Here is a 72,089-nt window from a genome sequence, read left to right as displayed (position 1 = left end):
TTGAATCTACTTGCACAGGTTTTAACTTCTCTGTTTACAAGGAGGAAGAACACAGAGGCTTATTCTGAAGTCAATCATTTCAAAATGCAGTCAATAAAACCAGTGTAAAAGAGCAGCTGGTAAGTACAACCATGTGTCAAATGAACCATTGTATGTTCTAGGAAAGAGGATGTAAGAAAGTCTGGTTATGGGACCACTCTTTTTCCTGGAATACTATACGTCTAAAATAGCAGCTTAACAGAACGCCGCTAAGATCAAGAGACGTTTGCTGTTAAAGCCTAAAGGCATCGCAGGCTTCCTTAACTGAGGGACTCCTAAGGCTTGAAGGAGCACTGAAAATGGTATTTCAGCTTCTCTTTGTCTCCTTTCTCATCTATTTTTTTATTTGCAGTTATTGGCAGAACTAAATCCTTCTTTCTACTAATTCTGAATTCATGCTTTCATATGGAATAGGCTTAACAGTTGCTCAAGACCCATGACAAACTGGCATTCAGAAGTCTGGAAATAGACATCTATATTTTTGTGCACATGGAAGTACAAAGAGTACATTCAGTCTTAATATTCAAATGAGTCCTTCAGGTGTTCAAATTTTGTGGCAGGGCTTACTATTTCCAGTGACTTTTGAGAAATCCTACCATGCTTGCTCCTGGTCCTTCTTTCTATGAAGTCCTCAGAGATGGCAAGTCAGCTCTCCAAAACTTCCATAGATTTTGCAGCCAAAAAGTAAGGAAATAATATATGTCATCTATGATCTCTTATAACCACTCAGATTGTTTTGTGGCTTTTATCCAGTGCATAAACTTCAAGAAAACTCAAAGAAGAGATGAGCAGATCATCTCCACCCTGCAGCCTGTCACCTTCTCATTGCAAGACCAATCCTGGGACTCAAGGCCAGGGCTTCACACAGCCCCTGCCATGCCAGTTAGCTAAAGTCACATCACTCAGAGCTGCACTGCTGCTGGAGGCAGGCTTTTGGCTTTTGAGGAACAAAACCAAATCTTCCACCTCCTTGAAACCTGGAAGCAGCTGATTGCACCTACACCGGAGTTCACTGAACCATCTGAATCTAGCTGAGTTCCTCCTTTTCCTCCTCAGAGAGAAAACACATAAATTCCTCATGTGAAGGAAAGGGGAAGCCACCGTGGCCGCTCATGAAAATCAGCCATGGAAAAAGAGCTGGGAATTCATGAGTAGTGAGAGGGGTTATACACTGTCCCATTAAAATGTTTTCCTCTCTTGGGAGAAACACCCTGCATGGCACTGCTTTGTGCAGCTCACATCCAGTAAGCCAGTTAAATTTCTTTGAGGGAGTTTAAGGAAGTAATATCCCTCCTGAGGGGAGTAGAAGTCTTTCCTGTAGACACCAGAGTTTTGTCTTAAACCGCATGTCCAAGTCAAATAATTTTTAACTTCTTTTCCAAAAGCAGGAAGGAGTCAGATGGAAGAATCACTCATTGCATGGAAATAACAAGATTTGCACAGCTTGGTTGAGTTCCTTCCTCCATCCCCTTCTTCCAGAGCCTCCTGAAAAGAGCTAAAATAATAATCTCTTGAGAGGATCTGTTACTGACAGTTCATTACACTACTTTGAATGGGATTCTTGCTTTCACCTTAAAACTGGAGACGGTTTTGCCACTCATGAAGGATTTTGTATTTGTTATAAAAACACAGTGTGGTGGCAATGTGACATTTCAGTAGCAAACTACCTTTCACCAGCACTACTGCTCCCTTTCATGTTATAGTTAGAATCTGTCTGTGATTTTAAAAGATAGGAAAGTTTCACAGAGTGCTTAGAAGCTCCCTCATGCTGAGCTGCTCTTGACTTCTGGCTTAGAAGATAGGTCAAAGAGCATAATGGTACAGAATTATATCTCACAGACTGATTTTCATGCCTCCAGCACTTGAGCAAATAAATCAGTGGAAAAGATTCTCATTAGATGTTTAGTTAATTTCTACTTTTATTACTGGGACAATATTTTTCTGTTAATTTGCAGATCTTCAAAATGTTCAAAACTCTTCTTTCAGAGATTTGCCAAAGTAATAAGTTACAAGTAGTTTCTAATTTGTAATTGTAAAACAGTCCCCTTTTTTCTGCTGGAGATACCAGTATTTCGTAGCAGAATTTTACATGTCTGTGTAAGATCTCATACTAGTATGGAAAGAAGAAAATACTGGTGCACTATTTGCCTTTGAATAGAAGTTTCCCATGAATATAAATTAAACTATTCCACACAAGTGAATACAGTACAAACACAATTATGCCACTGTGTTTCTTACATATTTTGGCAAATTAGTAGGATCTGGTTATCAAATTTATGATGTTCTGCTCCCATAATAAATAATATGTGAACCCATTAAAATTGTGTTTCTCACATATCATTAACTACAATAGACCAGCACGTGTGCAAACATAATCTCATTCCTAAAGCCAGATACCCTATATCAAACTTCAGGGTTTTCCATGTGGCCTGTTTGTAATATTCTTGCAACCCGAGGAGTGAAAATGATTGCTCTATATTTGAGACCTATAAAATATTTGGTTAATTTTTCCAAATGTCAAGTATGTTTTCCACTCATCAGATTCATTTGAATTTTCACTTAGTAGTTTCCACCATTAGCTCCAAGTCTTAACTTAAAGCAATCCCTTTAATTTTTAACTTGTCTGGAGAAAAGGCAGTTCAGGGAAGACCTTATGGTCTACAGGAGATTGTGTCCAGGTGGAGATCATTCTCTTCCCCTGGGTAACAAGTGACAGAAAAAAAAGGAAATGGCCTCAAGTTGCAGCAGGTGAGGTTTACCTTGGATATTAGGAAAGAAATATTTAATGGAAAGGGTTGTCAAGCATTGGAAGAGGCTCCTCAGGGAAGTGGTGGGGACACCATCCCTGGAAGTGTAAAAAAGATGTGGGTATGGCTTTTGAGTACATGTCTTAATGGTGAACCTGTGCTGGTACTAGGCTGACAATAGGACTTGATGATTTTATAGATCTTTTCCAACTTAAACAACTCTATTGTTCTATGAAAACTACAGGTAGACAAAATATTTTCTGCTAATATAATATCTTCCAGCTCTGGCCTCAACTCAGAAATGTCAGACCAATTCTACTCTCCTCTTCCCTTACATCTATCCCTTTGACAGACACTAGCAGGTAGGTTTCTTAGCATTCTTCAGCATTTAATCTTCACACAATTTTATATCCTTTGCCTTCCCCATAAAAACATAGAAGCCCACCTTGGCAGTGAAAAAGACAGGGGATAGAAAGGTTAAATGGTTTGCACTGGAGCTCTGTGGATAAGGCATTTCTCTTGTAGCACCAGAGCAGTACTGAAAACCTCCTTCCCCTTGGGCAATAGATACCAAAGCTTTTGCAAAAATCCATGAATCCACCCCAAGAGCGGTGTTGCTGTTCCTGCCAGCAGCACCACATCCCACTGCAAAAGAAGCAAATTGCAGTTTGAGTAAGAGCTGGTATTCATCATCCTCTGCCTTTGCTGTGCAGTGGAGAATGTGGCACCTGAGCTTCCAAACTCTCCCCTCTCCCTGTCACCCACAATCATTTGAGAATTATCATTTGTGTAAAAATTTTCACCCTGTTCCCTTTCTGACACAGCTCAGAGAAGAAGTATCAGTGCTACTGCAGCCATCCAGCAACTGTTTACTAAATAATCCTTCACTGCATCCCACTGACTGTTTTCTTTGAGGGAAACAAACATTCTTACAAATACAGCAGATGACATATGAAATTATAAAAGAGCCTATTGGGTAAATTAAAGATCTCCTTTATTCACAAAAACATCCAGCTTTACAAGTCTAATGTGGAGTGCTGTACTACGCCAGATACATTTGGAAACCATCCCAGCTATCACTTTGAAACTCTGCCTATTTAAAATTTTTGGCAACTTTAATCACAGCCACAAAAGCTTCAGCAAAATTGATGTTTTAATGAGGCCAGTTCTGCCAGGAAGAAACAAAGCAACCGATGCCATCTGCTTGCATCTACCCACATTTAATCTATTAATGTGAGCCAAACTTACAGTCATCAGTATTGTTTTACTGGGATCATTATCTGGCCTAAAAATAAGCTGTGGGTCTTATTCACTGCTGAAGTAACTGAAATCAGCATTCTTGCACCAGATATAAGTTTGATCCAAAGTTTTTTTGGCCAGAAGAGAAACCAGGAATGGTTCAGCTCCACATGCCATGAATGCAAGTGAACCTTGGCTAAGCAGACAAATGCTTTCTTCACATATGCATTACAAGCTGAGAACTAACTACACTTGTGGGTCACAGTGTCTGTTTTCTGAGTCTCTGTGAAGTTAAAATAGGTGGAATAAAAACAAGTTAAAAGATGTTCGTATGTTCCTGAGCTGCTATCAGGTTTCTATTCAACAATCCAACATGAAGTAGCTAAATAAATCCAACTGGCTTCTTTTCTATGCATACCCTAGGTCCCTCAGGATCATTTTTTTCCACTATTTTATTCAGTTATAAAAACTTTGGACAATTGTAATGATAAAACATGGATATGGGCATTAGCGTCTTTTACTTCAGGGCAAAACTTAAAATCATTAATTGATTTGACACTCCAGAGAAAGCCACTGCAGAGAAACGTCAGCTTGCATTTTGTGATGTCTCTGTCTACACAGTTAACAACTGGAGTAACCAGGGCTGAGAGTCAACTGCAGGAACCTGGAACAATTCTTGAGCTCTGATTCTGAGGCTGAGCTCTGGTTACATCTCAGCTCCCATAGAAGAAATTCTGCTGATATAAATTCCCACTCCCCACCTCCTTATCCCACCTCTCTCAGTTGGCCCTCGTTTTCTGACCTCTGGGATGCTCTCACATGGATTGAAAGGAAATCAGAGCAAGACCCACCAAGATCCCTGCCCTGGCCAGAGCCAGGATTCTGGAAGTGTGTTGCAGTACAGTTGACCTGCAGTCTAAAGTAAATCTAAAATCATAGAATCAATTGTTTAGGTTGGAAAAGACCCTTTAGATCACCGAGTCCAACTCTTAATCAAAGACAGCTCTTCACATCTTATGCTTCAAAACCTCTTGAAGATCATGCAAGGCAAAGGTGGAGGTTTTCACACAGGGATGATGTGAGCTTGTGAGGAACAACTATCTTCCATGGTTGGCAACAAAAATTGTTCCTCTTGGGTTATTTAAACCTAAGAAGAGGAATAATTTATCTCATTTTTGATGATATGAGATCATCTTCACAGAAAAGGAGATGGACAGATAATGTTTACCTGTTGCTTAACAAATGTTAACAAAAAATGGAGATAAGCAAAGAAAAAGAAGAAAAGCTGTAGGCTGTTTGATACCTGTAAGATCTGGAATAAGACATTTCTAGTGGATGGAGAAATTAATTTTCCTGGTTTCCTGCTTGTTTCCCACACATAAGAAAAAATGTGTGTGGAATCACTATTCTCCAATACTTTAAAACATAATTTACTATAAGCAAGATGTTAGTTTCCTTGGCTGAATACAGACATCCTGAAATAGGGATAATTCTTTTTAGTTCTTTGGGCCTCTCATGAATTTATTTCTTACTTGTTCAAAAAACCACTTATGATCACCTACATCCTCTGAGTTAATGGTACAATTTTTTCTTGTTGTTTTCAGCTTATGCTATGATCTCTGAGACTATACTGGATTTAGGGGTTTCAATTTGGTCTTTAGTGGCTCATATATATCACAAATCTAATACATATCACTGGGCAAAGACTAAAAAAAAAGTAAAAAAGAAAAAAGTGCAGCTGAAGCTGGCATTTCAGTAAAAGCCCAGAGTGCTGTAGTACATTGGCAGGATAATCTGTCATGGCTAAGAATTATTATATTCATAAGTCTATACCACACAAACTGAATCCTCTGATCTAAATTAAATTACTCTGGTTTCATGGCAGTGCTACTTATATTGCATTACAGTCCATCATCCATGGCCTTGTTCTGGCCATAAGTGATGACAGATTCTAGTGCCTTATATAGTTATACTGGCCATTTATTTTCAGTGCTTGAACAATAGGCACAAAGTCTCTTTTGTAAAGGTTTGGTACAGCTTGAGCCACATATTCTGCTTTTCAATCAAAATTTTTTAAGTTGTCAATCTTCTTTGTTTCATCATTAGTCCTTCTATCTTGCACATCTGATTCTTAATCATTAAGATTTCACTAAGCTGTGACATGAGCAAACTTTTCCATCATCTTCTGCCTCCTTAATGCTAACGTTCACAGAACTTCAATTATTTTAAATCATCAAGTGTATTTCAAATTTTACTTAAGATATTAGCATGTCATGTTCTGACACTGCAGAATGTTAAAGGTTTAGTGTTGCTTTCTCTTAAACATAATAAACTTCAGTTCTTCAGCCCAGATCACCAAAAGCATGGCTGGGATGGATGATCCCAAGGGCATAAGCACTACAGCACTGTGAGAGAAGCACTCCTGGCTCTTACACCAACTGCTGGGAAAAAATGGTGCAAATGAGCAGATTTAGGGTAAACTCCAGAGAAAATGTATTCCTAACTCCCCAGGCCTAGGCATTCAGTTAAGCTCTGGAAAAGAAATATAGCAAACAATTATGGAGAATGAGAAATGTAATTTAATTTTTTTTTATTCATATTATTTCCTTAGTGCAAGAAGAGGTTTGTGATGACTTGGGCAGTGTGGTAGTGGGGTGCCAGTAACAGGGGCAAGGGAACATCATGCAGAAGTTGCATTTAGGAAGGAAATTACTGATTTCTAGGAACAGCACATTCCCCTGCTTCGGATTCTATGCTGCTGTACGGGAATACCCAAATAATTCCCCTGAATACATTGACAAAACCTCTGCTGTCTAGCATCCATAAGCACAGACTTATCCTCCAAATACAAAAAGAGAGATAAACCACAATCTGCTTGATTTTAAAATAGCAATTTGAAAACTGATGTAATAGCCGGAATCCACAGTTTTTTCTTTTTGGTAGTTAAATCCAGACCAGCAGTTAAATCCAGGAAGCTCTGGGGCATGAACTGCCTCTCCAGAGCTGGTTCCTTGTGAGCTGGAACAGCCAGGCTCAGCTGCCTTACAAGAAACACAGCAGCTCCAGAAGTTCACAGTAGCCACACTAATTTTAACCAGCTGAGGACTTGAGCCTTTATCTCTTGTTTAGACTTCAGAGCAGACCTCAGCTTTCAGCAGAGTGAGTCTGCTCTAAACAGAGGGCTGATCTTTGGGTTCAGGGTTTGCTCATCCTGGGGAGCCTGATCTCCCTTGTGCTGCAATAGTGGGGAGCTCTGGTGACAAAATGACATCCAATACCTGGAAAAGCACTGCCGTGGATGTGGGAAATGGAGCAGCTCCCACATGGGTGCTACTGAAATGAAACTGGCCCCATGTGCCAGCTTTGCAAAAAAGAACACTTTGTTCCTGCCTGGCCTTGGCAAGCTTTTAACCTTGGATAATTTAACATTAAAGCTACACTAGCTGTCTCAGATCCATATTGTTAAAGCCAGTTGGATATGCCAAAAACTACAAAGGGGAGCAAGCTTTTTGCCTACACAAATAATACTGACTGTCACTTTGTATCAGGACTTAATCCCGTTAATGAGCTGCAGGCGGGGCAATTTCCCTGATTGAATGTGTTTTTCAGAGCCTATTTCCACTCACTGTATTGCTTGCTGATAGCCATAAGGTATGGACTGCAATCCGGACTCCACTCTCATTCAGCAGTTCATTACTCAGAGTGCCTTTTGCTTCCACATCCACTCAATCCTGTTATCTCTCCCACTGCCACAAGGAAATGCTGCTCCCATTCATTGCAGGCTTTCCAAGCTGTATTCAGATTTGCACCAGGCTGCACATTCATCTTTTGTGCTGTGTAAAGGATTTTGGGGAGGTTTCACCTGGTTTCACACTAGTTCTGTTGTGCTGTACTGGATATTGGGAATTTCACAAGATTTCTTTCATTCATTCATTCATTCATTCATTCATTCATTCATTCATTCACAATGAAATTGAAATAAATTCCTTGGTTTTTCCACTTCAGACCCTAAGAACTCATATTGTGCTGCACAGAAACAGACCCATGGATTGGGTAAGTTTAACACCTGATTATATATGAAAAAATAGTCCAGAAAACAGATTTATGCTAATAAAAACCCTATTTTTATTTTTCATTTTTGTTGGTTTTAATTTGATCCTACCATGGCTCCATGGATGTAGAAGCAACAAATATTTCTTTGCCTCTGAAAACAAATGGTTGGATCCGTTTCCCTATTTGCATTATCTGAACATCCTCGGAAGGAAAAGAGAACCCTACCAGATGAAAAGATGCCACCTCAGCTCCCTGGAAACTGGGAGAGTAGGTGTGCCTGTACTGATCCTGCTCAAAACCCTGCAGCAGGCTGAATGGTTCTCTGCCCAAATCTTGCTATGTGACATCCTGGCTCTTTTAGCTCCACTTGCTCTCCCATAAAGAAAGGGTTAGGAGAGGAGGCAACCAGGGTACTTATTTACCTGTCCTCTGAGTAAGAATGTACTATTTCAGGTAAAACATTTTAGGTTTATGACAGGGTTGTTTGGTTTTTTTTGGTTGACAAAGGAAATATATGAAGAACACATATATATTTTTCAATGGATATGAATGTTAAGAAAATCACCAATCTTAGAAAACTCACTTATTTTCACTGAAAACAGTTCCCCTGCTGAGAACCCTCTGAGGACCAGTGTTGGTTCTAGGCATAGGACCAGCACACACCTAGTGCCCCAGACCACTACCACAAATCATCTGCTGCTTGTTTTTAAACCAAATACTAGAGAAAAAGGGCTATTTTGGGTTAAAGGGACAAGCACCACTTTGAGCACTGGAACTAATAAAAGGCTGGCCTCCAGAAGGTGACCATCTCACACTTTGTTTGTTTTTACCTGAATTAGATTAGTGCTGCAGTGTGATTTCACCCCTATTAGACACTAGGAAGGCTTCACAATGTAGCACTAAGCTCAAGGAGAAGTTCAGAGAGAGTTCACAGCTAATTAGAGATCTCAGGCTGCTCAAAGCAAAGCAACCTTGATGGTGAAGTGGATTCTTGCATGTCTGATATGACAGAGCTGCACTGGTGTGGATTTTTACATGCCTGAATGCTATTGCATTCAGCTGGTGAACAAATAAGTGCTGTTCCTCCCCTCACAGTTTGCACATAATGTTGATGGAAAGTCATAGAGAACTCTGTTAAAAATATCAGAATTACATGTCACATAAATATTTATGTCAGAACAGCATAACAAGACATAACTGGGACCCTAAGAAGGGATATATGTATCTAATGTGTATTCACATAATTTAGCAAATAGTACATATTTAGTATAGCTTTTTGTCTGACTTCTCTAATAAACTGTAAAGTTAAAGTGAGTTGTATTTTTTTGTTCTCTTAAAAATATATTTATTGCTAGGCTAAATAATCAAAAGTTAAATATACATTTGGTACTGCCAAATAAATAATATCAGGTTTACAGAAAATAATTCACACATAACCCCAACTAATTGTCGAGCAAATCTTTGTGTTTGTTGCCTTCCCAGTTATAATGATCTGATTGTGAGAAGTTTGGCTACTTGGGAAATGTGTTGCAAAACACATGTGTGTATCCCTTTTTTACATCACCAAAACCCTGGATGTGGGCAGGAGCTCTGAGTGTGGCTGGCAGTGTTTCACCCCTGCCTGACTTCCACAGAAATGTTTTCTCACCCTTCAGTAAAACAGACTTGTTTCTCCATTTTAAAAGTGACTGTTGGCAGCAGATAGTTGTATTCAAGGCTCCCCTGCCCAAAAGGCTTCCCAAAGAATAAAATTCCCATTTTCCCAGATGGTCAGGCTCACAAATCGCCTCTGCCCTGCTTGGCTGTGGTTTTGGGGTGTGAGTGGGAGACCAGTGGCTCACAAGCTGTTTGCTGACAGTCTCTGCTGGAGTGAATTCACTGCTGGATGCCAGGCTCTGTGATGGCAAAATCTGCCCTGTGCCCACTGACCTGGCTTTATCTGTGCTGTGTGTTGATGTATTCCTTCAGGATCTGCTTAGCACTGATTAAAAGAAAGTTGTAAGATATTTGTATTCTCTGGAGAGTCACAGTTTTCACTGTCTTGGGGTATAAAGAATGTGGATTAAACACTTCATAAAGTTGGGGAAAATATATAGCTGGTACAGCAATATCTCATGAAATGTGACTACGCAGTATGTGACATTACATATGGTGTATTCAAAAAGTTCAATACTGTTGAACGGCAATTAAATGTAAAATAAAACATATATTAGCATATCACAAGAAAGCTGTAAAGCACTCCACACAAATTTCAGTGCTTTTTTTTCTTACTCATAGCTAATTAATTTTTTGGAAACAGGCTGCATTTATGAATTTTGGAAACCAAGTGAAGCACAGCGGGGATTCCAGTTTACTGCCTAGCAAAAACTGTGACTTTTTTTAACAGTTCTGACAGGCACAGCTGAGTCTTACAAGGGCTATTCCCTTCTCTGCAATTCTTTTTTGTCCCTTTAAATATTCTGTTGCCATATTAACAATCCATGTTGAAAATTTGCACTTACCCCAACAACATATTTTCAGGAGCTACTTTCTGATTTATATATCCTTCTCAACTGATTGCAGGATTTAACCATTGCAAACAAAAGGAAGGCTTTCAATGTGTGTATGCTTTACACACAGTCTATGTCTATTTGTGACATTTATTTTACGGCTTCTCTCTTCAGTGGTAATATTTGCAGCCCCATCATTAACAACCGAGGTAAGAGTTTTAAGGGAATTGTCGTTTGAAACAAAGATTGCCTCCAAGAAAAATGGGCTTGAATGAGGCAATAAAATGTTTGCACACATGAAAAATACCTATGAAGTCACCTCTTGGTCTGAGCTACAGAGCCAGGATGCAGGGAACAGATTTCACTGCTGAAGTTTTACAATGATTAATCACAGCCCTTAGGAAAGCCATTCTGAGTGTTCTGCAAGGGGAACTGCAGGGCCACCACCACTCAAGGACTGCAAAGAGGCTTCCCTGTGCCAGCACAGGGGCGACTTTCCCATCCACACACTCCTACAAAGGCTGCCAGAAGCTGCCAATTTCAGCCCAGCAAAGACTCTGAACTCCTTTTTTCTGAACCCCAAGAGGCTGCTGTCTCATCCAGTGTGCAAAAAGGCTTCAGCAGACTGATGCCTTAGCACTAATTATTATTAGCTGTCTCTGATTTACAGTGTGAAGGGGAGGGACTGTGGTTTGCCAGTTTCCAGTTGCAGTTGAACTGGAAATCTACAGCAGCTTTCTTCTAAATCTACACCCATGGCATCGCTATTGACATGAGCATGTGAAGATACAGCTCCCTGTGCATCCATGGCACAGCAGCAGTCATCCAGCCTGTGCATACACACCCCCTCCTGCCTCATACACTCCTGCCAAATGTGCATGGATGGGCTTGAACAGAGAAATTACTTTGAGGGCTAATTTGTTCTTTTAGGAGGATGATGTTGTACTACCCCGCATATTGGGTATGGCATAGGCTGGGAGAGCACCAATTAGGTTAAAGGGAAAATCCATACTGTATGTAAAAGCTTCTTTATATTTCAGTTACACATTTTCCACAAGAACTATTGAAAACCCTGACAAAGTGATATATGAGCAAATAAAACTTGAGTTTACGACATACAGACTCACATTTTCTGATTTTTTTCCCCTCAAAACTCAGTGCCAACTGTTTTCTTTGCCATTTTTCTCCAAACCCACTGTGCCAACCAAATGTCATTGATATGTGACTTTCCACACAGATAGATAGTATTGCAATTTTTCAAAGTACTAGACTGAGGCTATTAAGCATATTGCTTTAAACTTCCACCAAAATCAGAGGATATGAAGGAAGCAGACAGTTGGCAGAACTAGCCTTTCTACCACATATGTCAGCAAGAACTATAGCTTGGGAAAATGATGATTTCTGGAATATACCACTAATGTATTTACCGTATGCTGTGCTAGAAGCTTTTTACATTCACACTAAGAATCTGCAAACTTGGTAATTTCATATAGGAGAACTAGAGCTCTATTTTTATTTTTTATGCAAAGATTTAGTGTATGGGACTGTAACATTGCTAGGCTGTGTTATTTTTACCCACACATTCCATAGACTCTACTGGCAAGCTGTGAAATGCTGTCAGAAGAAACAGTAACTGCACTACATTTGTGGAAAATGCAAGCCCTCTACATTATAATGGTTATTTGCCTTGTTTCTTATCTATTTATCTATTTATTTCTTAGCAAAAAAATCTGAATAATTTCTAAATGACCTGCCAGTACTAAGAACTGCAGAGATTCTAACAGAAAGATAAATAAATAAAATAAAAACCTGGAAATGCCCATTTCAGAGTTTACAATGAAAGAAATAAGTAAGGCAAATCAGGTCATCATACCTATTCCAAGAATGATACCAGAGCACAAAACAGTATAAATCTTGACTAGGGCCATTTACACAACTCTTATTTAGGTATTCCTGTCCCTCTTTGCTTTAAACACCTCCTACTGCCTAATTGTATGGGCAACAGCAAAAGGGAGAATATGCATGAACATCTGAATACACACAAGGAGCAAGACTAGAAGGATGTAGTTTACACTGAAAACATTCCTTGATACTCACGACTGCTTTTGCCCTTCTTTCCTTTATCCCATCCTCTATCTCCCAGCCAGGTTTTTCTTCCTCTCCCCTGCACCATCCTGATTTATAACATTCCCATGTTACAGATGACTGGTAGCATAACAGGTGACCCCTGAGAGCTGACTCCTCCCAGGCTCGGTCCTGTGTGCAAACTTAGGTCAAAAACATAGTTAAAACTGGCCTGGGTAATCCCAAATGGCCCATCTGTTCCTCACTCCCATCACACCAAGCCTTGCCTGTCGTCACCCACAGTGACTCTTGGAGCTCCGTCCTGCCTGTTTCAAATTGGTTGAGCTCAGAGAAGCTGGAGATGGCTGAAATATTATTTTTTTTTACCGTATTCTGCACAGCCAAATACATAAAGACACAGATGTACTTCAAGCATCTCCAAAGTCAGCTTCTGTTTGGCTCAACCCTGACCTAGGCAAGGATGTGAAACATGGCTAAAATGTTTGCTCGGTTAAGGCAGGGGCCAGAAAAAGCTTCTAGGAATGTCTAGTGGGACTGATTTCCTCCTCTCTTTTGTGTTTTTTCTTCCACATGATGGGGATAGACAGCTCTTGATCTTTTTGTGGAGACTGCCTTGATAGGAAATGTGTTGTGTGACTTTACCTGGGAGGCCCTGGGTTGGTTAGGAAAATATATTGCTGGTGCAGGGTGATTCTCCAGAGTGCCAGGAGTAACCTGGATTCTCTCAGCGTTGCTCATTTTCTGCAGAGCTTTTTCTCTTGTGAGCCTTGGCAGCACCAGTGCCTGGTTTCAGAGTTTTGCAAGGTGGACCATGATGTGGAACAGTCAGTCTTTTCTAGATTTGGTGACTTCTGAATAGTCCCAGGGCAGCAAGGTCAGGGGGCTGCTGCTTGCTGGGGGCAGGGCTGTGAGGGATGTTGCCCATGTCCCGTGTGTCCAAAAGGAAACCAACTCTCTCCACTTGCAGAACAGAAAGGTTTTCTTCTTTTGCGGGTGGCAAACTTGCTAACAGAGCTTGTTCACTGACTCCTAACTTCACACTCAATCATGTTCTTCCCCACATTGTCAACACACAAATAGACTGTTTTGTTCCAAGAAAGTTCTTTCCTTACCCCTCCAGAGACCAGCCTCCCAGATGGCACCCTGGTCCCTGGTATTACTTTAATATTAGAGTTCAGGACAAATATTTAATACCATTTCAAGGGACAAATTATCAGGGCTTTAGACATAATCAAGGCAAGAGTTGTCCAAAGCTCATGTGACACACAAGACAAAGGATCCTCAGGGCAGATCACTAACCTTCTCCACGGAGACACTCAGAAAGTCAACCCTTCTGTTATGAAAGGCAGGTTTCCTTGCAAAGTATTGCAGTGGTCAGGGGTTCCCATGATGCAGATAATTTAGTGACTGCAGAGTCCTAAATCTTTCTGGAGCTGGTGGGATACCCAGAAATCCTAAAGGCACGGTGTGGAAGAACCCCAAACACTACAGCATGGACATGAGCAGTGTCCCCCTACTTGCACCACAGTTTTTATCTGCACAGAAGAGATTTGCAGGAAGTCTGGCACAATGGCACACACTGGACCATCAGAAACAGCACGAGCTCCAAAGGCACACAAAGCTGATCTACAGACTGAAGTATGTTGGCATTTTTGACACAGAGACCACAGGAGAGAATTATCAAATTGCATTTCCTCAGGTCAGGAGCAGGTTAAATTCTAGAGGGAAAATAGGACTATCATAGATAAACCAACAGTGCTGCATCTTGATGAGTTATGGCATTCTTTCCTGACTGCCAGAACAAGAGAGTTCAAAAATAAGTGGTAGCAATTTCACATTTTAATTGGCACAATTGTAGAAAATGCTCCTTGGCAAGTATCAGGTATTATGTCCAACAGACCAAGCATTTGTCTACAACAGACTTCCTTTGTGTCACACGGGAATAAATAGACATGATTCTGCCTTATATGGCATAAGCATCACCTTGTGAGGGAGAAGTGATGACTGTGAAATGAAACTGAAGTTGGCAACGGTAATGCAAACAAGAGGATACCTTCAGCATTAGTGTTGACCCCATTGCATAAATAGCACGATTCTGACTCGTAATAAAATCCTCTGCTATTGTTTGTGTGTGCATAAAACACCCTTGTAGTGAAATACATACTCATGTTCTCTCCTAAAAAACTGAAAAAGATAAATTAGTGCCCTCTTACGCCTTAAGGCCAGAAAACTGCAGACAGGAACTGAAAAGAACTGCAGGTCAGCTCAGTCTCTGTTTCTCAAAGTTACACAGCACAGCTTCAGCCACTGCTTCTAAGCACTGAAGTCTTGAATACCCACTGTGCATTGCCAAGTCCTCTGCTCAGAAATTTTCAAAATTAATACATAATTTATTCCTTTAATCTATTACTGCTTAACCTCTCAGCATGACTGACCCCTGCTTCCATTTTTACCCTTCACATCCCAGAGGACTCCTGTATCTTTTACCTTCCAGTGACCTGATGTAGTCCCTCACATTTGCTGTTCACCTTCGGGTGCTTTTCTGATGTTTCACATTCAGACTCTACATCACATCCTTGCTCTTCCTCACAGTCTGTAGCTTTCCCATGTAAGTTCCAGACGGAAAAGGCCACGGGCCCGATTTCAGTCTCCTTAGCCAAAGAGCAGCGAGGAGTGAATTTGTTTAGAGGTAGCTCAGCACCCTCTGCTGTATCCTCAGCGAACTGCAAATCTCCTTGCACATGAAGGACCAGCTCCTCACAAAAGCAAGAATAATTCTGTGAAAACAGATGCCTAAGGGAGTAATACAGGAACTTCCGTGCCTATTGGAAGCTAGGAAGAAACCTTACTTTTTTTCCCCTTCTCCTCTTCCTAAAAATGAAAAATGAAAATTTATTTCATTAAAGAATGAAATACCAAATATAGTATTTTCGACTTTATTGAACAAATGATAGAAGCATTGAACTTGGCAAATTACATTCCTCAAACTGTTTTTACCTTTTTAATTATTTTTTTCTTACCTATTACACTTTAATTTATAAAAGAGCCACTTAGATGTAAGTTTTAGAAAAAAGAAATCACATCATATTCAACGAATTCTTCTTCAAGATTTTTCTGAACTGGGAAGCAAGAAGATGTCATTCAAGTGTTTCTCCTCAGCATGGATAGCTCCAGTGCCTTTGCTTTCTTTCTCAAATTACATTGTTTCTCTTCAAAGTGCATTTCAAAGCTGTAATATTTCTGAAGGTGAGGTTGCTGGATTTTTTTTTTTCTTCAGGATTAGACTGTGTGCTCAAATAGACTAAGTACCAGACACTACCAAGTAGTTCAAAACAGCAATAAAGTATTATACATATCCATTTCCATACTACATTTCTTTATTGATATGATATTCCAAGTTCTCATCCTACAGCTACAAAACACAGTCTGCCTGTGTCCAGCTTTCACCACAGAAAAGGTAAATGGATGATTACCTGAACATGAAGATTGTTAACTGAATTTGGGTGGAAACCACTGTGGTGAGCAGGAAACAGAAGCCATTCCATTCTCTGTGAATATTTATTCACATCTCTGAATGACACCGTGATTAACAGTATTGTTAATTCCCTGACAAGGAATGAACAGTATTGTGACTGTTATAGATCTTGCATGTATGACTCTTTCCTAAATGAATTCTTTCAGACAGGGCCCATTTATAGACACAAATTTTCACCTTCATGAAGCTCAATTCTGCAGTTGATGAGGGCTTGCAGAGTGGGATGAAAGAAAAACAAAACAAATAACACCAAAGTATGACACCTGGCTGCAGAATGCAACTTCCAGCAATTACAAAAGCTATAATATGACTTCACAGACTTGGATGACAACTGCAGTGTGATGAAAGAGATTAGAGAGAATCCCTTCTTGGGATCCAAACAAACAGAAAAACACTGGGGCACAAATAAAAATAAAAGCTGACAGTCATGTTTTAATAGCCTCACTTTTGAAGCTCATCTGGAACTAAAGGAGAGTTGGAATTTTTTAAATTACACTACACACCTTAATTTGAACATGTCTATGGCACTGCAAAATTAAATTTTTGACTGGAAGTTTGCTTGGAAGGAAGCTGACTTTGAGCTCCCAACTAAACTCTGAAGTATAAGAATACTGAAGAGGAGAAAATTCAACTTTCCCATGGTAAAAGAAAAGGCAGCTATACACTGAAATAAGGCAAATATGAAACTGAAAATTCCCATGCTGGAGCAGGGCAAGGATTCTTCTCCCTGAGCAGTGGAAGACACATGTGATGAACTGATTGTAACTTCCTTTCTCTGTCTCAAAGCACTTCTGGGAGAGGAGGTAGAGCTCTGAAGGAGTGAGGGTGGAGGGAAGGTTTTTTTAAGTTTTACTTCTTATTATCCTGCTGTGATTCTCTTAGAAAAAAATTCAATTAATATCCTCAAGCTGAGTCTAGTTTGCCCATGATGGTATTTTGTGAATGACCTCTTCCAGTTCTCAACTCCTGAATCTTTCATTAAGTTTTCTCTCTCCCATCCACTTGTGATGTGAAAAGTAAAACATTTCAACTCAAAAGAAATTTATCATATATTCAGGGAACTTTATTTCAAGAAAAATGCACCAGCTTTTAGTTTTATTATATTTAAAATAGTCTAGGTAAAGTTAGGGTCAAAACAAAACAAAGGCATTTGATAACTCAATCATACCAAAATTTTGCTACGTACACAGTGATGGTGGGAATATGAACTTCAGAGTTGTTCTCAGAAGGAAAAGGCTGCATTCTGGCACCTTCATTCAGAGTACAAAAGTGCTATTCCTGTGCAAAAGTAAAAGTAGTCTTCGCTGTGTTTTGTCTCTTCATTCCAGTTCCCCCACTTCATTCCATTTTGGGAAGAAATCTTTGCTACCTAAATCAAATGATGGACTTGCCAAGGGTGGAACAGATACTGTGTTCTGTGCTCGGAGAGCCTGCTAGAATGCAATATCCATCAAAACTTACCCCTTTTCAAGAGTGCAAAAAAAAGGAGATGCATTGAGTAAGAACCAAACTTTGGAATTCTGTAATCAAAAATCCATAAATAAATTTCTTTTTTTAGGACTGCAGTCTATCTATAATACTGTACAGGCACAATTATTTATCCTGTAGTTCAATGCACTCAGAGCAAAAAATGCTCATTCAACATATAATCATGTCTTGCCCTACCACTTAGGTAATAAAGTACTTTTATTTATGCAATATATTTGAAGCCAATATTTTGAAAAACAAGTAAATTTTGTAGTCCCACCTAAAACTTCAGTAGATGTTAATCAGAAAGATCAGTGATGTTTTAAATACAATATTCATGCTGAACAATTTTCTGGTTTATGCCAATTTGACATATTATGGAAGTTACAAATACTTTGATATCCAGAGACTATGCAGTGCTTTTCCACATGCTTCTTAACAAAAGCAATTCACAGATGTTTGCTCATCTCTCTGATGAATGTCCTCTTATATTAGTTGATCCTAGAATAAAAATACAGATACAAATGAAAAAAAAACAAACTGGGTAAAACTAAAGCTTTATTCATGTAAATTATTTGGGGAATTTATATAAGGAAAAACAAAACTATTAAAAACTAAAAATACAACTTATACAATTAATGAAAACTTTTATATTGACATTTTCCTGAATATAAATGTGTTCCTCTGTATTTCCATAAAAGTATTTTTGCCATATTCCAATTTTAGCTACACAAGTGAATCTCCAAAGCATTATTCTGTATATAAACTGAAATTCACTGCAATCATACAGCCAAATGATATATATTACTAAAGTTCAATATAGCTACTTTTTTTATAACATTAATTTCTCCTACATTATTAATAGATCATATCAGGCTCATGCATTATTTCACATACCGTATCACTGTCCAGAAATTTCACAATTAAAACAATTGTGATGTTAGCTTTTACAAGCTGTAAGCCTTCATTTCTTAAAAGATTTTTATTTTGGTTTCATGAACTTGAAACTACTTGGGATGTGCAGGAAGGTCACATTTATTAGTATGGGCAAAAAGTGCTTCAGAGATAAATTATCTTTTTAATATAAGTTTAAAAAAGTATTTCACTTGTGATGCAAACTCGGCAATAAGGAGAATTAGGTTTGCAAGATGTGATTGGTCAGGGTGCTACATTATGTCATCAAGGTTCTCCTTCCCAAAAAGGGCTGGACCAGTCACAGTACCTTCTGACCAGGGCTGTTCTACAGTTCTGATTCTGTGATTTTATTAATTAATCTGCCCCAGTGCAACTCCTACCCACATCCACCCTCCTTGAGGCTGATGTTTATGCAGCTCCTTTCTGCTTTTGGTAGTTTTATGTTGCACTCAACAAATAACACCCTGGACTGGCTCCCTTTATACTGTGATCAGTGGACATTTACATGGATGTCTTGATAAAGAGATCTTTAAGAAATCTTCAGCTGAGACAGAAAATTTGGGCATTATGAGATTTAAATTTCTGTTAAAATCTAATTCTGAAGTGAAGCAAGAACACATTTTTACAGCAGATACCGTCCTGCACATAAGACAAGACATACAATCATAAACACCAACATCTTTCATATTTTGCTGAGAGCCTACTTCCAATTCTGAAATGTCATTTTTATTTTGGGTAATTTATTTAAGCTGCTATGCTGAAAACTTTTCAGGAAGTGGTAAAGGTTATTTTACAAGTATACTTGCCTTGTCTTTGCAGAAGTCCAGGGATGGTGATTGGCTGCCTTGACAGAGGCAGCTGTGGAGAAGGTGATGTAAATGGATGCAGCTGAGGGGTTCTGAAATCAAAATTAGCCCATGGTCCCCTTTGACTGCTCTGGGATCCAGATGATAATGGACATGCACTAAGTGGTAACCTCACAGGGGTGGATCTGGTAATGAAATTAATTTATGCATGTGATTTGAGGCTACTTCTAACAGTATAAAAGATTTCAAAATTACTTTAATTTGTTGTCTGATATTCTAAAGAAAAATATTATGAATTATATATTTTTACTTATTTAAGATTTTTACATCTTTCAAGAAGCAGACTGACAAAACAATTATGGAATCAGAGGTGGAAAAAAAGAAGTACTTTGTTACACATATTTTAAATTTCTGCTAGGAAGATACATTTGGCTTAATGATTATAAAGAGTTTAATTTTTATGGAATGCTTTAAAGTTATTTATTGATGTTAATAATTCTCACAGTTTAAGACATTTTCAATGTTTAAATGAAAACAACCAGAAACACCTGTTGAAGGCTGCATGAGAAGTTTGGGTTATTCAGAGAGCAGTCCTTGTGCAGATATTGTGCTTTCATCTCTGATATTTTTATAAGAATGATACAGCAGAGACATTATCAAATTTCCTAATTATAAAATTACTACCCCTTTATATAGGAGTACCATTACAATAGATGACAACAGCTACAGAAGCAGAGACTGTATCTGCTCATTTTTGAAAACGTGATTTCAAAACAAAATTTTCCCCGATAAACAAACATTCATGTAGATGATAGCCAAGCTGCACAGTAACACTTCTTCAGCTCTAGAACATGACCTTTGAACATAAAAATTAATGCAGGCAAGAGGGGAAATTTTAGTCTCTTACAGGAGATGGTAACCTCTTGAAAAAGTATTGAATTACCTTGTAGACCCTGCTCCAACATTCTGACTTGGCATTACTAGAGCTGTCTGAGAACGTCTGTAGGATACACTGCCTGTTGGAATCAGATTTTTGAGAACAGGACCAAGTGAATTTCCCATTTTACTTGAGATAACTTTGGAAACAGATATTAGTACTTTCATTGTGTGATTTGGGAAAAATTCATGATAGATTCATTCAACAACAAAACATGGTGCACAATTACAACAGTCAATGAGAGAGCTCAGCTGTCACAAAAACATCATATTGCACCATCCCTGCAAATCTTGTTCCAGTTAAACATGTGTTCGTTTCTTTCACCTTCTTTCATTTATTAGACTATTATTAGACTATCAAGACAGCTGTACTGAAGTGCTCCAGTTCTTCAGCTGATCTTTTTTTGCCCCATCCACCTCTGAGAAACTTTCCTTAGTGCACCATTAAATCATTATTTCCACTCACCCTTACTTTTGCACATAAACTTTGATTCCTTCAGCACTGTCCACTGCAAAACTTTATGTGAAGGTTCTGAAATGTGCTGAACACATAACTGTTCTACATAAAATTTTACTGTCTAATAAATATCTATTTATATTTAGACACAATAAAAAACCAGTTAACCTCAGCTCTCTTTATCTTGTTATGCTTAAATTTATAGGCAACCATGCATTTAGGAAGGATCTGAGCATATAAATCAAACATAACACATAAGCAATTTTTCCTCCTTCATTGAAATTGCATTGCAATTGCATTTATCTTTGTTTCAGGACACTTACACCATGTAAAAACACAAGAGTGCTAGAAGTTCTTTATGTGGCTACAGATGGATTCTATGAACTGCTGCAGCCAGGTGAAAGCCTGCCTGAGCATGGAGTGCTGCAGAAACATCTGAATGTAAAACTAAGAATGGGAGAGACACGTGAATAGCAGGCCTGCAAAGCATTAGGAATTCTGGGAAACTCCTCATAAATAAACAGCTCTCAAGAGACTGCACCAATTCCAGTAGGCTGTTACTCATGTCTTATTTACATCTGAGTGTTACCCAAGCTCAGGATATGAAGGAATGAAGAAAGTAGTGGCAGGAAAAATGTCTTATACCCTATAACAGTGATAAGGTGAAAAAAAAAAAAAAATAATCACCCTTATGAAGAAATTCTTGATCTCAACTACCTTACTTCTGTAAATAAATATTTTTTTTTCACTTCCCTTTAGTTTCCCCCCTTTTCTTCATGTGACATTAATATCACATTGTGGACAATGTTACCTTCTGTTAACCACAAACAGATAAAATAATGAAGCTTAACAGAGGTTCAACAATGTATATTACAAGTATTCCTGTTCTGTTCAATCAGACATATAATTACAGTATTTTCCTTGCAACTTTGATTTGGGGAAAAAAATCAGTTTGGCTACAAGTAATCATTTGCTGAACAGAAGAGCTAAGTATTAGGAAAACATTTCATATTTCATTTTAACCATTTTCCAGTTGCTGGACTGAAGTCCACATGGTAAATTCCTCACTGCTCAACACAATTCAAATTTTTTTAGTAAATTGCTAATATACAGATTTTAATTTATTTATCTTCCTGATGTAACAGAAATGTTATTCAGTTACAAAGTTTCCTTTTACTCACCCATATGTCCATTCTGTGGTGGAGTTATTAGTGATAATCTTGTGGGACCAGTTGGTGTCTCCAGCTAAATTAATGGCAAGTCATTAACCACAGTGTAATAAGCATATAAATTATTAAGACATTTTAAGCAATATTATATTGTTATATTTTTGAAATCTACAGAGCCTGAAGAGCTCTGAAACTCTCTGCTGTCAGTTTTGTTCATAGCACTAAAATGCAAAACCTAAGAATAAAGTTACTATTTTTAAAGATCTATGGGCAGGTGGGTAATACATGTATTTTAGCTTTATTATAACCTATCACATTCAGATAAGAAAGGTTATGAGACACTCTCACTGTTTTCTGTGCTGAGATTCCATTTGCAATTTGCAAGCTAGCAGCTGTTACTGGATGTTACCTCTCCTGACCAGGATACCAACACCATGAAAAGCTCCTGCCTTCATTCTCATGTTTGCAGTATCAATCAAAACCTCAACTCCCTACTCAGGTATCTGAGTCTAAATGATAGTGCTTTCAGATCACTGAAATTTTTGTAATACTGGGATTTTAAGATTTTGCCATTTACTTTGGCATCACAAGTTTAAAAGCCTGTATATGGCAGGTGAAGAATATAATCCCGGAAATTAATGCTGTGATTTATTTCCTTTTGGTTTCTTTTCGGGAGCATCTGACTTCCACCCCGCATCAAGTATATCTGAAATCATCATGCACATCAGAATGGTTTTGAATGGAATGGGGGGAGAATCCTATGTTTTGCATCATTAACAGAGTAGGAGAAATCAAAAGGATATATGTGTGTAACTATACATAAAATAATTAAAAAAAAACCCAACACTTACTCTCCTCATTGGTGAAGGTACAGGATCAATCTCCATTACCTCCATCCTTGCAAGAAAGGTCAAAGTATGACATTGTAATAAAAATCACATTTTCATTATAAAGACTAAAATTATGTTAGATTCTAATGTTAAATTTGACTAGTAATGGAAAAGTATAATACACAATGCATAAGTATTTAGGACTTATTCCAAAACTCACTAGCAATAAATCTATTCATTGATTGAGCTTTGGTTTAGACATTTGCAGAGAAAGTTATTTTATGATTAGGATTGTTATTCTTCTATTTGTCTGAATAAATATGCATACTTATGTATTTATCATTTGTATTCTCAACAAGGGCATTCTGAATCTGTATTTTTGTAGGGAAAAAAGTCACAATCAAACGTATAGAAATATTTAAGCTTGAGCAAGCTGTATATTCATTTTACTTAAAATTAAATGAGCCTTACTGGACTGGCTCATCTCATCTAAACTGAGACAACTAAAAAAAAAAATATACATACAAGTGTCTGTACAATAAATTTAGTTCTTCTCTATGATAAATGGAGAGCGTCTCACTATTCACCATTCACCTATCCATCTAAAAGTTCTTTGAAATAAGGTGCATCATGCCTTAGGTTTTTTCCCCATAACCATAATTATCCATACAACTGTAATATACACTTGGATAGATAAGCCTTTCCTCATTTGTTTCACATTTGAACAGTTTGCAAAAACAAAACACAAAATCAGGAAATATTTTATACTCACTAGAAAAAGGTTACTTTCTGTATAAAATATTAGGTAAGATTCTCATTGAAAATGAACAAATTTGTACCCACGTTTCAGAAGTGGAAGGATGACTCGAATGAAGAGAATTTGAAGAATAAACATTCTGTTTTCTTGGAGGAACTGAAGTCATTAAGAAATTTAATATTAGAACACAGTTATGTCCAGTGCCATGTATTCCATAATTAATATTTTAAACCAACATTTCTTACTGGAAAATGTATTTCTGCTCATACTGGAAAATGGAAGCGGTGTAGTTTTATCAGGAGGTTTCATACTAAAAGGGAAAGAAGAAATAACAGATATAAATTGAAAGCTGGTTTGATTAGTTCACGTGTCTAACTGGTCAATAAAGTATAAAATCAAAGCATTTTATCCATCAGTAGCAGGTTTTAACATAATACCATTTGCCATAAAGCAAAGTAAGAATTTATTTAGTAAGCTATGAACTTGCTTTTTATATCATAATATCTGAAGTGCTCATTGCATACCCAACAATATCAACTTAGCACAACGTTATAGCAAAGTACTTTAGGGAACAAAAGATGTTAAAATACAGCTCTTAACTATAGCTAAGCAGAAAATTCATTTCATTTCATGAAATTATACATTTACCAAACTTAAAGAAATCTAGTTGTCAAATGAAATGTTGGCATTTTCTTGCTATTCAATAATAACTTTGTAGAACTGGTACCTTTGACAAGAACCATAAATAGGAAGAATATTTCTACTAGGCAAGCAAGGGAAGCCCCTAGGACACTGCTCTCTTGGTAGAACTCAAAATAGAAAATCTAAAATTCAGTTAGAACTCTGTATTTGATATAACCAAGATGCAATTCATTTGAGATAAAGAAAAGAAAATGGAGGCAGTGAACAAAAACATATAAACTTCTGTAATCCACCACATAGAGTTTCTTTTATACTGGTTTTTCTTTCTGTTACATTATACCAAACAGTCTGAGAGAGTAAAATACATTATGTGCAGTTAAGAGTCATGGGAAATAGCCTGTACTAAAAAAACAAACAAACAAAAAAGCAAATGAAAAACCAAAATAAAACCAAACAAAAACCACAGGAAAGGAATGAAGATCAACAAATTTGTGTTGTTAAAATGCTGGTTCCATGAACTGGCTTATTAATGAGATTTGAAGAACAGTTTTGGCTTTATGTTAGAAATAAGATGAAAAGATGAAAGTGTATCAGTCATTGAGGGGAAAATGATGAGCAATCTCTTGGCTACCACTTTGAAACATTTGAGAAAAAAGACAAATTCAAGATGAGACAATAATTTAATTTCTACTAGAAATAGAAACAATGAGAACCATATTACAAAACTCTGGTAACTTTGTAAATGGGCTAAGATACCCACAAGGGCACCACATTACTTTCTAGGCTGATGCTCTAAAGTCCATTGCAAAATACACAAACATGCTTATGTAACTGCAAATAAAAATTTAAAACTGTGTATCTATGTGAAAGACTTTGTTAAAAGTTCACTTCTAGAGTTAACTACTGAGTTGTATTGTAAATAAAAGGATTTTTCCTAACAGGATTGATTATTGTGAAAAATTAATCTGATGTCAGAAATCACTATACATTTATTTCTGTAAAAACATGAGGAAGGCAAACAAATCATTAAATCTTCATTGTTTAATGAATTAAACTTACTGTTGTCTGATTACATTTACTTTTGCTGCATTAAACCTCTTACCGTTGCATCTGTTGCATTTGTTGTGTTACTTTCTTGAGAGACTCTTCCAGCTTCATTATCTGTGAGATAATCATAGATTTAAACAAAGTCTATGTGTGTGATATACAGCTTCATTTTCACCCAACAAGTATTCTAAAGTGTTGAAAAGCTGCTTTCTATTGGTTTTAATCTTAAGACATCATTACTATTCCAGATTTATTGGAGCTGTTATGGCTGTGTTATGGACCCATTAAACAGTCAGTCTGGAAGAGATATGCTTCTTTTTGGCAGTTAAAGACTTCGTTTGATTACCATTTCTTAAGTGTGCTGATAATATTGGATAAATGAATACTAGGAAGAGTGCTTAAAAACAGTTTTCTTTTCTTTTGCTTCCTATATTCCACATCTGATATAAAAGCTTTTTTTATGATTAATACGGAGTTATCTGAAAAAGCTACCAATAAATGTACAAAATACTATGTTCCCACCATATTTCTCATTTCAGATTCAAAATGTATTCAGTTCACTGCAGTATCTACTTGTAATAAGCTTAAATGAAAAGTATTTCCTACTAAATTAGAGACAACCAAAAATATCTCCATTAAAGAATGTTATGAGCTGGCAAAATTGAAGAATATTAAGGTCAAGAACACTAAGTCAGCTCGCTAGTATGTGAATTTTTTACAGTTTTTCATTATGTGAACATATATTATATTTTATGAAGGAAGTAAAAAATTACCCAATAGCCTCAATACTTTATCTATATTTTATCCTTAATTTCCACTTAATCTTTCACATTGTTCATATTTTGAAGGCAAATGAATTTGCTTGTTAACTTTTAATGCTTCTCGAACTATTATTTGAGTCCTTTAATAAAATTACCTGCTTTATAAAATCATACTGTTTGTGGGAGATACTATGTTCTTTTTGCAGAAGCAAAACTCTGCAAAACAGATTAAAGAAAAAATGTAATTTATGTAAGATCTGGTTTTTGGTATTTTGTTTTCTTCTTCCTAATGAGAGCTAGGTTTGATTAAGAAAGGGACCAGTCAGGAAGAATGTACTTTACCCTGTTGCTCTGTAGGACTGGGTAATTTTAAGACCAAAGTATCTTAAGGTGAGTAACTATTTGATTTTCAATATTTTGGGATCCTAGCACAACAGGGCTTCAAGACCTGCTGAGAATACGGACAGCAAGTGCCTACCATCATCTGCACCCCAATATCTGCACAACTCACAAAAACAGCAACAAAGCAGTTTAATGAAGACCATGAGATCTTGCTGGTTGACAGTGACAAGGATGATAAACTAGAAATAAGGAAGGGGACCTGAAACAAGACAGCCAAGCATGAGAAACCAGAATGGTGTTTAATACAACCAGCCTCTCCTGACCCTGATCCAATGCAAGCAGTTTTAACATACTAACACAAAGAATGGGCAACAAACCCACCCAAAACAGCGCATCACTGAAGCAGCAACCAGCTATATCTATCTACTTATCTAGATATTTATGCATATATTCAACTGTTTCAGTACTGTCACCTGAACACCTTCCTTAGGTCAAGCATCATCCCTGAATACTTTACAAACACTGCTGAGTGAATGTCTCAACAGTAAAAAACTTAAAAATACTGCCATTACAAAAGTATCAAAACTCTCCACAGAGAGATAACATCTGTATTTATGCTGAATTCTATTAAGACATTTGTTTTACTTTGTCTACAGGTTTCAGTTTTACAATCTGGAGCTGTTACAAAAGATTAGAAGGGGGATGAAATCAGGATTCCTTCCTGGCCTGGCTTTGAAAGCAGAAGGACAGGACCCTAAAATAACTACACACACCACAGTACACTATGAGTGATCCCAAAATGCATTCATGGAGAAGAGGGAAGAATGGGCCACAGAGAACCTAATTCTCCAAACTTCCTATCCATGACAATCATACCAGAAACTCCACACACACATGAAATGGCCAACTGGACAGCTACATGAGCTTTTCATTCTCATTTCATACGTGTGGTACCCACTCATGGGTCTAATCACCAATACTGCCAAGCAGCTTTAAGCAACATCCCGTGTCTTTAGAAATAAAAGAAACATCCAACTATTTAATAAAATATTTAGAAGTAGCTGAAAAATGAAAAAGAAATCTGCCTTCCAGCCTACAAAGGAAGAAGCACAGTGACAAATGCAGTACCTCTTCTCCATGGAATAATTAATTCTGTCCTTCACACAGAGCTATCCCAAATTCAGGGTATTAGCCCTTAGTCTTGTTTCCCACTGCTCAAGTTTCTCATTTATTTTGTCAGCCCTAAAGTCTTCTTTTCCTCTGGGCTTATCTCCTAGCACCCATTCCTCCTCACCTCTTCCTCCTTCCCCTCCATACAGTGAACTGGTTTCTTCCCTCCCTGTTCTTTGATTCTCCACTTAATCTTAACCATCTCACAACTAGAGTATTTTATTAAAAATAATCACCAGAATTAATAGAGTCCTCACAGACTTTAAACAATTAAAAACTAGTATTTATAATGACAGTAATGAGTCAATCCTGATAAATTATTCTAAGCATTCCAATAAAAGATGATTAGTTTCTAAAAATAAACCAAAGTAACAAGGCAAACATAAACAAAACCCTAGAAAAATCACAGTTAGAATTACCTTTTCCTTGTAGTGTGTTAATAAACGCTTACGATATTTTTCTTGAAATTCTGCAACCTAAAAATAAATAGTTATATCAAGCTTCACATAATTAAATTTATACACCTCAACAAAGAAGTGATGGAAAACACCTACTTCACAGTATGCAAAGTTTTCTGTATTTTAATAGGCAGTTAACATGTCTTCTTCAAATCCTCTTCAAAAAATACCCAAAGTATTCTAAGTTATTATCACCGATAGACAAAGTCTTATAAAGTTATTCTAATCCAATATGACCTACAGTAGAGCTGGTAGATTTATTTCATTCAAGTTGTATTTTAACACTATGTTCAATAAAAAGGTAAAGACATTAGAAAACCAGTCTTTAGCTGCAGTGTTTCTTATTCATCAGTGCTAAGCAAACACATAAAATTAATGGCAACATAAAAAGTAATCTGTCTTACTGGCAATTATAATATGCCTTGTAAAAATACCCTGTTAATTAAAAAATAATTGTTAGACACACTGTCTGGTGATGTGTAAGCACTTCTTGTGTCCAAATGAGGATCATAAACCATGACAAGTTAAAAGTAAAAATGACATGGTAGGCAAGACAAGAGCTTGAGAAACAAATTACCATAGGCAGTAACTTCTAATAAATCATTCTTCTCACATGTAAGAAAACTGCCAGAAAATGTGTAGGAATAGAGACAACCAAGAAGAAACACTCTGAGAATATTAAGCCATAGAGGAGTATCCAACTTAAATGGATATTTTATTCCCTGGAAGGTTCCCACTGAATACTCATGAAAGAATCAAGTGTGTCTTTTGAACAACTGATGGAAGAAATATCCACTTAGAAAGCGATGTCTCTGAGCTGCCTCCACTCACTCAGAAATGAGTTCTTGGGTCTAGGAGATCATCTTTTGATGCTGGGACAAATTCTGAGCATACCTCAATGCCTTCACTACACTTCAATATGTTTCCAATAGGTTCTCTCAGGCTACCTTAGCCTTGAGAGATTGAGCCCTCTTTTTTCCCTCCTTTGGTACAGTATGGAAGTTTGTATTCCCACGTGATTGGATGTGTGGTTCCCTGCATTGTTACAGTTTACAGAGTAAACTAAAAAAAGCCCTGCTGATCCTGATGTTAAAAAGTGGGTATGGAAGGACAGAGGAAGGGTTCACATTTACCTTGTGTCACTTCTGCATCTGAGGAGGAGCACTCCTCAAGAAAGTGGCTAAGCTCAGCTTTGGAAAAGTCTGTGAAGCCTGGGGTAGAGCAAATGTGAATCCATGACCATTGCTGGAGATGATTTTCCCTGGGTTATTGTTCTGCTGGATCAGGGAGCTCACCCAAAGATCAGCAATTCCCAGCCCAAGGAGATGAGAATAGACAGTGAAGGCTGCAGCTGAGCCCAGGGACAATGTACTACTGAGTGCCTGAAACTGCTGCTGAAATACACAGGAAGAAGGACAAGGACACAAAATCCCAAAGCCAAGCTGAAGAGATGCAGAAAATGAGGAGTAAATGGGAGTTTGTATGCACTCATTTAACCCACACAGCTACAGAAATTCTTTACTGGAAATGAAGCCTGAAGAAAGGAATCCTATCTGGAATTCACAGAAAGCAGGAGGAAAATGACCTTGGAATCATTTACTGCATCTATCTAGAAAAAAAAGAAGAGGTGTGTTTTGATTAAAGAAAGGAAAAAAAAAAAAAAGGGAAAGACAGCACAGTCAGCTCAGGTCTGTAGCCCAGCTCAGGTTTTTACAGTGTAACTTTTTATTGCTATAATTAAGGCACACTATCTGGGCACATTTAAGCTTCTGGCAAATCTAATTTTTGATTGCATGGCATTGGAAGTGATTTTACACCATTAAAATAACCAGACTAGTGGTCCTTAGAGAGAGTTTGAAAACATAAGCAGTGACCATAATGAATGATTTATGTCTCCTTTAGAACTTAGAAACTGTGGAATTAAGGAAGTAAATATAATAATGGGCATACATTACTTTCAAGAATTCACTCATATACTTTTCCCATTCACATAACAATCAGTAGGAGATGCTGACTTTTTATAGAGTTAAGAAGTTTTAAGGCAGATTCACCTGTGATAGTTCAGCTGAATATTTCTTGCATAATACATCTACTTGCATGAACAGTGATTGAATATCAGGACTTATCTATGAAGAAATGAAAATATACCAAGGTTAGCATTTTTATTAGCAAGTCAAATAAAGTCTTTTTAGAAGTGCTTCTTAAATTGACTGATGTATATAAATAGAAAAAAATTGATAGATCAGAGACGGATAATGCAGAAATTGAAAATAAACTGAGTTTTCTTTAACAGCCTTATATTACCCACATATATACTTATTGTGATTAAGATAGCACCAGTGTCCAGTGTCCATCCAAGGAGGATGCTGTGGCCCCTGGAAGAGGCATTGCATTCACACCAACAGCCAGGTTTCTGGAAGGCACTTTCCAGGCTTTTTGGTTCTCACCATTCCCAGCCACAGGGAATGTAGGGATGCATCCTACAATCAGTCTTGTTTCCAAGTCCTTTTTCAGAATAGTTCCAATACTGCCTGGGATCCCTTTGTCTCTTCCTGCCCACGGGGCAGCAGAATATTATCCCAGAATACCAAAAGAGCCCTAAAGTAATTGCTGAATTTTTAAGTATTTTATGACTTGTGTCTTTTAATCAGAGATCATGATGTGGCCTCACAAATGGCCACCTGTGCTTTTATAAAATGTTAAGTGCTCTATACTTAAGCCATGATTGTAATAAAAATATATTTGTTACTTATGGTGAGGAAAAAAATGTTTCAAAATATTAGGTGAATTTCAAAATAATAGCGACATTTGCACATCTATCCAAATCTACAAAGCAGTGTAGACAACTTAAGTGTTATGTTAATCCTGAATACACACATTCCTAATCTGTACATAAGGAAAACAAAGAAAATACAACTCCAAAATAGTTATACTAGTTTTAGTACTAAATTAAAATAGCTAAACATCTTTCAAAAACAATGTATCTAGGAAAAAAATCTACCTGCAAACAGGATGGCTCTCTTTGATGTATTGTGATTCTATAAGAGAAGGTAGGTTTACAACTACCCCAAATTTGAAGAAAAAGACCAAAAATAATGCAGGCATACTTAGATGCTAGAAGAAGGTTGCCCCAGAAAGAAGGTAGCCTTTCTGTAAGGAACCACTTCTCAAAATCCAGTAAGAAAGAACTGCTGTAGGAAGAATTGAAATTACTCCTAGAAGTATTAAAAATCTCAAAAAGCTTTAAAAAAATTAAGAAAATTTAAAAGGTGAATTACTAAAAGAAGTAAGAACTGGGCCACCTGTGAATGAAGCATAAGTTTCCTGGAATCCTAAGAAAACAGAAGGAAAAGTGCAGTCACTTAAATTAAAAATACTGCATTGAAATCAAAAAGGGTTAGGCTTTGCTCCACTCTGAAATACACAAAAATCTAAAAAAATAGTATTTTTAACTCCACCAAAAATATCTTAACACTAGCATAAAGTCAAATACTCAAGACCAAACAACAGCCAAATCTCTTTTCTATGTGTGCTTAAATTATATATTTTTAACAATAAAGAGAAATGGAATCTTTTATATATGAAAAATAATTGTGCAAGGAGCTAAATTAACAACTTGGATTTACAATAGGTTTGTATCTTCTGTTTCCCATATGGTGACATCAGCTACTGGGATGTCCTGTGCAGCAATTGATGATGGCCTGCACTGTCTGCTCACTGCAGAGCCGTGCATGCTTTAGGGAAACTGCTTTTCCTTGCTTTCCCCAGCTACAAATTCTTACAGAAGTCACAGGAGGTAGTTAATTGTCTTTGAGACTTCCTCTGCAATTTCGAATTTGGTTGACATCAGCCAAAGCATTCAAAAATTTTCAGCTGACAGATGGAGAAATGCAGGGACAGACAGCACAGGGAACCTACCTGTGATATTTCAGTAAAGAAAATACACACAAGACAATAATAGTCCACCTTGAAAACTTGAAGATATTCATAAAAATACATTCAGCTTCCTCAAATGAAATGCATTCATAGGAGCAATCTATTTAGGGTTCTATCAAAACAATGATCTTGGTTTATGTACCTATCAGATTGGAAAAAATAAAACCCAAGCAGCTTCATTGTGATGTAAAAACTCTTTCAAATAAAGATTTGTATGATACTGTTTGTATTTTTTCTGCTGCATGGAGGACTAGCAGATGTTCCTATGATATTCTGAAATACTAAACAGCCAGATTCTGATTTATTGTACCACTTAAACATCCTCTGGGGAAAAGCAAGTGGGGATCATGAGACACAAAAGGAAGATATAAAGGTGACAAGAATGCATTAGTATAAAAATGAGCATATTTAATGTGTACATGTTGATTATCCCAACATACAATTTAATTAGGAGTTCTAACACATTTATAGGACCTCCTCCTCATTGGGAATTCTTCCATAGCATCAAGCTCATAAAGCTTACCAGGTATATTTCCTCTCAGGTTCCTGAATTATAGAGCCATGACTTTTTTATATGCATCTTTAATTATCATTCCAATCATTTTATCTGTTCTTAATCAAGGATAAGCAATTATCATTAATGTCTTTTTTAAAGAATATGGTAATTTGCTTCCTTCCAGCCCTCCAGAGCAGTGGCAGGTTCAAATGAAACATCTAATATTTTTGTTACTATCCCAATCACTTCATTTTTAAATTCCTTCTGTGTGTTTGAATTACCAAGTTGTGATGAAATACTGCAATTTAAGACTGATGTAACTTAAAAACTGACATTGTTTTGAGCAAGGTGTTGGACAAAATGGCCCCTGACAACTCAGAATATTCTTTGATTGAAATTAATAACAAAGTTTGCAGCAACAATATGTTGATGTTGAACGCATATTGAAATATGCCTTTTAGAATTTTTATGAAGTGCTTTTTGATTTGTTTTGTATTTGATTACTGTGTGCATTGTTCTTTTGTATTATAATTGCATTTTGTTGTTTTGCTGCAATTTTTTTTAGTAGCATTGTCTTCTTCAATGTGTAAGATTGCTAGGAGGCCTTCATGTTTAGCTGTATTTAATTTTATTAAATGTTTTTGGTGTTTCTCTTTTATCCTTATAAGGCATTGTCTCTTAGGTAGGCATCAGTCTACAAAAATATGAATGTTTTCACAACCTATTTATGAAATCAGCTAAAGAGAAGATTGCTTCTGGGAGAAATGGCAAAATTAAATGGTCCTAATGATTAATCAAGAAAAGGAATTAAAAGCTCTTAATTCTCCAGTGAATAACAAGAATTCCCAACAATATTTCAAACTCTTTCTTAATCACACAGCCACGAGGAAAATAGTTAAGCTTAAGAGAAATCAGGGGAAAAAAACCTAATCTACTTGAAAACACTGCTGAGCCATCATGCAGGTTTTTAATTCAGTCCATTAATGAAATAATTCATTACTGTTCATTTTCTGTGATGTACAAATGCCAATATCAATAAACATTTTTCAACATTTTGAAAGTAGTCACTGATATTACACAGTAACCAGCCATATTTATTGAAAAGTTTAGAATGATTTACAGTTTAGCAGTACCTGAAAACCTCAAATGTTTCCATAGGCTTTAATTTAAAGGAATATATACAACAAAAAGCTGAGCTGTCTAATGCTTAAGTATCTAAGTTTAACAACCTATTATCAGTAAATATTCATGCCAGAGTTGGCAAAAACAAAAAAGGAAGCATTTTTTTATGCAAATAGTTTAGCTGTTAAACAAACCACAGATTAATGTAATGCAACAAAACTAAAGCTTGGTTTACCTCTTTTGAAAGGACTAAGGTACGACAAGGACTTCTACAGATCAAACATTCATCTTTTTTGCCTGTAAGATAAAGATACATTTAAAATATATATCAAACTGAATATATATTAAATACATTGTAAATAGAATGTGATATCTAAACCTCTGGAGCTTGTGGAAGAAATCTGCAGGTTATACAAGAAGTATGAATAAACATGAATAATGAATTTGTTTCTATAACCATTACACAGAGTTGTGCAGGAAAAATGTGTATGAATGTCATCAGGTCTTACTCCTTTAAATAAGCATTCATGTAAATGATTTTGTGAATATCATTAGTGTCACAGAATGCAGGTGACTTTTCGTTCCCTTGATTTAAATAGGACTACTTGCCTGGTTTAATTAAATGTATGCTTAAGTGCACTAATGATTTACAGTCAATCTGATACATGTATTTTTAGACTGGGGCACAGTTGGGTTCTCCCAAGAAAATATATGAAACCCAAATGTAAAGGAATTAATAATTTTACCTTTTGAATTCCTCCAGTGAGAAAACAATAAAATCACTTTTTAAAACTTTATGACTCTAAACTCTTTGATTATCTGCAAACACATTAGAAAATATCTATAGCAAATGCACATTATTTCAATATTTATAATTGATAATTTTACTAGCTACTGCCTTTCTGAAGATTCTAAAATCTTTAAACCTTGCATTGTCATTACTGTTGAATTCACAGCAAAAAGATACATAATCTCTCACATGTTTTCCTGCCAAACTACATTAAGAGCAGAAAGGAAAGGAAAGATGTTGTCTATGTCCTAGGAGCCTGGAAGCTGTAGAGGCTGCATTTTATTATACTCTATCCTCAACAGCAACCCTGTGAAAATGCCTAGTCAAAAATCTTTAGTTCTGAAATACAGATTGATCATTTCTTCTGTGTGCCGTTAAAAAAAACCCATGGCATTTAGCATGATGTGAAAAACATTGAGATTTGTCTGCTGCATTTTTTTTCTTTTGTGAAACAACTCCATTATTCCTCTGTCTTTCCCAAATATCATTGTCTAAGAACATCCCAGGAGTCACAGAGTATGACTCTGGAATTGTACAAAGCACAAGAGCTTCAAAACATCACTTTAAATCTTCCATCATGCTGCTGAAAGTTTTCAGAAACAATATTGAGCCTTAAAACTTATTATTAAGACTACTTAAAATACCTACGTTAAACAAATCCTATGGTTTTTTTTATTGCTCTTTCACTAAGGAAAAAAACATTATTTTTTCCCAAATTAGCCAGAATAGAAGGCCATCTATTAGTGTTTTAAAAAAAAAAATAAAAAATTATGGATCATAAGTATCCAGTACCCAGTTTGATTAAAGCCTCCACGGCCTGTGCCCAAGGGTTCTCTCAAAGCCACACCAACCTGGAAGTGGTCACAGGCGGGTTTTACGGTTTAAAGCGAATCAACAGTAAGGACTGGAAAGGCTTATCAGTACCATTCGAAAAAATGCTCAGGGCTTTCTTTTTTCCCTCAGCGGGTCAGAAATAGCCATGTTTGGGGTGGATGTGTGCACGCCAGCACAGCCCGCCCCGCCGGGCGCGCCCCAGCAGCCATTACCTTTCTGCAGGCAAACCTCACAGAAAACGTGGCCGCAGCTGGTGAGGTAGAACAGCGGCGTGGGGCTGAGGGGCTGGCGCATGCAGGAGTTGCAGAACGGGGACACGGCCATGGGGCAGGAGGGCCCGGCGGCGGCCCGGGGCTGGGGCAGAGCCGCTTCTCCTCAGGCCGAGCCCCGCAGGTGCATCCCCGCCACGTCCCGCCCGCTGAGGCGGCCCTGAGGGCAGCGCGGCCCGCGCCCCTCCCGCCGCGGGGCCTCAGGGCGGCAGAGCTTGGTCCTCACACACCCGCCCACCAAAATATTTGGGTTTTCTGGCCTCTCACTACCAAACTGGAGCGGTGCCGACACAGACGGTGCTCTGACAGTCCCGCTCCCGTCCACAAACGTGGGAACTGAACTGCACCCACAGCGCTGCAGGCAGCGGCTTCAGCAGGAGCCCCGCCCTATTCACTCGGCCCGGGGCAGCAGATGGCGGGGTGCAAAGAAAAAAAAAACAAACACGGAGAAAATAATTGTGTCTCTCACTCTTTCAAATGCAAGAATCTAGGAAGTTTATTAATTCTATATCACAGGTTTGCTATTGCATCTTCTGTTGCGGAAAAAGAGCAAAACAAGGAGATTTAGGACATTTGAGGTTCATTTCTTCGACCAAAAAAAAAAAAAAAGAAAATACTCCGTTGCTTGCTAGTGCCCCTCGATGAAAACTTTAGGGAGAAAGAAGTCCCTTACAGACCTAGTTGCAGTGCAGGCTGTAGCTCTGGGTATGACAGAGCCACAAACTGCAGAGGAAGCTTTTAACCTCACAAAGGTTTTCTGTCCCCAAAGTGCTTCCCAAAGGCGCTGTGAGTCAGCTTCTGCTTTATGGAGTTAAATAAAAATCTTGAAGAAGACTGAAAACATTTCATAAAAGCAAAGATGATGATGATGAGATGATGATGATGATGATTAATAATAGTAGTACCAGTAGTAGTAAAGAATTAAGGAATTACAAGTTATATTCAAGGCTCCCAAGTCTCAGTGCTGAATCTATACTCTTTGAGTATAGACCTAATTAATATGGTGGAACATGATCATCTCTTTTATAAATCCTGAAATGTTGCTTGTCCTGGATTACCAGCTGGAGTGTATTGTAAGTGAAATGAGTTATGTTTGACATTGGAATGTGATAAGGAGCCCTACACTACATATCAGCTAAAGTCTGAACCACAATCTTGTCACAATACTTTATTACTTTATTCTTGGACTTCATATACCATATGGTTTTAACACATATTTCCTACTTATCCACCACCAAAGATGTTATTACAAGACATGTTGTGAGTGAGTGCTCTATAAAAGTTAATTTAATAACACTTACTTACTGGTCATTCTAAGCGGCACCTCCAAAGTATCCGAATTTTTAAAAATAGGACACAATGTAGCGAGTAGCTTTATAAGATTTTATTTGGATTGATTTGTTCCCTGGAACCTTGCTTTTAGTCTCTACTTTGTATCAATTTTATTGATTCTCACATACTACCCGCTGTATTTTAATTCCCAAGCTGGATATGTAAGTAGACTTACAGGGAATGTAATTTCCTTTCATAAGAAAACAACAGGTGGGAAGATGGAAAAAAGAAAGAAAGGAAAGCAGTGCCTTTAGAACAATAATTGGTCTGCAGATATTTCACCTTTCACTACCTTTTAAACTAGAAAAGAGTCTGAAAAAATGGGTAGGAAAACAAACCACAATACTCCGCTATCACAGTGCTCTAGAAACTTTGACTTCCATGTTTTGGTATGTAATCGTCTCCAACTCCTTCCTATTACTACTACGGCTTTGTCAAGCTAATTATCTCAATTTTTAACCACAGCCTTTGACTTGTCACTGTACGATACTGCAGATACACTGCTATTTGTACATATACTAGTTAAATTAGGGCATAAAGATATATGCAACCAAGCTGCAATAAGTGAAATGGAAAATTAAGTCAAAAACTGGTAATTTCTGTAGGCAGTTATAGTCAAGTTGCTAAATAATTAAAATTATAAAAATTCTCAACACAGAAACATTTAGTTGCAGGAATTAATTAAAATAAAATTGTCATTGTTTACCAAGAAACCTATAATTTGGGTTACTTTGGCATACTTCATAAAGACTATAATTTACATAAACAACTGTGGGAGGAATCTGATCGTCATCAATTCTATAGCCTAATGTTTAGGGCTTTTCTGAAAGTAAAAAATAAGTATAATTCCAAATTGCTTTTCTGGTTCTCTCTCCATGGTAATTGCTGCCACCAATGATCAGTTCAAACTCTGAATATTTTACATGAAAGCATTCACAATTATATTTAGGTGTTATGCATATAGAGATTGAGTTCAAGACACTCTCACCCAATTAAACACTGCAGGGGATGTAATTATTTCTCTGTTTACTATCTGAATTCTAGTCAGTCTGAAGTGCTGAACTGTTCATGGTGCCAAATAAGATTACTCAGCAAGTAGAATAATTTAAAATCTTACGAAAATTTATCTTAGATTTCTATTTTAGATTTAACCTAAATTAAATGTTCTTCATTAAATATTGAACTTAAATGCTGTCTTTGTCACTGATTCCTTCTAAATTTAGCTTTACATCCATAGAGGGGGAAAAAAATATGATAAAACATGGGATTCAAGGAGTAAAATGTAAAGGGATGCCAGAGGTGTACCCTAGCTGGAAAAACGAGAATTAGAATCAGAGCAGAAGATGAGAGAAGGTTGAGAGTTCTATACAAGCAATTTTCTCATAGGTGCAGGGTTTCTTTAGATGTTCAGTGTTACATGGTGTGCAATTTTTGAATCTGTGCATTGACTTTATAGAACTTAAACAAGCTTCTTAGATATAAAGAAATCTCTTAGAGATTTCATTTGCCAGACTCCAACGGAGATGAGGATTAGTGTTTGTACTATAGCCCACCACAAAATATTGCTGTTGGTTTCTTCACTTGTTTTCCGAAATTTTTCTTCACGCTCCTAGAGAATAAAGGAAAAGCATAATTATTACCTTTTGGCATCTGTATGTTTCATGGTAACTAGAAAAGCATCCCCCTTCTACATAGTGGTGAACAAAAACATTTTTCCATGTGGGCAAAAATGAAGGTTTGTACTTATCTGTATGGTAGATATCTTCACAAATCAAAACTGAGCAGCAGGCATGCTGCATCCTGAAGCAGGAAGGCAAACAGAGCTTCCCTTGTTCACAGAAGATGTAGTGTGCTAAACATGTTCCATTAGTACAGATGTTAACCTGTTTAGGTTTACAGTCACTTCCATTTTGCTGTCAAGAGCCCTTTTGCAGCCAGATTTCTGGTTTTGGGTAATTAATTGATATATTTCAAGCACAGTCTATCTGTATGCATATAGAAAAGTGACTGGGTGTTACTTGTTTGAAGAAGGGCAGCTTTATGTCTGTCTTAATGGGGATATATAAATATACACTCAGTCATTTCCTTCCCCACTCAATAAAGTTTGTGCATGCAGGGCAGCGTGGAAACAGCAGCTGGCAGCATCACCCACAATGGTACCTGCCACCTGCTCAGCTGCTGTGGCTGAGTCTGACCAAGGAAACTCTACGAGGAAAATCCTGCTTTAAAACACCACCTGCTGCTATAAAATAACACCTGTTGCTACAAGCATGAGTCCACAATGATTAATTAGTTTCATGTAACCGCTTAAAAGTGTTTTGCAAGGTAATGGAGGCTATTTTGGTTAAATAGCTATATATTTTTATAAGTTAGTTAAAAATACTGCTGCAATTGGATAATAAACCTCATAATACTTTATAAATTAATAAGCCTATGTACAATATTTTTAAGATTTCCATTAGGGCACATACATACTCTTTCATAGTCTTGTTCTCTGGTTACGTGATGAATTTGCTCAATTAGATGCTCTAGTCTGACATTAACTTCATTCACTTTGTCTTTGGCTTGAATAGCAGATTCATCCAAAAAATGTTCCCCAACTCTGATATCCAAGTGGATACGCTGCAAACAGAAAAAAATGTCCTCATTACTGTACCTTCTGCTTTTTCAAATTTCCTTAGAATAAAAATGAAACAAAAAAATGATAATTTCCCCTTCAGATCATTGCAGGAAAATAGTTTTAATTACTTATAAAATCCCTCCTAAAATTAGAATCAGGTGGAAAATTTGAAGGATTTCTTAATTTTATTTTTAAATTAGTTACACAAATTTACAATCTTCACTAATGTTAGGGCATTATTTTATGCTAGTATTGATTCAACCACTATTAAAATGTTGCCCTTGTCCAAAATAATTTTAAAAAAAAAAAGGACTGCTCATTATATTTCACATTTCATCCTTATATTGCATATTTAATAGTACTGCGGGAGGTTTATTACAAATACAGTTTTAGGTTCCCTCACATAACTGTTTTCTTCACGTTATTTATCCAGGTTGGAAAATGTCCCAATATTCTCTAGGCTGTTGTATGATCTATAGCAAGAATGCCTCAATCCAGCCAAGCAACAGAACCATAGAAAGAAGAGAAAAGAATGGAACTTGCAATTTTATGCAACTTATTTTGGCATGAATGAAAAATTCTTCTAAAACTAGTAAGAGAAACTTCTCCTGGAAGCCAATTAGTACCTAAGGGAAAATTAAAAGGCTTTAGCCAAACAAATAATTTTCAAAACCCTAGAAATTAATATTACCATAATAGAAATTAGATCTGCTCAGAGATCAGCCACAAATGAAAAGCATTCTCAGCTGTCTAGAAGTCACCTAACTGTATAGGTAGAAATCCATCTCACAACCTTGTGGTCCATTAATTTCTTTATTTTTGTTTGAAGGAGCCAGATAACCATCTGGTTCTTATGAAGAATAGTTAAAGATTTACCTTCACTAAAGAACGTTTTTCCTTTGGTGATCTTTATTCCTCCAGATATAATTAAAAAGGACAATATTTTCCTTTTTTGATTTCTGTGTTCTCAAACAACATTATTAAATATTTGTGATATTAAGGTTCTTCCCTGCATCTCTTGGCTTTTTTCATAAAGGATGGTCAGAACTCTAGATGGTACATGTATCTTGTAAAATAATGTTAATACACCCCATCTATAGCAGATAAAAATCACCTGCACTTCCTCAGAATCACATTCATGGTGCATAGTTAACTGTGACCAACCAAAGCTTAATCCCCTTACTCTTTCTAGTTGATAAGCTCCAGAATTATTTTTTTTTTATGATTAGACCTAATTGTTTTTGTAATGTATATGACTCGATTTCCATTAATTTCTGTCAATCGGCCCGTGAGAACACTTTGTTATTCCAGTGTAATAATCCTACTCCAGTGGTTATTTCTGTGTTATCTACATGTTTGCAAAGTGCACAGCTAGGATGAGATTTAGCCTACCTTAACACATTTAGAAGATATTTATATTTAGCTAGCTATTTAACTATTTTGTTGTGAGCTGAGGAGAAAAAAAAACAGCCCAAACCACTCTAGAGAGTTATTATCTGTTGGTTTTGGGAAGCAGCAAATAGATAAAATTTCAAAGCAGCATTTATAATTTATTTTTTGCTGCAATCCATAGAGCCATGATATCACCTCTGATGACTTTTCCCCCCACCAAATCTGCATTAAAACCAACTTTGCTGGTAGTAGACAATAACTAGTATGCTGACATATTCTTCATTTGAATATAATTTTAAAACCTAAAATGGTAATATTCATTAGGAATCCAATCTAAGTGAGTGAATATATGGAATATCTTTATGATGAGTGATTGTGTTAGTCAATCTTAAATATGTCTTTTTGATCCAAATTAGTTGTTCTTATTGATCAGAGCCTTTCACATCCAAAGCACAATAGAAACATTAAATCTCTCTACCCTTAATCTTGCTACTTGAATGCTGACTTCTTAAATATGAGAACAGTCATTTTATCTCTTCATCTGCATAATTCTGTGTTTGCTTTCTTTAATCACTGAAAGTGTTGAATTATCTGCTAGAAGTTAGACCAACTTCTAATCCTGTTTGAAATCTCTGCTGCTAGTAAATGATTTATCCTGGTACAAGAATATTTAGGAAATACACCTACCAGTTTACTTCCTGCAGTCACTGCAAATCTTGTGGAGTTAGACTGGAAACAGATGATATGCTCCCCAGAGAAGTAGGATGTAAAAGAAAAGGTCCCTTGTGGCCCATACAGTTTTGACAACAGTACCTGCAATTTAGATTTATACATTTGGTTTGTAGTTTGTTGCTACCAATAAAAAAATCAAAAAACAGTACAGTGAATTGGATTTAAAAAGGAATCAGTTAAGCTGATATCATTAACTTTATCCAAATTTCAGAACACATTTAGAGAAAACGAAACAATTTTAGCTCAAAGTGAACATTAAAATGCCACATAATTTTGCAATATACAAAAGCTAATGCTCTCTAAAACATTCAAAGTTTGAAAACTGAGACCTTGCCTAGACAGGAAAATAAATTGTCCATTGCTGGAAAAGCTCAGGACCTCATGGCAGCTCAGGCAGCTGCTCTGTGTGAGGGCTATGAGCAGTCCCTTGGTGACCTTGACTTTGGGTTTTGTTCATCATCAGCACTCCTTTCTGCTGCTCAAGTACATTCTGTACCATTTTATTTCATTAGTGAATTTTGGGGGGTTTATTTTTAATTAGACGTGTTTTGTCAGTTGTCATTTATTCTTCTTATTGACACTACTTCCCCAATCTGGTGGTAATGCAAAAATTGTCCATACACATAATTATCAAATATCATCATTTCTTTCTACTTTTATCTTTCAGCATCAAAATGCTGAACTAGCTGGTAGATTAGATTTACTTCTTCCCCAGAAGTGTCCTTCATTTTTAGATAGTGCTGCCTGCAAGTGCCAGAAGTCAAGCCATAAATCCTAAAGAAACACTCATAAGGCATTTTTACCTCACCAGTAGGACTTGTGACAGTCACAAACATTCCCAAACCAGGAGCAGATTCAAGAAAGTCGTGTTTATGTATATCCCAGCGTTGTACTTTGTAATTCCCTGAATAAAAAGCATAGATAAATCTGTTAAATAAAACATAGTTTAACGTTAAGTATCTTCATCACTTTTTCAGGAAAAATACAAATATATATGTGTTTCATGTGTTTATGATTAATATTGCTCAGGGGCACTTCATAACACAGTGTAATGCAATAAATTTTTACTACACTAGAAAATGTTCTAAAGTACTATAAAAAAGGGTTAATTAACAAGAAAAACTTTCTGATTACTCCTAATTCTCTGGGAAGATTAGCCTCTAGAAGGCACACTGAGACCTCCAAAAGCATAATGTGCTGTACTCCAATTACATTTTATGGATTGTCTTTCACTTTTCATATTATTTTTAAAAAAAAAAAATCATTTGTATTATTTTTTTACAGTCCCCTTGAAATTTTACATTTATAGTCTTGTAGATTAATTTAATGTGCTTCTGATATCAGAGGTGAAATGAAACTTTAGTACATCGTGAATTGTCTTTTTTAAGACCAGCATTTATCAAAAAAAGTAACTCTCCCATTCATATGGGGAAAACTGTGTTACAGAAATTCTGATATGAATGGTACATCAGTCAGAACGTGCAGAAGCACGCATGGAAGCAACAGTTCTACAGCTGTAGAATTAAAAAAGAAATATTTTTCCCTGTTTAGTCAGTAAAGCACTCTGAAAACCTGCATTTCTTTGTGTGATGGATACACACAATATTTGAGGACGTTAAGCCTAATCCCTGCTGCAGAGAGTTATTTTCAGAGTGCCCTTTTCTGTTTTTTTACCATATTCATCAATCACAGAAATTGCTGTTACATTTCCAGTTATCTTTGTTATTGCATGGGTTAGATCATCACAAAACATTGACAGGTACCTACCAACTACCAAGGTGTCACTGGGAATATCTTCAATTATGCATTTCTCTTCTCTTTCTCCAATGTGAAAATACAAAGCGAGTGAAAAAGAAATCCAAAAGTTCATAAGAAATCCTATTAATTTGCTTTTCATGTTTTTTATATATCCCTGCTGTACTGCTTTTGAAGATAAATAGCTACATACAAATGCCTGTAGTCCTGTGGTTGCTCCTTGTTTGCTGCTTATCAGAGTATTTTTGAGAGAGAAAAAAAACTGTGAGAAAAGGCAGCTGGTGGTTACACATTTATAAATAACTACAGCATGTTCTGGAGAATGAGATAACGTGGAAAAGACACCTTTTAAAATCTTTCTTCTTTCCCAGCATCTAGATTAAAATTTATTTTATACTCTTAGAAGAGCATGAAATTGAAAGGGCCTCTCAGGTGCTCGAGATTAGTTCCCTAGATTATGTATGCAACTACATTGGCTACCTTTTTCCATAAACTGTTCAATTTTCAACTTAATTGAAATTATTATTTCCCATTTATTCTAGGTGATTATTCCAAAGCTTCACTCCTCTTTTATTAAGCAAACTTTTAATTGCCATCCTAAATCATTGTACAAATGTAGGCATCTGTATAAAACCCATAAAAGAACTATACATAAAAGAACTATAAAGTCAAAAAGAACTTGAATAATCAAATAATCTGTTAAATTATCAAATAGCATTAGTGAATATGATATTGCAAGGAAAAATAACAACATTAACACTTTCAGAATAAGATTTTTTTTATATAGGAATGACTATTTTTTAGATACTTCCTAATACATTCTCTGAAGAAAGTAATAGTGTAAATCAAACAGTGATTGAGGTTCTTTTTTTCTTCTTTGTACTCATATTGACCAATGTGTATGTCTGATGACAAACTCATTTATCACTCAAATGTTCCTTGTCCTGTAAATAGAGATCACTCTGAAATGGTCATTTTCCAGCAGGGAGGACCCACCTGTGGCATCATTTCCAGTCAGGAGGACCCATCTTTCCTCATAAAATTTATGTTATCCCAATTGCACAAGAACATGTATTTTCTTGAAACAAGGAAGAAGGGTGGACAGCCCTTCATCTTCAATATCTGTTACCTAAATAAAAATTTTGGGATGGTAAGTCCTACTGGATTACTTCATGTCTGCAAAAGTAGGACTGATTTGTGGTTATTGCCCTTCACTGCACCTGCCATCTATGAAGCTGTCTCAATAAAGGAGTGTATGTGTAACACTGCCACACTGGACCATCCTGGGTTCAGTCCATTTCACAGCATGAAATATCTTCATGGAAGCTGCAGCACAAGTATTAGTTCACCTCCAAAATCACCCATCAGCATCCCCATATTGAGAGGCTGTCATACAAGGAGAACTGATTCCTTACACATTATTTCTTTGACTCCATACAGTTAATTATAAAGGGATAAAAATTGTATCTCATGGCTATCAAATCTTTATAATGTCAGGGGGGATGTTAGGACTCCGTTACTACTTTAGCATTTACCCATTAGAAATAATTTTAGATTATACAGGATCTTGTCATATCATTGGACTTTTGCCCCTCTGACACAGGATATGTTGACTGTCGTGCACCTGCATAAATTCTCATGCCATACTCATACCTGCAGGAAATATAGGTATGTCTGAAGATTGTGATCTACTTGACCAATCATCCTTTTAGCTTTTCCTTAACACTTGTGGCTTGCAAAATTCTGAGTTCCAGTGCTAGAACACAAGATATACAAGGTGACACCAATTTATCCTTCATTCTGCTCAGACCCACTGGAACAGACACATTCTTTCTGTACTTTTGCCTAGCAAATGCTGGCATAGTGGGGCTGCTGGACTTCAAGCAAACAAAAATAATTCAATCTCCAGGTAATCAGGTTGTCGTGCAGCATACTGAGAGATTTCTTTTATCTTAGGCATTCAGAGTTCCTGTAAATTGTCATGGACACAACTTCTGCATACTGCAAAAATCCCACTGAACAAGATCTGGCTAACATCAGAATTGCTGTATCAAGTGTTAGAGTTATGTCTTGAGAGTGTTAAATATTGTCATGGAATAGTTTGAGTTACTTTATTATGTTGGATCATTCATGATAGGTCATATATTCTCAATGTACTTCAATTACCTGGGACTGGGAATATAATGAAATGAAGCATTTTAACTTGAATAGCATCAGATACTCTCAGATCATTTGTTTGCATGCTTATTCCATTATAGGAATTTAATTTGGTGTTGATTATTTCTGTAGGACCACAGATTAATTCTGTGGGGAGTTTTTTGTTGCTATGCCTTACCATTAACCACATCTTCCATTCTGCAAGAATAGCTGCCAAGGCATCAAAGCTGATTCTTTCTATAAAATATTCTTGAAAATAATTGTCTTTACAAGTCCATTTCAAGCTTCTTTCCAAAGTACTTTCTGAGATTAGCTTAACCCAGGAATTAATTTTCCTGTTTCCTTCCCTAAATCTCGTTTATTTAGGACCTCAGCATCTTGGCTGCCAACCATCTGTAACATGAGATATAAGGGAAAAGGAAGGAAGAACTTCTCTGTGTTTCTTTCTGGTCCCAAAATTTTTAAGGGAATTCTGAGTTTGCTGAAGCTACAAAGTCCTAGCAATAGCCATGCAGGGATCATGTACCTCACTAATCCCTTTAATAGATAAATACTATGAGAAATGTGCTCCATCACTGGAATGTGTTTCATTCACTGTATCCACAGTCTTGCCAAGTAATGGCTCCATCCCTGTGGTTTGCAAAGGGAATACCTGGAATTATATTTATGGCCATGCAATACACAGCCACAGGGGCATCCTTAAAGAATATATTTACCAAGGTCTCCTGAAGTTACTGCTTACAAAAAAACCCCATATCCAGGTAACTGGCCAGATAGGAAACTTCTGCTTTTGAAGGAAGCTGCAGTGAATATTCATGTATGTAAACACCCTAAAATAACAAAGCTTTGTATCACTGACTGGAGTTTTCTGAGGTGTGTTGGTCTGTTACATATTCTCTTTCTACTCTGCGTCCTTATCTCATCTTTTCTCCTTCAGTGTCCTTTGGAAAACTTTTGTCTCCAGGAGTCTGAGCAAACTTTGCTCAAATTATATTCTGTAGGACTGAAATCCCAGTTTCAGGTCGTATGTTATTGCAAATCCAGGTATTCTTTTACTGGGCCTGGGTCTTTATTTATTCTGGGCATGTGAAGAAGCAAAACTGCAGTGTTTAGAGAGCTTCCAGAAAAGTACCTCAAAGGATATCTTGTGGATTTTGAGTTTGTTTTTCCTAAGGCATAATTTAGAATTGCATCTGATATCTGACCAAAAACTTTATTGAGCTTAATTTGTCTCTTGACAATCAATTTGAAAGCTCCTACCCTCTGAGAATATTTAAATAGATAATACAATATATGCTTATGTTTTCTGATATGATAGTAAATGTATAAACATGTAGGAAATAAGTGTAACAAAAAACACAGAATGGTTAAAACTAATATAAGAAGAAGAAAGATAAATATTGATGATTACCTAAATATAGAATAGTGTAGTGACACTATTCCCATTATAGAGTGGAAATAGGGGGAGCTTAAAAAATAGGTATGATAACAGGAGCAAGTGAAATAATTTTGACCAACAGACAACAGTGGGAATCTAAAGAATGAGAGAGAGCAGAAACTTCTACACTTAGTTCTAACAACTGTGTATTTATCAGCATTTGCAGGACCTGTAGAGTCTAGTCTGATAAAGTTTCAAATTTATTTGTGTCTTTGCAAGATATCTTCCTTGGAAAAAAAAATACAGAGAAATGTTAAATGTTTCAGCCCTATGGGGAATACAGTGTGCTCCTTTAAGGACAAGAGAAATTATCTTGTATGTGGTATATTCCAGAACAAACCTACTCAAATCAACTCCCCTCATCAATATCTGTGCTGTACATTTAAAACTGCATTATGCTATAAAAGTTTTGTGAGCTGACTTTAAATTTATTCTATTGAATAAGTATTATTCCAAAATTCTTTTCCTAGTCTGTAGCCACATTTCTTCATAAGCCATATGTTTCATACATTTTATAAGTTATTTGAGCATTAAAACTTGCAGTCAGGAACAGTTTCTGACGTGTTTTTTTTGAGTTGTGCATACCTTAATTTTAGGTAATATATACACAAATAGCAGCAAACACATATAAAGAAACGTGGACACATTTACTGCATTTATAAGGTTAATGATATAATTTATGTTACGGCCAACAGCATTAAATTTGAGATTAAAGTTTTCTCATGAGGGACACACACCAACAATCAGTTTTTGAATCTCAGCTAACACTCTTAATTCACCTCAAATGTTTTCTACTACTATTCACACTTCTGATTATTTTTCTAGTAATTTTGTTGGCCAAGTGGTCTCATGGCAGTTATTCTTCTCACTTTTGAAAAAGAAAAAAACATTTTCATACATCCAAAAGTCTCAAGACAAGTTTACTCAGTTCCATTATTGTCTTAACCACACTACAAACATCTGGTCACTCTGACTTTTGTAATAGTTTCTGAAGAAATGTACATTAAGCAAGGTTAGAAAGACAACAAAATTGCCAATAAATTATAAAAAACATAATTTAGAGGAAAAAACTATTTTCTAGATATAAATAGCTGTAGATAAACAAATTACAATATTTAAGGAGGTTATTAGTTTAGATTCTGTGACTGAAAGAATTTTACTGTGAAGTTAAAATGTGAAGTACAATCCTTAGAAATGTCTTCTTTTCTGCCACTAGAGGGTACTCCAAGAACTTACAGTGTATTTGGAGGAAGGGTTTGTTTGGGGGTTTTTGGTCTGTAATTTATCCAGTACTTTTGGCATTCTAAACTTTAGGAATTTAACCCCCCAAAATCTTGATATTAAATAAAAACTTTCAAAACCACTCTAATACAGCTTTTCAGCAAAATAGTGCAGCGTATCCAAATTATAAAGAGCATTGATTGACTTGCAGTTTAGATTTCATTTTATCCTGCTTTTAAATTATCTTAATTATCATCTTTCCTTTATTTCAGACACAATTTTCTGGTTCACATCCTGTTTCTTCATCCAGGTTGGGACAAGGCATTCCATTATTGGCAGGCTGAAGAAGTACAAAACGAGTTCTGATCTTGGTCCCTGTTTCTCTGCAAACCCCTCTGCAGAGGCCCCAGGAAGACCATTGTGAAACCTCACAGTCCAGGGGTGTTTCTGCAATACACACAGCAAAGAGGTAACTTTACATCAAGATGTACTTAAGTCAAATACACAGCTGGTAAAGCATTAAGGAATCATCATCAAACAGCATCCTTTCTTATACAAAGTACATGTGATATTAATGAAATCAGTGTGTTGTCTTGTAAATTTAAAAAATGTCTGGTTTCAGGTCCTAAACTCATCGGTGTTGTTATTGCAGTCTAGAGCCTATCTAAGGTACTATATCAGGACTGAAGCATATTATGTCTTGAATGAAAATAAAGAATTCTTTAAATAAAACTATGCTTAAAATTACTGTACTCAAAAGATTGATTTAAAAAACGTTTACTGTCAATTTTTATAACTCATTTTCCTTTGCATGGCTTACTAAAATAATGGGATTAAAACTTTTATCTGGTTTATTTTGGTATATTTATATTTCTTTGCAGTCAGCTATTGTTCCTAGAGTTGTTCGTATCAAATTCCATTTTACTTTTGTTCTATTTACTTCAGACATAAAATCCCATTTTTTTATCCTTAAATCATGCTATTTTTTGGTGTGTACACTTTGCCAATAAGGATATTCTGTCACTAGAAGTTTTCTAATGCTGGAAGAATTTTCAATATCGTTTTAATTTGGTGCAAGAAAAGAAGTTAGAAATTCGGAAGTACTATCCATAAGTGTATGCTTCTATCTAAAATAAAAATCATAAAAAATATGTGAATATTTCTTAGCAGGTTAAATTAAAATACTAGTTGTCACAGGAAGTTGCATCAAAACTGCCTCTTACAGCATTTGTGGGTAAAACAGTTGTGCCCAAGCCCATCTTTAAATGCCATACTCCATGTGTGACTCCTGGTATAAATTTCTGGTGTTACAGTGAACTCACCACTTCTGTTCTCATCACTTACTCCTGTGTTTCTAGAGGGAATGAGGGATACTGCTTGACCTCTGATAATTAAATCTTCCCTTTTGATTCTGCAGTAAGTTTTTAAACAGACTGATTTAATGGTTCATTTACAATAAAGTGGGAATTTGTGATTAAAAATGGGTTTTGAAATACCATACTTTAAATGCAGTTTTAAATTTATATTGTGAACAGGGCCAAATGTTCCTTTCAAATCTTATGAAAAAGGCATAAAACTGTAAATGAGATGTGTACACTCACTTTGAATATGTCTTGTTTACTAATAGAAATACGTGAACTCACTTTAAATTAATGAATACATTTATTAAATTATAAATAACACATTAGCTGTGTAGAGAATGAGCTGCATTTTAGTGGTTGTAAGGTGACCAGCACAGTGCTAGAGACATGCAATCTCCAGACATTCTGGAGAAGTTCCTGGAATATGGCAACTCTTTTAGGAATACATTGCTCCCTTGGAGCAAATATTGTGTTAATTATATATTTGTTAATTCCAAGTTTTTAAAATCATCCTTGTGATTGCCTTGAGTCAGTAGTTTGCATGTCTTCCTACCTACTCAAGATTATTAGATAATATATTTGAGAAAATGAAAATGAGAATTTTAATTTTGTTATCAGGATTTATGTTTCTATTGGAAATATGTCCAAATCAATTGAATTATATAAACTTTTATTGCACATAGCTGCCAAACTCTGACCCAGAATGAGACAACAATAATGGCTTCATTTTCATGTAAAACCTTAAGGATGAATATTTACTTCAAAGTTGCAAAGAACTTGGGAATGCTGATGGAGTGTAATTTGTTTCTTGTAAAATTCACTGAGCTACACTGACACAAAGGATTGGTTAGCTCTTACTGTGGATATAGCCCAGTCCTTTGAACCACAGCTGAAATATGCAATCCCTCACTTATTCTTTCAGGAATTCTGTTTTATGTTGACTGGCTTGTTTTATTACCCATTTGTGAGCCAGCAACTACTCCTATGCAGACAGGAGAATATTCTGCCTGATCACCTGTTTCATCCACATCACCTGCCAGATTTCCACATACTTCTGAGTGAATGAAAGTAATAAAATTGAGAATATCTACTAATCACTTACCTGAGACAGTGTCTATTATTTCATTGCTTTTAGCTGGAAGATTAATAAAAGGTGCAGAAAGACCTGGCTGGCTTTTCTTTATTTTCACCATTGTTACTTGAGCAATAGGTGGCAAAATTTTGAGTTTGGGATAATAAAATGAGTTTGCTGGGTGACTTGGAGAGGAACAAGTGATCTGTGAAATAAAAAGAGGAATATTAAAAGAATAAGAAGGTAGCTGTAAAACCATGTTTATAAATCACGCCAATACTTTTTGGCAAATAATTTGCATACAACCAGTTTCTATGAACCTCATAACTATGCTGGTCATCCCAGAACTTTTAATGCAGGATATTTGACTGGATACAAGACTGTGGTAGGAGGTCCTGCCAACACAGTAATGTATGAAATTATTTGATAGAAAGAATTGGATGTTATTAAAAGAAGAACACATGGGTATTAAACAATAATATTAGGTATGCAATAGGAGCTGTCATATGGATGTGAGAGGCCAAATGCTTCTCTCTTCCTTTCCTCATTACTCATTAGCACAGCATTTGTTGCTAGAAAAACTCACCTTTAAGAAAGGATTAAGTGAACACTTACAGTATTCAAAACACTTGAATCAAAATCCTTCATTTGCCACCACTCTTAAATGGCAAAGGCAAAGTATGAGGCATAGAGAGGATGAAACGAGCAAAAGAGATTAAAAGCAGTGTCACCACAGTGAAGTTCTCTGCTTTCCTTTAGGTCCTTTCTCTCAAATGTAACAGTTTCAGGTTTCAGCAGCGCTTTCAACTGAAAACTCCTCCTCACAGCAGTATTCACTACTAAGAATTTTCATGGTTAGATTCACATTTGGTGGTGTCAGGACTTTTGGAAGTATTTCCATTTTCCTGGCACTTTAAGGACTGTTAAATATCATCTTAATTTTTTTCCAGCTTTTCCAGAAAATGTAGAGACAAATTCTCATGAACCATTTACATTTACCTAATAAATTTCAAAGATTCAGAAGATAAACAAAAGCTGTAGGTTTATCAGCTGTATAATAAATCCATATATAGAGAGCATCAGCACTCTTAAATAGTGAAATCAGTTTCATAATTTTAGAATAATTACCTTTTAAAGGGAAGACTCAAAACATATCAGTATGAAGTGCTAAACTATGTCTATGCACCTACCTCTGTAACTGTGTCCTGTGGAATAGTGGCAAAGTTTGGAGAGGAAAATGTGAATCCACTGTCAGTTCCAGCATCATATGGAAATAGATCTACTGAGACTTCATCCATCCAGTGGTCTCCTTCACAGAGATTTAGGCTGTCAATACCCACAAACCAGTCAGGGCTTGGAACAATTCGTACAACAAATGAAACCTAATGAAACAAAACGATCCATCAGGATTGCATCACCTGCTTTGGAATGCTTCAGTCCTGCTTATAGTGATTTTCACTCAAAGTTCTTGAAAAAATGCCATTTTGCTCTTCTACTTTATAGAAGCTGTACAGTGCTCCTTGCAACGTGACACGCTTTTTAGTAACTCTTTTTCATTATATTGTTCCTACAAGTGGGAACTCAAATATTTAATTTTGGTTGCTGGTAACATAAAATAAACTTTCTAAATGAATATGCACATTTACTTACTAAGGGATGTCTTGGATGCACTTCTAATTCAGTAGAGGTTTGTCCTGTACCACTGGAAATTGCAGGAGCAGAGAAGATTCCATGTACACTCTGAATTTTTTCTCCAGCTTCTTCTATTTCTTTCATTAATGCCCATGCTTCACCCTTTTCAGCAAAATCACGTACACCATTGCTGGCATATTCATTTTTTTTCCACATGCTGTAGTCAGAACTATGAGTAACACCTATTTGAGTGAATACATGGCATGATATAAAAGTCTGATTTAGAATGTCCCTATTTCTTCATTTTCTCTGTTTTATTTCTGAGGTTAAAAAAAAAAGTGTATAAAATTGAGTGAACACTAAAACATTTGGCGTATCACTGCTTCTTTCAGCTGCAGCCAATTGAAAACACAAGTAAATTGAAAACAGTCATAGATTTTTGAAGACATTGTGGATACTTCAATATCTGCATTTCATTCTTAATAAGTTTGGTGCTTTTTTTTCCCCCCTTTTCATTGCTAATCTTACATAACTATAAATGAAAAAAAGACCACAGAGGTCAAGAGGTTTATCTGCTCTTGGAACTGTTCATACTTCACTTACCTAGCAAGGATGACCACTGTGCTGGGGGCCTATAGAGTGGATACTGCTTAGGGAAAGCAATTTGACTCCATTTCCCTGTGAAGATTATCCTGTACTTAGCAAGTTCCTCTGCTGTGCAAAGAGCATCCTCCCCCACAGGCAGGCTGCTGGCATAACCCAGCATTGTTACAAGTACTGTCCAGAGAACTTTACAGGAGCAGTAGACAAACATCAAGTTTTCCATTCCCTTCCACACAAAAAGAAAGAAAAAAAAGTGTTACCATTTTCGTCACTTAAAACTCAAAAATTATAACAGTTACCTAATAAAATGTAATGTGGCATAAGTTATAACCAAAGAGAAAGCAGATATCTGAAACACTAAAATTTGCTATGCTTCTGAAAAACATTACTATAATGCTTTCAGATTTGTTATTTCCATGCTATATACTACAAACCTGTAACTTTACCTGGCACAAGTGTTTCTAATGAAAATGAAAATAAAAATATCTTATTCTTGTTCATAGTACTACCTCAGAGAAAAATCTGTTTCTGATTTTCTTTTGAAATCTGATTAGAGTCACATCTTGATTTAATTAGAGTAGCAACTGTTTCTGTGGAAAACATTAGTGGTATATTTATTCTTCTAAAGATTAAATTGCAGGTTACTTTGCCAAAAGAAATGATTTATTTTAAATTTATGTTCTACAAAGGCTGTTTTATAGCATAACATTTAAAGTCAAATACATTTCATATTTATATAAATTACTTTGCTGTCATAATATGAATTAAAAACACTGTAATTCATTGAGATTGTTTAAACTACACTTTTTTTAAAAATCAGTACTTTTTTAAAGTTACTGTCATAGGTTGTGCAAATTTTGTTTTTAAACTAACATGATAATTGCATCAGACTGTTAAACCAACTGTTTAAACTAACAGCCTTAAAAACTGATTTTTAAATGCCTTTGTCCTTTGAGAAAACGATACAAACTTAAGTAAATCACTAGTAATATATTAGTTTGCAAAAATAGCTATGAATACTCACTAAATATTCCTCTGGAGCACTGGTAGGGGGAGAGCACCTGCTTTTGCTGGCAGCTGAGTTGGTCTGCAAGAGAAGACAGTAGGAGTCTTGCTATTTATGCCTGAAGAGGGTCCCTTTGGTCCAACAATTATTGCAATCTCTAGACTTTCCAGGTTTGCAAAAATCATGCCATCTTCTTGTTTGCAATCCCTCTGGATAGACTAGCAGAGGTTTCCTGTCTGTCAGCTGGTTCAGATTCCTTATCAGAAGACTGAGATGCCGAGAAGACAAAATGCTTTTTAAAAATACCTTGGATTCTTAGTAACAGTTTGAGTTTTCTGGTGCCTTTACAGTTCTCTGCTCTTATTAATGCCTCCAAGCTATACAAATGAACTGATTCCAACACTGAAATAGTTCTAGTGAATACTCTTTAAATGAGAAACATGTTTTCTTGTAAGTTTTATTGTCTGACAGATGCTCCTTCCAAACATTTACAGAGAGCTTGCTCACTCTCACACACCATATGTATGTGTTCAAATAAAAGGGGTGAGGCAGCTAAAAATGTCAAGAGGAAAAAAAAAAGTTGCATTTCATAATTGCACATACTCACACAGACTGTGTCTCCTGCAAATATGAATTAATTTAAAGTAGTACAGTGTATATTTTTGTGCATACAGTACTGTATGCTGGATGATGAAAGGGCTCTGTAACGTTGTGGTTTCTTTGGAAAGAGTGGTTTTGGGAAGCTCAGAGATTTTTCTTAGCTGTCTTCAGAGTAAAAAACCCCAAATAAAAATCTCATTATTACAGTTAAATCATACATCCTCTATGGCATAGTACATATAGCTACATCACTAAAAACATTTAAACTGATGAAAAAAAGAAGCATTATAGAGTGACCCAATTAAAAAATAATGTTTAATCTTTATTTTAAGTTGTTTTCCCCACCACCTTTCAAATAAAGGAAAACAAAGGGCATTGTGCCAAACCTGTAAGGTTAATAAATTCTATTGTAGCTAATCAGCAATTCCAAATTTTACAGTGAACCATGAAAATAATATTTCATAGAGTTTTCTTTAGAAATTGTGAGGAATGTCACTTAAGTACTTCCCCAGATCTCTAACATGATGGTGCAGCATATGGGAAAAGACCCAAATAAACCCAGTTATTTTCCAGATGCAGTTCCCAGGGCATCACAGGTTAAGCACACACCACACAGCTTTACTGACACGCTGTTGTCCACCAAACAACATGTCTGAGCTTTGTGGCACTTTAACTGGAAATATCCCTCCCACCCCGTGGTAACTCCAAGCCAGGAGGTGAATAAACTGGGATGTCTGGATGGAATTTTCATCAATTATTCTGCTGACAAAATGGAATCTATTGCAAGTTTCAACATTGACTGCTACAGCACCTATAGCCACGATTCTTCTCTAGCTGTGTAGATGTGGGAATCCTGTAGCAGGTTAAGGCATGTAGGTGTGGACATGCCCTTTGTTTCCAAGGTCTCTTCCTCCATCCTATGTTAATGGTATGTTCTCCATAATTGATTTCTCTTCCAGGAGCCAGACTCCATGAAGAAGAAGAGCAAAAAGCCTTCATGGGTACTTTTATACAAGTTTTTTAAGTGTTTGTTGAAGGATGATACTTGAATTGCATCCAGCTCACTCCCTCCTACGCACAGAATTCTAGATCCACAGGTTTCTTAGAGATTTTAACTTAATGACATCCAGCCCATGCAGCCCACTAGAACTGCACAAAGGTCCCACAAATTTAAAAGTATATTTCTAATTGTATTTGTAAAACTAGTTAAGGCTTGCATATTTATTATTAAATAGCCTTAAACTTCTGTAGGTTTTGTTTTCTGTAATCACAGTTACTGAGCCAGTGAACTTCACATACTGAAACCTACTGTGGCACTGCCAGGACAGCATGTAAAATGAGAGCAACGCAACTAGCTCTGGATCTGGCACAGGAATATTTAATTTATCAAAATAGCCTTTTCCTTTCAAAGATAAATTACTGGCAAAAGGCACATCACCAGACTAGATTATTCTGGTTCCATGACTATGTGTTATGAATGTACCCAGGAATGGGACAATACATGCAGGCTGCATAACTTGGCGCTGGACCTTTCCCTGTTTACAATGAAGGTTTTACCATGAGAGACTTCTCATGATTAAATTCTTCAGAACCTAGAGCCTCATTCTTATCTTTATTAAATTCATAATGAAATCATTTGGCAAAATACTGTAAATTTATTTAATTATCTTGTCTCCCTACCCCCTGCCCCCTAAGGCTGAGTGAAGAGAGATTAAAAAAAGGAAAAAACCATGCAGAGTAATGTTGTCAGAAAATCCTAGCTTGAAGACTCACTGTTTTATTTCTTTAAATAGAAACTATGCTAAGCATAATTAGTCTCTGCCATTGTGAAGGACATCAAAACACCAAATATGTCTCGTAGATGGGAAGGAAAAAAAGAACAGAAAAGAAGCAAATTTCCACTCAATGGATTACTTTCATGGCTGGGAACCACAGATGCCAAATTTCTGTGGGCCAACAGTAGGAGAAAAAAAATGCTGTGGGATCAAAATCTATGCTTGCATTCCTTCTTCAGTTTTTATGTCCCATTAGGAAGCTGCTGAGAACTCATGGAAAACTGGAAACAAAAGAGTTTCCCTTTAGAAACAAATTTTCCTGTGATATAAATGTATTTCTTTTTCCTTTCTCTTGTTCAGCAAAATAGCTTTTGTTCTTCAAGTTTGTGCCTCTTCTGGTACACCTATTTTCTATCCACATATGTACCTCTACAGACCCTGAATGCTAGAGGGATTAGTCATACAAAGCTTGTTTTATTTAAGCATCAGTGCCAAAGTGTGCCTTGGGTTAAATTTTGCTTGCAGAAGTGTGCAACTTCTGCTGTTTCTTGTCAATATGACAATAGTTTTACAGTTCCTGCAGTTTTTACCAAGATTCAGAGGATGAAAGCTGAAAAGTATAAAACAAAAATGGTGTCCAGATACTTTTGGTTTTTAAATGTCAGTCATAACATTGTCTAAAATAGCCTGTATTTTTTCTAACCAAAAATAATTAAAGGAATGAGAAAACAAGAAAAAAAAAACTACTTAAAAATACAGCAGTATCATCAATTTCATGATGGTTCTGGAATTATTTACACTGCACTAAAACATTTAAATGAGCAAATTCAGCCTATCACACAGGAATATAGCACATTAAAATTGTGTAAATTCCATTTTGGTTAGTCAGGGAATAATCTAGCCCTTTTTCTGGCCAGCAACCAGACTGCCATCATTAGTTATGACTTTTCTATTAAACTGTAAGTTTAAGAGAAAGGAAAATTTACCAAAATGATTAATCTGAAGTTAGTTTGCCCAGATTTACTTAAAGCAGAAACTCCAAAAATATTGTATTTATATTCCTGAGGTATCAACACACATTTAAATTTTTCTAAAACAATTTCCATTCTGCTGATAAGGAATATATGTGCAACTTTGATATTCTCTGGCTGCCTAACATGCTTCTGACTAGCTAGAATCTCTTTGTCTACCAAGAAAAATATAACATTGTATTACTTAAGAAGGATTATACAGCCATACTTTCTCTCCCGTGGTTACCATGGAGACACATATAATTATGGACACTCAGCAATGCCAAAGGTTTGCATTCAGTCAAAACCCTCTGAGCTCTAAGTTGTAAAATCTCAGAATCAGAGTGGCAAGCAGCACAAGGTTTTGTGATGGAATAATTTTGGTGTTGGTTTGTGGGCTTTTACAAAAGAAAGCGTTTACATAGGAGAGTAAAGTATTCTTGATATTGGATGGTGCAGCAGTAGTGAAAGCAGCTTTAATCTTTATTAATCTTTTGGGAGAGAAATTTACTTTGCAGATTAAGGTACCTAAAGTGATTACAAACATACAAACTAAATTTGTATACTGCCACTATATATAATGGAGGTCTAGCTATTTTTGCTGATAGAATCTATAGAACTGTTCAGCTCACCCTTTAATCCATACCAATATATGACCAAATTAATAACTGATGAGCAGTTCTCTGGTCTCCACTAACTGTATTGATAAGCTCTCCATTGATCCTACCTCCCATGGAACCATCTAAGTAACAGATCCAGGCATCTCTATCTTTTCACAGGGTTCACTGAGAATTCAAGCCAAAATAAGGAAAAGGATAAGGAAAAATACCAGCCTTCTTGACCACAATGGCACTCACCAGTATCAAAAACCTTTTCTGTCACCTTCTGCATTCTTCTGCCATTTGTATTAAAATGCTTCCTTAGTACTGAAACACCTAATATGTGGCCCAGCCTTAGGTAACCAAACTGAGGTCCCCCATGACAATGACCAGAGGTTATGTTTCTCTTTTATACTCTCTAGTACCCAATGTGTATGACTTTTTCTCAATAGTCACCTTCAGCAGTACATTTGATTTCTCAAGGTATGATATATCACTTAAGAAGTTATCTTCCACTGTAAGGTCAGAGCCATATCCTCCTGTTACAAAAAAGTTCTTCAGCATAATATGTAAAGTTGGTCATTCATGGCTCTCACAAATGCTTCCTGATACCCTGACCTCTAAGGTTATCTATCCAATCCATCTGTAGCATAAAACATGAAATCTTGTAATCTCCTTTATAGGTAAAGAGGAGTTATCTTGGCAGCAATGAACTCATCTGGAAACAAATAATTTAAATTCTCTCTGCCATCTCAGCAGCTGAATCACAAATTGGGAGCCTCTTTCCTATGCTATGGCTAATGCTTATGATAGGAATGAAGCAGACTCACAGGGGTTGCACAGCCAGGAGCTCCTTTATCATGGACTTCATCATTCAGCCCACTGCACACCTGCCAGCTAGTACTGCCACTGCCTATTTGTGTTTCCAGAGGCCTTTGCAGCAGGATATGGAAGAAGGAATTCATGCTACCTTTTTATCCACAAGAACATCACAGATCTGAGGAAAAAAAAAGCAGCTTTCTTTGACCTGTTCATCAGATATTCTGAGCTGTGGATGAGGGTCAGCTTTCAGAGCACTGTGCTAACCTGTGGCATGCCTGCACCAGCAGCTTTAGCTCCCCTGACTGTATAGCTTGTATGACCCAGTGGAACTCTGGAACAAGCAAAATGTTTAGGAAATGCTGAAGGCAAATCTTGCAGATCTGAGTGTTCATTATTGCAGAGATCCCTGCTTTTAAATTTACTTCAGATATCTGCAGGAAAACCTATAGCTGAAATGAAAATCTCTCTGAAGGGAATCTAATGTGTATTGCACTACAGTTTCATTAGAGTAGAAGACAGGGTATTTTTGTAGAACTGCACACACACACACACACACACACACTTGTTTGAATAATGTAAATCAAAAAAAGGGAAGTTTTTTGATTACCATATTAATTCATTCTGTCATTCTTCAGTAACACTGAGTAGGCAGCCTGTGTAGAAATCCCTGTGGTCATTTCAGTGTGGTATTTTGCCACTTCTAGATTCTTGTTCCATTGTAAAGAAATGTAAAGAAATTTTTTGTTGGACTTCTTTATTTTCACATGTGTTTGTTGGCAGTAGAATTGCACTTATTTCTAAGTCTTGCTTGTTAGTAAAATCTATGGTTTTCTCTTATATCACAGAGAAGGTTTAATGCAGCTATCTATGTGAAGCTTAAAGAAGAGAACTGAAAACTGGCTGTGGAGAACAAGGCAAAACTACAGAAGCATAATTAAAAGAATAAAATTTATTCTCATTTTGTGAAAAATATGGATTGCATCTTCCAGCAAGTCAAATCCTATTATACCTTTCAATTAATTTCTAAAGTGAAATGAGCTTGTGCCATTAACATTTGTACTTCTTGTTTGCCACTGAATTTCCACTGGAAAAAGATTTAAACACTACAAAGCTACTTTTCAAGGCGTTGACTTTCTCAGACAAATTTGATGCTTTCTTTGCCTTTTAAAAATGTCAGTCCTTTATCTCTGTGGCAATACTATAGAAGGCCACTAAATTATATTTCTAAAGTAACCACCATCAAGAGCACTCTTTGCTTATATTATGTCCTGCTTCACAGTCAGTTTTGTTGATTTATCTTGTATTTTTTTCAAAGATCTTAAATCTATTGAATGATAGCCGTGGAGTTATTAGGCTTCCATCTTTAATTCATATGAATAATGGGGTACTGGAAAAAAATGAATTGGTCTCTTCTGGGAACTCATCCATACATCACAGTTTGCAATAGCTCTAGTTCAGTAAAATTTCCATTAACTGCTACCACAGCACAGTATCTTTTTCCCACCCCAAGACTTGTGAAGAGCCAAATCAGAATAAGAGTTGCATTGAAATGAGGAGTTGTATCCACTGTCAGAGCGGTACCACATTTTTGGGACCAAGGTGTAATTATTTACTTTCTGCCATGGAAATTGTATAGGAAAATCAGCAAAACCTTTCTGCTTACACGTATAATTTTGTCATCATTCCTTAGCTTGCTTATTAATAGGATCTAATCACACTAAGAAAAACCAGGAATTTCCAGTTTAGTGACAGGTGATATATAATAGGTTATATCATTCAAGGGCATAAGAAGATCTTATAGTAGAGACTGCAAGCACTTGCAGTGTTGCATTCAGCATTCGTTAGACCTCATCTAGAATGTTTTATTGAGTTTTCTGACCTCACTTAACCTCTAAACAAGACAGGTATTGATAAACCTGAGTCAGCTCACAGGAAGTTTCGTTCAGCCTGGAGGAGGGAAGGTGATCAAGGCAGCCTGATAATAGGCTTTAAGGAGGTCATCAAGATCACAGAATCACTGGGTTGGAAGAGACCTTTAAGATCATCGAGTCCAACCCATGCCCTAACACCTCAACTAACATGGCACTGAACACCACATCCAATCTTTTTTTTAAAAACATCCAGGGATGGTGATTCCAGCATCTCCCCAGGCAGACAATTTTATTTTATAACCCTTCCCATAAAAAACTTCTTCCTGACATCCAGCCTAAGTTTCTCTTGGTGCAGCTGAAGACTGTGTCCCCTTGTTTTGTGTCCCCTTGTTTTGTCAGTTGCTGCCTGAAAGCTTCATAGTGGTGGATGTTGGGAGGCCAAGGGACAATGGGCATGTATTGAAGCAAGAGAGGTTCAAACTGGATATAAGGAAAAATAACATCAGGAGGTCAAGCAGCGGAGCAGTTGACCCAAGGATGCAGGGCAGTCTCCCTCCTCAGAGGCTTTAAGATGAGGAAGGACAAAGCCTGAATGAACAGCCTGGTTGAATCTCAAAGCTGACCCAGCTTTGAGCAGGAGATTGGGTTATACACCTCCTGAAGTCTCTTATAACTTGAACTATCCCATGATCTTATATTATGGAGAGAATTTGTTTCTGATATTACTTCAGCGCTTCAGGTAATGGCAAGAAATTCTCACCTGTCTAATAATTTCAAAGGTTCTCTCCACATCTGAGATTTATCTTTACTAATAGAGGGAATATAATTGTAAAACTAAGGTTTGTAAAGGAGGAGGGTGTAGGGCCAATGATAGGAATACATCTATGCCATACAATGGAATTCAATGCAGAATTCCCTGAGTTAGAAAGAACTGATGTCTCTCCAAAACTCAATATACTAAACTTAAATGAGCATGGAGAATATGGAGTGAATTAACTGACTGAGAGCTCATATATTTGCATTCAGAAACAGGGTGATAAAACACAGTTATGTTTCTTTTGGGTTCTGGGGAAAACCCCTTCATATGCACATTGTTCTGTGACAGCAGCTTCCACAGAGGTGCTCGTGGATGGTCTCCTGCTGAAACACAAATATGACTATAGAGGATTAAATATATGCCAAAACACAGTCATAAAAAAGACTTCAAGTCTTTTGTGTCTTCCTCAAAATAAGTAACCAGGCTGTTTTTATTATCTTTTATAAATGTATCAAATAGATGATCCTAATTAACAATACTCCTGCCATTATGCTGCCATCCTCATTTAAACACTTTGAGCTGGGAGGTTATTGTAGATACATTGTGTTGCATATAGAGATACTTGTGGTTTTTATTTGGCTACACATATGCCCCAACGCACAGAAAGAAACTTTCAAAAGAGTTACCAACTCCGACAACAGAAAAAATATAGCTCGTGGAGCATACATACCCAAGAGCACAAAAATTTTGGAAGTATTATAGAGCAGAAGAAGCAAGACTATTAAATGTAAGACATGATTGTTTCTGACCACAGGCCAATATAACTTGTCTACAACCAAAAACTTGCTCTTCCCCAGAAATACTGAATGAAATAAAATGTTCTATTCTCCCCTTGGTTCTCAACAAAACTCAGGGAAATACAAACTTTAAGAACAAATATTTTCTAAATCAATATTTTTGCCAACATTAAACAAAAGGAAATTATATTAAAAAAAAAAAAGTTTGCTGCTTCAAAACTGAAGAAATCATCTAGTTAAATGATGGGTTACATGATTTCTTATAATTTTTACTGCTCTTTCAAATCTCTGAATTATTAATAATTATAAGTGTCTGAGTGTGAATTTTATTTATTACAGTGAAAAAGTGAGCTCTACAACATGATGAGAAATTTAAGTTTTCTCCATTGTATTCTGTCTTAACTACAAATTAGGGATAAATTGAAGCCAATTTGTATCTCAGGAAGCTTCGCTGTTCATTTACTCCTTTTGCTTCTAAAACTGTATCCATGTCAAGCACCATTTTAGGACACACTGTATTGCTAGATATGCTTGAATGGATTTTTAATTCTGAAGCACTGGGATAAATATGAATTAACATCAGTAGAAACACTCTACAATTATGTCAATGTGAAAATAATCTGAATCTGACCTATTCTTTTAAAAGTTGTAAAGCTCATATTGTAATTCCTTTTGTCAACATAAAAGTCATTGCCCAGACCGTATTTTAATTAACCACCCTGAATTCCCTATGCAGATTCAATTAAAGAAAGATATTATTCTTCACTTCTTGTCCTAACCTGTCCTTCACTGTGACAGTGCAGTTTACTGATGTATTATCAGTTATGGATTCTGAGGAACTGTTCTAGGAGTTGTTTGGACAACATTTCATAATTATGAATAAAATGTATGATTAGAACAAAGGTGAAAAAATACATTAAAATGTTACAGTTGCTCTTAAAACTAAGGGTAAATTAGCACAGAACTGGGGAAGGACTTCAGTAATCATCTCATTAATCATAAGTAATCTTTCTTTCTTAGTCCCCACATTCAGTTTTCTATATGTGCAGTAACAGCCCTATACAACAGTTTTGACAGTCCTGCCTCCATAATTGCTGGAATAGAAAAAGCCAGAATAATCAAAACCAGAAATCTAAAAGCATTGATTTACTCATCTAAATAACAGGCCCAGTACTCTGTAATGAGTGAATTGATTCCTAAATGTTTTGTGAATATTTTAATTTCATTCAATAAATATTCAATAATATAGATCAATTTATTTTCTAGAATTGTAGAAACAGCTGTCGGTAGGGGCCTCTGGAGATCTCCTGACCAGCCTTACTCAAAGCAGGGCTGTCACCTAACTGGGAAAGGCCAGCTCTACCTTTGTCTGTCTGAGTCAGTGCTTTGCAGCTCATGAAGAGCACCAAGGGTGGAGATTTCCAGCACTTCCCTGGGTGACCAGTTCCAGTGCCACACCACATTCCATGTGGGAGTGTTCCTCCTGGGCAGACTGAACCTCCAAGGTGCATCTGTGGCTGTTGTCCTCCCCCTACATCATCTGCCAATACTGAGGGGACAGCAGATTCCCTGTTGGCCACTCCAACAATTAAATATTGTCAGAAAGTTGTCAACAACACCTTATTTCATCAAGTGTGATATGTTTATAGCACACTGTAATATGATATACATAAAAGGCTTTTACTCTTTTACAAGTGTGGATCCTCTGCTTTTTCCCCAAAGTCCTGAAGAGGCTCTTTGGGATTTCTTTCAACCAGACTTTGATGGTTACCAATACTCAGTTTAACATATGTCTTTTCTGTCACATCCCCTTATTTTCATGTTTTGAAGAATTTCATCATCCTCAGAAAAAATATAGATATTTTTCCTTTAATAATTATCCCAGTGTTATAAGAACTGATATAAATACAAGCAGTCATTTCATTGCTTCTGCAGGAAATAGATCTTTCCTGATTCTTGGCATGAGGTGCTATTTTTACAAATGCTAACAATGGCAACAGCAGTGCCTGGTTTTTTCCCCACAATAACAAAATAAATTAAAATAATGTTTTTCTCGTAACAACAGTTTGTAAAATCTACTCCCAAAATTCATAGTGATTTCTGAAGGTAATGTCATGTTATATGCACGTTATATCAAAATCTCAAACTATTATCACAAAAATCCCATCATTTCACAGTATAAAATTATTTACACACTTTCTTTATTGAAAATATTAACAAAGTCCCATCACATACAGCAAATCAGGCACTCAGAATTATACTTATTTCCAACCATTAATCTCTTACCCCAATGCATTAGCACCTCAACTAGACAATGTAACTCAACAGATATTAACAAAGCAAAGTGTGGTGCAGATTTGCTCTATAAAGGTGATGCAGACAGGATTTAGGTTATGATTTTACAAAGTATGTGATATTTGGGTGTAAAGTCATGTTCAGAGACACTATTATACCAAAACAGGAAAAGAAGACAGTTTAAAAATAACATAATTATTTATGCTCAGTTTACAGGGGGATCCATTTTTTTTTTTTTTTGATTGTTTAGTCATATAGTTTATTCATTTATCTTCCTGGATTGCACTAGGATAGCTTGAGGATATATAGGACAGCAGAGGACTTGGTTAACTGTATGGGACTCCACACATCTTTGAGTTTGGAATTTTCAACCATATGTTTTATAGATAAATTACATTTTAAACAGAATACAAAATATATGTTGTTGACAATGTGTATTATATGGTAAATGCTTTCTTGGAAAACTGAAATGTTTGAATTTAGCATCTAGAGATAGAAAAGAAGTCAAAAATTGAGGAAAACAAAACCAGTATTACACACAGCTCTTAAATCTCTTGTACTAACTAAGACAAGTTGTCATCACTAATTAGATCAGCCTTAAGAGATTAAACACCAAGCTTATTTTTCCATGGTGTCTATTTCATTATAATAGCTATTTGTCTCCTTCTACCAGCAGGAATGCACAAATAAATTACACCAGCCATAATTTACTAATATTTCTTTTGTCTTTTCTGAGTTAGGAAGAAATGCCCTCAGTCCCAGAAAGCTTATATAAAACTTTTGCCTTTATGGGGTTTTGATGGGACTCTGAGGAGATCTGAACCTTGAGGTAGGACCAATTTTTTCTGCAGAATGAACACCCCCAAACCACAAAATAATTCTAACTTTGATGTTTCATTGCAGCACAGACATCCCATTAAACTACACCAAATTCAGGTCTTCCGGATGATGCAGACAAACAAAAGTTTGGAAAACAAATCTTCCCCTTGTATTCTATTTCCTCTCAGAACGAGCTCTCCTTCCAGATGCTCTGGAGCCCAGCAGCTTGCACTGCTTCCTGGGTTGCAGCAACCTTCAAAGTCTCCCTCTGGGTCTCTAGGAATGTACCCTCTCCTTGACCTCTGAGGCTTGGCTGTGGATCTGCTCCTTTGCAACACAAAAGACATGTGCTTGGTCAGGAGTGTTTCCATGTGCATGCAGACATTGTAATCTCCTCCTTTTCCTCCCCACAGTCCACCTGACCCAAACTGCCACAGCCAGGAAAAACAGAGGCAGCCCTTCTGCTGTTCTGTCACACCCTTTCAAACACGGCAAGAAGAAAAAAACCCCAACCACCACAAAATAGAGACTAAGACAAGAAAAAAACCCTCACTTTTGTCATCTGTCAGGCAAAAAAGCAGTCAAAATTGGAGGCAGTCTCTAGTGCCTCCATCCAAACTGCAAAGCCTTTCCTGGTTTTCTGGCTCAGATGTTCACCCTTTTCATTTTCCTACCTTGAGTAAGACCTGAGGTGAGACCTGGATTCATCAACTCTCCCTAGACCCTGGGTTCTGGGGAGACAGGATGCAAATACATGAGCCAGAGTAGCTCAGGCTTCTGCTCATCCTCATCTTTCAGAGTGTGGATTACACTATCATAGTCCAGAATAAGGATGATATGAAAATTTGTAATTCAAACAGTACAGAAAAGATAAGATGGATAGATCTTACAAAATAATTTAAATATGCCTACCTCTTGTCTGATCTTTTAGTCACCTCTCACAGCTATGCATTAACTGTCTGTCCAGCTCAAGGGTACCTGTTGTCATGACATCTGACTGCCTCCTAAAATAATGAAATACAAGGTAGATTCTAATCTGTGCACATGGAAAGCAAAGCATAACTTCAGAAAGCTTCTACTTCAGAAAAACTCAGTGAAAGAGGTGACTATTACTAAATGTAGCATTTTGTAGGAATGTGTACGAGTTCAAGTTCTCACCTGAAGCAGGATCAGTCTCTGGGATGTGCCAGAAAATCTGTTGGATGTTGGGAGAGAAAATAAATGAGAACCAGGAGTTGAACCCTTTTTGGCTCTCCCATAACCATCCCTTATCTTTTTTGTAAGCTCAGAAGCCTCCATGGTCTCTGTCAGATTTCAAAAACTGTATCAGGATAATCAGCACAAAACTGAAGAATTCCAAATCCCATTTTCTGTAGTTTATCAGCTTCAACTTTGATTAATATGAGAGGGACCTTGCCTCTGCTGGGATTCACTGTGGCCTGTGTGATGCTGGTCCATACCCTACTCCCTGCTTCAGCTTTCTGTCTGTTTTTTGTTATCCTATGCATTCAATACGAAAAGTAGACACATCATGTCTTTACAGCCCTTCTGGAGGAAAGGCTTTTTCCTTGCTCATGTTTCCTTCAGATACATTGTAAATTCTTTCTGAAGTGACCTTTAAAATCCATTCAGTCCTAGTATTTTTTATCCATTGTAGCAAATATCTTGGCAGACACCAAGTCGTTCATGTCCAAAATGTCAAAGATCAATGTATTTTTCTACAGGGAATTTCCATATGCCACATGTGTGATTTTTCACTAAAATCCACTGTGCTACTGCCATTATGAAGCCATTGGTAGCATTTAGGATATTTATCAGCTTCTATCAGCCTTTAATGAAACAGATTTCCAACTCCAACCTTTGCTTTTTAACAGCCGTTCATAAACTTCATACATTTCTGAGGGGATAAGGACCATTTATCAAAAAATAAAATTAAATCTCCCTAGGTAGATGTTTCCAGGATCTGTAGACTTGTTCATTTTACTTCCCAGTCTTCCCATTTCTGAAGGAAAATCCAAGACAGAGGCTTCAGAGATCAAACTAGAAAACACAGAATATGTCCCACCTGTTAGTATTCAATAAAGGGAGGCAGGATTTCTCTAAAGAAATTACAATAGAAGCCTCTGGTAAAAGAACACAAAAATTATATTTTCTCTTTTAAATTTTAAATTTTTAGTAGCTTGCAAGACAACAAGTATACAGATCAGCATACTAAGAAACTCTTTCTTTTTAAGTGGTCTTCTGCTTCCAAGATGTCTAGAGATCCTCTTTTCTGCATAGCAGCAGAGGCAATGTGGCCAAGAAATCAAACAACTGTGATTAAAAATATATTAATCTTGTCCCCAAGTCTGAAAGCCCTCACAGATTTGAAACTGGAGGGCAAGAGAACCCATGAGAAAAATTTCTAGGAAATGTTATAGAATTAGCTAATTAAACTGTGAGTATTCTCACCAGTTATAAAAGAAAACTATAGATATATGTTTTTCAAAGTATTTTTTAAGACAGGGTAATGTGGAATTTTAGGTTTGGACATTGTGAATTACCTACCAAGCTATACTAACAATGTCAATGAAAATATGCTATAAGCAGTTATACTAAAAAGACAGCCAAGGTATCTGCATACACAACATTGAAAGAAAAGAGGAATGGTTTGCTTCTATAAGCCTACCTCCTTCAATTTACCCATCAGACTAGAAGAGTGTGATGGGACATATTAGGATATCACAAAACCCTTTGGCAGTAACATCTGAAAAACCTCTAGAAGAAGCTTCATTTTCTAGAGTGAAAAAATACTCTCTTGAACCATCCACAGTATTTGGTACAAGTCCTGAAGGCTCTAGTTTTCACTCAAACATAAAGGTAGGGAAAGGATGACGATTAAGGCATCTTTTCACTTGGGAACATGCCAAGAAAACCCTGGAAACTTATTGTAGTTACCTCACAGCTGAAGCCTAGAAAATAAAGAAAAATAAATGCATACATGAATACATAAAATTCAGATAAAAAGAAGTAATTTTTATTGTCTTATAGATTTTTATATTGAGTTACTAACCTCTGACCCTATTCAGTTCATTTGGGGGTTTTCAATAGCTGTTGTTTACATCCTGCATTTTTAACTCTGATGTAATACTTCAGAGCATGAAAAGGCTATTATGGTAACAATGAACCTTCCTTCTTTTCCAGCATCTTTTTGCTGACCTCTCTTAGTAATGCTCATGTGTGTTTATTATTTAAGTATGTCAGCATTACCAGAGCACAAGAAGGAAGGAGATCTGCATAGCTTAGGAAATGCTGCTCATATGCAGTTGTCAAAAGAGCTGTTTACTATAGGGGGTGTTTGCATATATAGGTATAACCTTTCATATTTTGGAAAAATTAAAATATTTAAGTTAGAAATATCAGTTTACAGAGCATCTCTCGTATGATATTCCTCTGGAAAGTGACAAAATTAATTTATTCAAAAGAATGACTGAAATTCTCAATCATATTTGTTCTTTGAAATTTTAATCTATTTTCACCTTATTGCATGAAAGTTTATTTAATTTCGTTTTACTGATAATAGCATTGAAATGAGGCATTTCTTCTTCCATTTTCTCATAATACGGAAAATCCATGAAAATGTGAGAGCAGTGCAGTGGATGGAAAATTATTACTTTCTCTCATAAACTTGGCCAAGAAATGGAGAATGCTTACTCAAACAATCCCAGAATACAGCAATATTTTCAGACTGGACAGGTGCTAAGTATCTTGTTTTGTTAAGCTGGCTAACCTTCCATAATTCAAGTATATCTCTTCCATGGCCTGTTTTAACAGTTTCTATCCAGGTTTTCAGTGAGCTACTCCAAAACAATCCTACCATACTTTTCAGATGACCAAATCTGCTTACTAATACTAAATTTTTGAGTAAGGACATCAATATTCTCTATTTTTTCAGAGTGAATTCCATTACTTTTACACTTCTTAGATAGTTTTGTTTCTAAGAATCACAGGGTGAGCCTACATTGACATTTTAGCTTGGTTATCATCTTTTGAAGCAAATTCCCTGATTATTCTTGTTTAATAATCTTTTCTTTTGTATTTACTGACTGGTTTTGGATCACCACACAAACTGGATTTTGGAATGAAAATCAGTAGTAGGTCATCTTTGGCAAACATGAGTAGAACTAGGCCAAGAATAAAGTCTCCTGATATGTGTAACAGCCAGATCCTTCCTAACTGTTTCATTTTATTAATCTGCTTATATTGGTCTGTGCTACTTGCAAATGTGTACACTGTTTTTAACTGGACATTGATTTTATAGACCCTCACAAGATGTAGAATCAAATTCAAATACGATTTAGGCACTTAAAATGTCATTAAAATGTATACAGGGCTTAGAGATGTGATCATCTTTGGGACTTATGAAAATTTCATTAATTGGTTATCTGCATCTTTAAATGCATAAGTATCTTCAAAATTCAGAACCTTCTATTTCTGTGATGCACTTCCACTTTCTAAAAATAAGGATAAATAATAATAACCAGTTTGACGGGATCTGATGAGGATAAATACATCAAAAATTGTCAGCTGCTCAAATTATGGAATGAGAGGGTTGAATCATAGATTGCTTTCATATCAGAGATCAAGGTTAAACAAAGGCTAAAGCTCTGCATACACGATTTGCAAATGCAGTTATGCTAATAGCATGATGATCTTAATTAGATGATCAGCTGCATATCTGACTTTTGATAATAAGTCCTAATGTGACTTGCTAATCAATGTCAGGTATGGGAATAGAATGTAGAATTTCTGACTTGTGAATCCGTGCACTAATTGCTAAACCAGACTGCATCCCCAATGTCATCCTTCACTGCAAAATGCTCGATCTTCTCCTTGTACTCACATTATATATAATTTCAACAGCATTTTTTTTTAAGATTATCAGACTCTTAAGAGCAGAAGAATCCACTATAATCATATTTTCAAATCTTTAGATAACAAAGACCAAAAACCTTCTTGCTATTTCATAGTGGGGAAATTATTATTTTTTCTTACCATAAAGTAATATTATAATTCTTCATTTTTTTACTGGGCTGTGGAACATTCTTTTCAAAGACACATAATTTTGACTTCAAGATTCCAAATGATGATGAGTTTGTCACTTTCCATGAGAAGAAATGTCAGTCATTAATTGCCCTCCATCTACCAAGATGCTCAAAAATAAGGTCGGATTCATTATGTTTTCAAAAGTTGCATTTAATTGGCAGTTTATATGTTTCTGACTTCTGCTTTCAGCCTCAGTAATATCTTGTTATGACTTTAACTGCTAGATTAAACATTCCTACATCTCAGATCATAGATTGTGGTATAAAGCAGACTATGAAACAAAAAGTAGTCACTTTAATCACATTGCTTAAATCACTGTGGGAAGTAGTTCTGATAGCTAAGAAAATAATAGAATTATTTTAGCTTCAACTGTTTTGTTTTTGTCTTTAATTTAGAAATATTACAGACAAATCCTAAAATGCAACTATTACAAAAATGCATTTTAAAATGAAAGATTTGCCCAGATTAATTTTCCTTTCCAATGGACAGTCCTTATATTCTATACCTGAAGAGCAGGCAAGGAAAGGAAAGAAGCCATTTTTCCTTCTTGAAACAAAGTGTGTAGTTGTTAGCTGTTTCTTTGGGTTTTGTCGACACATCAGAAACCCTTCTTAACAACTGTGATTCCCATTAATTAACTCACTGGAATAAATACAGCTGTCAAAGCAAAATAGGGTATTGTGGAGTTTCCACACACAATAAATCATTATCCCTTCAAAGGACAAATGTTAGAATTAATAAAATTTTAAAAGTACATGAAGCTTACATCACACACTGAAAAATGCTTAGATTCAGCATTTTATGTTTACATAAAAGTACTGCATGAAATAGAACCAAAATTTCATATCAGGATGATGTTTGTGTATAAAATTGATCTCAATTGAAAATATTCATATAAACTTGAAGAATAAGAAGCTAAATTACTGAAAGTACAAAAGAAGAATTTTTTTCTTCTGAGTGCATGGTACTACATACAATGGTACATGGTAGATTTCATGTTAAAAACATCTATTTTTAACATGAAATCTATTAAATTGTCTGCTATTCCTGTATTTAATTTTATCTCTACCAAATTATGTGTTAATAGATTGTGGCCTAATTGTAACATGATGTTTAATTTTTTATCTTATGCAGAATTTTACAGTGGGGAAGGGAAAAACAGCAAGATGTTTCTCATTAAAAAAGTGCATGTTTGCTGCTGCAGCTGCAGCTTTGGCTTCATTTCATAGCTAGAACTCTCAAAGGGCACAGAAAGAACAGTAATAGCCACTATGGCCCCAAACTTATCACCTCCTAAATACAACTGGAAAATTTAGACAGGAGGAAAATTAAACTTGGTTCCTCTTCTAGTAAAAAAAAATCACTAAAAAAAATCCCAAGAAACCTCCAAAAAACACCAAAGAAACCCCTAACACATTAACTTATATAGTTAGAACAACATCAGTGAACCAAATTCTAGAAAAGAAAATAACTACTTTTTAGTAGTTTTGAAAATGTTGATTTTTCTCTTTTCCCCCTTGTAACACACTTTTCTCCTTTTCACCAGGAAAAGCTGCATGATAAAGAGCTGTATGAGCAGAAATTCAGGTCCCACAGAGGAAAAACAAGTAATTCTTTTGAATATTTACACATGTGCACCAAAAGGCTCCATCTAGACAGCAGGAACATCCACAGTATGAATTATGGAATAATATAGGAATGTTCATTTATTGTGAACTCCCAACTCTTCACCTTTGCCCTGCTGGTGAATCCATTCCTCCTGGGATGAGTGGGACAGTACCAGAATCTCAGAAATCTGCCAAAAGCAGGAATTCTCTGAGACTGAACAAAAAGTTGATTTTCAAGGTGAAAGTAACTGGCCAAAAAAAAAATAAATAAATCTGTAGGGAAGTTTTGAGAAGTAAGGGAAGACTCCTGCATTGCTTTTCATAATGCAAGATTAATTTC

General features: G+C 36.3%; 3 protein-coding genes across 3 annotated transcripts; all 3 read right to left on the bottom strand.

Annotated features, from left to right (window-relative positions):
• Positions 1 to 16,643: 16,643 nt before the first annotated feature.
• RNF212 (ring finger protein 212) lies at positions 16,644 to 35,749 on the bottom strand. The gene is made up of 12 exons (XM_015625701.3): positions 35,335 to 35,749; positions 33,734 to 33,795; positions 29,996 to 30,070; positions 27,906 to 27,962; positions 25,269 to 25,327; positions 23,770 to 23,834; positions 23,611 to 23,680; positions 22,789 to 22,834; positions 21,950 to 22,013; positions 20,319 to 20,391; positions 19,376 to 19,560; positions 16,644 to 18,155 (listed from the first exon to the last, which is right to left on the bottom strand). Exons 1-12 carry the CDS (start codon positions 35,444 to 35,446, stop codon positions 18,118 to 18,120), a joined length of 906 nt encoding a protein of 301 aa, XP_015481187.1. The 5' UTR covers positions 35,447 to 35,749; the 3' UTR covers positions 16,644 to 18,117.
• A 797-nt stretch (positions 35,750 to 36,546) lies between these two features.
• Positions 36,547 to 43,477, bottom strand: LOC107203498 (transmembrane emp24 domain-containing protein 11-like). The gene is made up of 5 exons (XM_015625702.2): positions 43,235 to 43,477; positions 42,271 to 42,371; positions 41,423 to 41,548; positions 39,199 to 39,345; positions 36,547 to 38,332 (listed from the first exon to the last, which is right to left on the bottom strand). The coding sequence occupies exons 1-5, from the start codon at positions 43,362 to 43,364 to the stop codon at positions 38,183 to 38,185; spliced, it is 654 nt and encodes a 217-aa protein (XP_015481188.1). The 5' UTR covers positions 43,365 to 43,477; the 3' UTR covers positions 36,547 to 38,182.
• Positions 43,478 to 46,934: 3,457 nt separating this feature from the next.
• SPON2 (spondin 2) lies at positions 46,935 to 53,836 on the bottom strand. The gene is made up of 6 exons (XM_015623582.2): positions 53,731 to 53,836; positions 52,707 to 52,932; positions 52,122 to 52,345; positions 51,662 to 51,853; positions 50,502 to 50,676; positions 46,935 to 48,485 (listed from the first exon to the last, which is right to left on the bottom strand). The coding sequence occupies exons 2-6, from the start codon at positions 52,927 to 52,929 to the stop codon at positions 48,307 to 48,309; spliced, it is 993 nt and encodes a 330-aa protein (XP_015479068.1). The 5' UTR covers positions 52,930 to 52,932; positions 53,731 to 53,836; the 3' UTR covers positions 46,935 to 48,306.
• Positions 53,837 to 72,089: the final 18,253 nt, after the last annotated feature.

This window comes from Parus major, chromosome 4 (genome assembly GCF_001522545.3).
Source record: "Parus major isolate Abel chromosome 4, Parus_major1.1, whole genome shotgun sequence".
NCBI lineage: Eukaryota > Metazoa > Chordata > Aves > Passeriformes > Paridae > Parus > Parus major.
Note: the sequence above shows the minus strand (reverse complement) of the source record. Positions and strands in the feature narration are given on the sequence as shown.

Excerpts from the sequence above, each read along its gene's own strand:
- RNF212 (XM_015625701.3), bottom strand. The coding sequence starts at position 35,446 with ATGGCCGTGTCCCCGTTCTGCAACTCCTGCATGCGCCAGCCCCTCAGC. Across the intron at positions 23,835-25,268 it reads CAAATGCAACAGATGCAACG|TATGAAACCTCCTGATAAAA; the intron begins GTAAGAGGTTTA and ends TTTCCCTTTTAG. Across the intron at positions 22,014-22,788 it reads TACCTTCACCAATGAGGAGA|CTGGAGACACCAACTGGTCC; the intron begins GTAAGTGTTGGG and ends CCATTAATTTAG.
- LOC107203498 (XM_015625702.2), bottom strand. The coding sequence starts at position 43,364 with ATGAAAAGCAAATTAATAGGATTTCTTATGAACTTTTGGATTTCTTTT. Across the intron at positions 42,372-43,234 it reads CAGTGACACCTTGGTAGTTG|GGAATTACAAAGTACAACGC; the intron begins GTAGGTACCTGT and ends CTTTTTATTCAG. Across the intron at positions 38,333-39,198 it reads GAGAACAAGACTATGAAAGA|GAGCGTGAAGAAAAATTTCG; the intron begins GTATGTATGTGC and ends TTTATTCTCTAG.
- SPON2 (XM_015623582.2), bottom strand. The coding sequence starts at position 52,929 with ATGGAAAACTTGATGTTTGTCTACTGCTCCTGTAAAGTTCTCTGGACA. Across the intron at positions 50,677-51,661 it reads CACAGGACACAGTTACAGAG|ATCACTTGTTCCTCTCCAAG; the intron begins GTAGGTGCATAG and ends TTTATTTCACAG. Across the intron at positions 48,486-50,501 it reads AATAATAGACACTGTCTCAG|AAACACCCCTGGACTGTGAG; the intron begins GTAAGTGATTAG and ends TGTGTATTGCAG.